Genomic DNA, 60,948 nt, shown 5'->3' with positions numbered 1-60,948 from the left:
TTTTTTTTGGAAAAAAAAGCACTGGTCCTGAGCACGCAACATGGGATGTCAAGGAAGAAATCTGGTTTCCCAGTGGAAAAAGGGGAGCCAACCGAGCTGTTTCTAGCTCTGGCTGTGCCTGAATTCTACGTAGCCAGGCAAAAAGACCAGATGAGGGGGACTCCCAAGGGCCACATAAAGATGGTCAGAGGGCCTCATTCGAAGTTCTCAGCTTTCCCACGCCTGCTTTGGGTGCTCTCCATCCTTGCAGAAGGAGGTGTTGTGGGCCAGTTCTCAGGGCCAGTCCTGCTGTTAGGCAGCAGCCTCAGGTGGCAGATGCTGAGAGATGGTGTGTGTGTGTGTGTGTGCGCGCACACACTCGCAACCTGTCCTGTACCCCCAGCCAGCCACCCATGTCCCATCACCTGCCTTGAAGTAATATTCAACTCATCCACTTCCAGAACCATTCCCAGCTCTGTCTGCTGGCAGAGAGGAGAGTGTCAGGTTCTTTGTGGCCATAGACTGGCGTTGCACATGCATGTTCCTCACCAGAGGATGACAGCGACGACATGAATGTGTGAATGAATCACGACAATGCCACCGCCTCAGACAGAGCTTCCTCGGCACCCATCATCACCTCAGACGCAAGGAGGCTGCCCCGTGGGGGCCAGTTCACACATTCGGCTGTGAGTCATCAAGCGATGAGCAATGGCGTGGGACGCGCATTGATGCGGTGGTGCAGAGCTGCCTTCAGAGGATGCTGGTCAGGAGCTGGCAAAAAGCTTTGGAGTGAGTCTGAAGATGGGACTCTTTGTGGAAGATCCTCGAGGGTTGGGGGGGAATCACACCAGTCTGGAGTGGGATGCATATTCTGCTCCCATGGGCAGAGGTCACAATTGTACTGTGTGTCTGTCCATGTCTCAGTGTCAGAGTTGCCTAGCACTAGGTGTAAGGATTGCATGTGAGAATCACAGATCTGTGTGCAAACCAGACACTTCAGAACAATGGTTATCTATCTCATCCAAATATCAGTGTCCAGAATGTTAGCTTTCAAGTTTACCCTCCAATGCCAAGTTTCTAGGCCTCATGGCAAGGAGATGAGACTGAAAAGATATTGGGCCCTGCTAAGTGAAATCCCAGAAGCTGGAGGAGGGAGGGAGGGAGAGGATTTTTGGTGGTGGGCCAAAGCTTTGGATGGCTCCGACCCCACCAGAATAAATTGTGCAAAAACCCTCAGGCTTAATGGTTCAACCCCCAAAATAACACTGCGAAAATCAGGAAAAACTATGCAAAAACCAAACGTGCTCAATGTACATCATTTATTCAGATCACAGAATTTGGGTTTCCTTGGTACAGAACTGAGCAGGAGCAGTGGGAGGGCAAAGGAAGAGGGCGGAGTCTAGACTTCCTGCAGTCCTGCTCATGGGTTTACTCATCTTTGCAGAGTCCTTTGAAAAAGGCCCCCTAAAGATTATTGAACGAGTTTAAGAAACACGTTCTGTGCAACTTGAGAGCTGTACGTCTGCACTGCACATGTTTGGCTGGTCCTTTGGCTTTGACCAATATGGCTACCTCTCTGGGATGCATTATGTGCAACATGGCCGATTCCTATCCTAAGGTGAGGCCATCCCCTCCAGTTGGCCTGGCCTGCTCTGGCATGGGGAGGCTCTGCTGGGCAACCGTGGCAAAGTCCGAGTTGCCACCTTCTGTTCTGTCAAGTGAAGAGGGCCTTCCTCTGCAGCCACTCTCTGCGGGAGACCCTCTCTCCCAATATTGGAACCCAACGGGGGCTCTCCATTCAACAAAACTGGAGGGCGTTGGATTCAGACAAGAAAGACTTCTTCACACAACACAAAAGTTAAACCATGGATTTGGCTACCACAAGATGAAGCGGTGGCCATCCACTTGGGTGGCCTTGAAAGTAGGTTGAGCAAATGAATGGAGGATAAGGCAAGTGATGGCCACCAGTCCTGATAGTTCCCCATCCTGTATATAGATCACCTCCAGGATTAGAAGCCACCAGCCTCTGTCCCTTCCGCTGGGCTTCCTGTAATGGGCATCTGGTTGGTCACTATGGGAGGACGATGTGGGACTAGATGGGGCCCCTTTGGCTTGATCCAGCTGCAGTCAGCCACTCTTCTGAAGATGGAAGGGAGAGAAGCAGACACCTTGAGGGGTTTCATGCCCCTGGCCATGTCTGGGTGCTGGGGGGATTCAGGTGAATTGGCCTAGAACAGCAGGAACGAGAGTGGGGCAGACCAAAATACAGGGCAGATGCTCATCACAAAAGGATGGGAAATCCTGGCCAATGTGTGTGTTGGATAAGGAGGGTTCTCTCAGTGGGTGCAGTTGCTTTGGCAGAGGGTGAAAGAGGATGGAATGGGAAATTATATGGAGCCCACCCAGGAATTAAATCAGAAGTATGCCCTGACAGAACAGATGAGGGAAGAGGATGTTGCTGAATCTGGGGCGCCATTCCTGGGTGGGCTCCATATAATTTCCCACTGCCTGTTCAAAATTTCTGATCGCATCAGTCATCAAGTCCGTCTTCTCATGTAGCTGTTCCAGTAGGGCATTTGTTTTACAGAGAGCTCACAACAGAGCTTCTGAAAGAGGATGGAATGGGGGCCAAGGCTGACCAGCCGTCTTGCTTTCCCCAAGGTACGTCACATTTTTCCAAGTGGGTGGGGAGACTGGGTTGGCTTAAAGCCCTTGTAAGACCGCTCCCTAGAGGGGGGAGGCCTCCCCCAGGCTCCTTCCTGGTGCCATTCAGCCATTGCACTTCCATTGTCATCTACAAGCCATGTTGTGTTCTTGCTGCACGTCTCTGCCCATGTTAGTAAGCCTGACTTGGCTGCTGTGTGAAGGGGTGGGGAAGGGTCAGGTCACCTGACCAGCCGCTGAAGCTCAGTGCACATTGGCTCTCACTTGGCAGGGATTCAGCAGGACCCTTCTTCCGGTCTTGCATGGCCCAGGATTGAGGCCGAGTTAAATAGGAACAGCCAACATTGAGTCAACAATGACAGCTGATCTAGGCTATATCTACAGAAGTCTAGTGCCCAGGTCAAGAGAAGTGATAGTACCACTTTATTCTGCCTTGATCAGGCCACACCTGGAGTGGGCACCACAATTTAAGAAGGATGTTGACAAGCTGGAAGGTGTGTAGAGCAGGGCAACCAGGGTGATTAAGGGTCTGGAAACCAAGCCTGATGAGGAACGGTTGAAGGAGCTGGGTATGTTTAGCCTGGAAAAGAGGAGAGTGAGAGGAGATAGGACAGCCATCTTCAAATATCTCAAGGGCTGTCACATGGAGGATGGAACAAGCTTGTTTTCTCCTGGTCTGGAGGGGAGGACCAGAACGGATGGAATCAAGAGACAGGAAAGGAGATTCCAACTAAACATCAGGAAGAACTTTCTGACAGAAAGAACTCCTTGATAGTGGAATGGGCTTCCTCAGGAGGTGATGGAAGCTCCTTCATTGGAGGTAAAAGCAGAGGACAGGGCAGGATGGCCTCCTGTAAGGTTTCCCCAGAGGCCACTAGCTGCTCTAAGTTAACGGAGTACAAGAGCGGAAAATACATGGAGGCTCCACCTGCCTTCTGTTCTTACTTACAACCCCTCTGGAGAGCAATCTTCTGTTCAGTTTGACACAATTCAAGAGCAGTTTGAGAACTGTTGACTTTCAGACGTCCTCATGAAATTTCATCAGCATCAGCCTGCCTGCGCATATTACATGGCTGGGGAACCGCATGGCAAAAATTCAGAGAAGTGTGAATTTGGAGGAACAGCTGTCTTTTGATTCCTCATATTGTCTAGGAAAGCCAGGCAAGTTCAACTTTAAACGGGAACTGAACAGATTTCCTCCCTCCCTATCGAAAAATGAGTGTGTCCTCTGCCTGTAGCTGGTTCCTCCCCTCCCCTTGCAATAGCTAACAACAAACTAGAATGCAATAGGGGGCTGTGGGGGGGGGGTTGGTTTGGATGACCCTTGTTGGTCCCAAGCCTACAATTCTATGATTCTGTGATTTCTTGACCAGGAGCCCAATGCTGAGGCTTTCATTTTGTCAGTGACCATTCAGGAAGGTGCTGAGATGAGCAGATGCGCAGGAACCCTGGAACATGGCTGCGATGCACAAGCTCCTTGGCTGTGCCTGCTGGATAATGAGAAGGCTGAGGAATGCTTGAGTTTTCTTTCGGCTCTAAGCAGGAGCCGCGAGACGCAGCTGGAGGCTCTGAACTGTTTTATGAACTGGCCAACCTGGAAGTGCAATGTCTGCGTTTTAAACCGATTGATAAAAAAGGGGGTTTCCCTGCCCAATGATGCAGCCGGGGTCCTGCCTATAGGTCTCTGTGGGTGTGTAGGGAGAGATTCAGAGAAGGGGGTGAGGGGAGGGAAGTGATGGGCAAAGGGGCCAAATGCTTTGCCCTCCATCATCACCAATCTCCTGGCTGTTTTCTGGCTTGTGTCGTTTGGCTGCTCCAGCAATCAAGAAGTTTCGCCCGTGTCAATCCAGATGGCTTGGCAGGATCGCGGAGAGCTTCCTGCTCTTCCCAGCAAGGCAAGTTTGTTTGTCTCTGACCGCCTCCCCCCTTGCCAAGCGTGCCCCTATGCCAACGGCTTCAGGTGGATGGCAGGGCTGTTTGGCCGGGCGGCGAGGATGTAGATGGTGCTCTCTCGTAGGAAAGTAGGCCAGTTGATGGTCCGGCTGTGAAGGAAACAGAGGGAGGGAAAAGCTTAGCAGGGTGGAGTCCCCAGCAGTGCTGGCCCAAGAGCAAGGCTTAGCTTTCCCCTGGCCTGGTACCTCTGGCTCCCAGAAGAAATTTAAAGAATATTTAGCTAAATATTGTGATACAAGATAATTAGAAAATTCTTGGAAGTAAGAAATAGGCTTAGGGGTAGAATAAGAATATGTGGCAGTAAACATTAAGGGTTAGAATATTAATAAAAGAGTGGAGGATAGTAAATGAAAGGAGTGAATATTATTAGAAATATGAATTTGGAGAACTGCTATACAGGGGTTATAGTGAAATTCAGATAGAGGGGATTTGAGGAAGTCAGCTATCAATGTAACGAGAATTAGAGATTTGAAGTAAGAATTCTGTTTTGTGTGTTTTTCTTTTTTCTTTTCTTGTTGTGTGTCTTGTAATGTTTTCTCTTTTTCTATGTGATAAATATGGAAACCAATAATTTATTTATTTTTTTAAAAAAGACAGCTCCCAGAAGCCCCAGCCAGCATGGCTATACGATGCCAGGGATGATGGGAGTTGTGGTCCAAAATACTTGCCAGGCATGGGGAAGGCTGAGCCAGCGGCTTGGCTGGCCCAGAATGAAAAGGAGCTGGGCAGGAGGCAGCCCAGCAAGCCAGCTTGCCCCCCAGGGCGGAGAGTCCAGTGCTGACCTCCTAGAGAACGCCAAAGCCACGATGGCGTGACGTAACTGGTGTGGGGCAAGGGCTCCTGCCCACTCGGCTGTGAAGCTCACTGGGTGGCCCTGGGCCAGTCACCGCCTCTCAGCCTTACCTACCTCGCAGGGTTGTGTGTGGGGATTCTGTGAGGGTGGTGGGGAGTTTCCCTTTGACAAAGTGCAGGATCATGGCAATGAAAATAATGCAGTAGAACTGGCCTCCATGGTCACTTACAGACTCATTGTTAAATCTGTGTTTATGGAAGACAAGCTTACTCGGCTATGAGTGATCGCAGAAGAAGAAGAAGAAGAAGAAGAAGAAGAAGAAGAAGAAGAAGAAGAAGAAGAAGAAGAAGAAGAGGAGGATGGGGAGACCATGTGCACCCCACTTTGAGCTCCTTGGAGGAAAAGGTGGGGCAGAAAGACAATTAAAAAAGAATAATAATGAAAGCCCCCAGCAACGTGGGGCACCTTAACCTCCCTGGGGAGGGAGATGTGTGGCCACTGGCCTCTCAGCCAGCCCTTGTCTCCCCTCCTCTTTTTCCTCTTTCCATTTCCTCCCCCCCTTGATCATCCCAGTCCCGCCTTCCCCCCTCCCTTGACTCTGGTCTCAGAAAGCAGAGAATTGCTATTAAATGACTCTTCCACTTCACCCAAATTTCCTTCAGAGGGTTCAAGGTGGCACATACGGGTCTCTGCCTTCCCATCTGACCCTCACAACAGCCCTGAGAGGTAGGCCAGGCTGAGAGGGGATGCCTGGCCCAAGTGAGCCAGCGCTATGTGGCTGAGTGGTGATTCGAACCCTGGTCTCTCCCAGGTTCTGTACTCATAAGAATCAATCATAGGATTAAGTTGGAAGGGACCCTGAGGATCATCTAGTCCAACCCCCTGCAATGTGCAGCTGTCCCATATGGGGATTGAACCCGCAATGTTGATGTCATCAGCTCCAGGCTCTAAACAACTGAGCTACTCTAACCACTAGACCACACAGCCTTATTGTACTTGACTACCTCATCCTACTCCAGGGAGGAGCGGTTCTTGAGAGTCAAGTTTGCTCGCCCACCCATCTGCCCAGGGCCTGGGGAGCAGCCAGAGATGCCCGCCTTTGCTCTTGTGCCAATCTGCTCCAGGCCTGAGTGACAGTTCGTTGGCAGGCAGGCCTGGCGAGAGAGACGCGACGGCAGAGCCAGGCAGATGGCCGGAGAAACGTGTCGTTGCAGGATGGCTCCCATCTCATTTTGGATCCCACCAAGGCCTTGGCTCACAAGCAGCCCCCCTCCCAGCTGCGCTTCTCCATCTCGCCCACCACTCCCCACCCAAACCGGGAGTCATCTCCCTCCAACTGGAAGGACGCTTAGGGTTTGCCTTGCTGCCAACGGTCTCCATGGAAACCCGGGAGCCTGAGCGCGGCTCCTAATGAGGCAGAGCGATATTGCAAGTGTTGGCACATCTCTCCAACATTTAGGAAAGTCAGGAGTGACATTACGGCGGTGGAAACTGAGGCAGGAGTTGGCGGCAGCGATGCTTCCGAATACCAGTTGCTGGAGACAACAGGAGGGGAGAGTTGTTCTTGTGCCCGGTTCCGGATTGTGGGTTTTGCACAGACATCTTGTTGGCCATTGTGAGAAGAAGAGGCTGGATTATGTGGGACAGTGGTCTGATCCTGCAGGCTCTTTTTAGGTTACTATGTGAGGAGGGATCAGGCGAAGAACCCGGGGTGCCTGCAGAGAATTGCTCAAAGGCTGGAGAACATAATCCAGGCTTCCTGAGCTCCAGAACCGGTATGTGACCCACAGACAGAGGATAAGTCCTGGGTGCCACCCCAGAGTATGGAACCAAGCCTGATGAGGAATGGCTGAAGGAGTTGGGGATGTTTAGCCTGTAGACTGAGAGGAAATATGATAGGTAAAGGGATCCCTGACTGTTAGGTCCAGTCGCAGACGACTCTGGGGTTGCGGCGCTCATCTCGCTTTATTGGCCAAGGGAGCCGGCGTACAGCTTCCGGGTCATGTGGCCAGCAGGACTAAGCCGCTTCTGGCAAACCAGAGCAGCGCACGGAAATGCCGTTTACCTTCCCGCTGGAGGAGTACCTATTTATCTACTTGCACTTGTTGGGAAGCTGTGTACGTGCAGCTACTCACACAGAGTCAATTAAGGTTTGGCCAACAGCCAGAAGGCAATCGGAAGGAGTAAGTCTGCCTGGTGATAACAGAGGCATGGAGACAGCTCCCTGACTGGTCAAGCTCTCTCAAGGGAGTGATAAATAATAACCTACTAACTGGTAGTTCAGTGGTTCAGTGTGTCAGTGAGTGTAGGAGTTGAGTCGTGTCAGAGAGAGCTAGCAAAAGATCCGTGTTCTGTTCCTGTAAATAGTCCACCGTATATAATAAACACCTAACTACAAGTTCCTGGTTCCTGCTTCGTCTATCCTGTCTGCAGCCAAGTCGCCAATTGCTTCCGTGGATTCTGCGTTTACTCTGCTAGGTCTGGCTAAGGTCCTGCAACTAGTCAGAATGTTGTGAAACACCAAATAGGTTTTACCAATAGCACTTTGACATGCTTTCGAACTGCTAGGTTGGCAGGAGCAGGGATCGAACAACGGGAGCTCACCTGTCGCAGGGATTCGAACCGCCAACCTTCTGATCGGCAAGCTCTAGGCTCTGTGGTTTAACCCACTGTGCCACCCACGTCCCAGGAGATATGATAGCCTAACTCAAATATCTGAAGGGCTATCATATGGAGAATGGAGCCAGATGGTTTTCCCTTGCTCCAGAGTGGATCACCTGAACCAGTGGATTCCAGTGACAAGAAAGGAGATTCTGACTAAACATTAGGAAGAACTTTCTTGCGGCAAGAGCCAGTTGACAGTGGAAGGGGCTCCCTTGGGAGGTGGTAGAGGCTGAAGGGCCACCTGTCAGGGATTCTTTAGCTGCAATTTCTGCATTGCAGGGGGTTGGACTAGATGGCCACTGGGGGGGGGGATCCCTTCCCACTCTACAGTTCTATAGATTTCCCAGCCAGTGAGGCACCTGCAGTGGTTTCTGAAACAGTCTAGTCTTAGCTGGACCCTGCCACGTGGTTCTTCTGACCTTGCAGACTCTGTTGGAGGCCTCTGCATGGCCACCCTTTAAGGACAGACTACCTTTCTCTTACCTTAGTTCCTCTGGCTCTGCATTCAGCAGCACCTGGTCCTGGCTTGCGTTGCTGGCTGGGCTGCTCTCTGAGATGGGGCCCACGTGGCTGATGCTGCAAGGGAGCAAAGGGAACCCCCAGGGTTACATCACCCTAATGAGCAGCCTGATGAAGGACTCTGGCCAAAGGTGCCCCAAACTCCCAACAGGTTGGAGAAAAACCAGGCAGACGCCCAGAATTCTCAGGCCAAGGGGAAGAGCTTCTGCTTAATAACAATAATAACAATAAACTTAATTTATACCCCGCCCTCCCCAGCCAGAGCCGGGCTCAGGGCGGATAACACCAGTAAAATTACAGTACAGTGGTACCTCTGGTTGCGAACGGGATCCATTCCGGAGGCCCGTTCACAACCTGAAGGGAATGCAACCCACGTCTGCGGGTCGCGATTCACCGCTTCTGCGCATGCGCAAGCTGCGAAACCCGGAAGTAACCCTTTCTAGTACTTCCAGGTCACTGCGGGACGCAACCTGAAAACGCTCAACCTGAAGCAAACGTAACATGAGGTATGACTGTAAAAACATAATAGGAAAAAAACCCCAATTTAAAATACAGGTAAAAATGCAATTTAAAATACAGCCTCATTTTAAAAGTAGCCCACAGATCAAGGCCATAAGGGGAGGGAAACATAAGGGTCAGACTGAGTCCAAACCAAAGGCCAGGCGGAACAGCTCTGTCTTGCAGGCCCTGCGGAAAGATGTCAAGTCCCGCAGGGCCCTGGTCTCTTGGGAAAGAGCGTTCCACCAACATTGGGGCCAGTACTGAAAAGGCCCTGGCCCTAGTTGAGACCAATCTAACCACCTTGCGACTTGGGGCCTCCAAAGTGTTGTCATTTGTGGACCTTAAGGTCCTCCGCGGGGCAGACCAGGAGAGGCAGTCCCGTAGGTACGAGGGTCCTAGGCCCAGTGGCAAACGGAGGAGGGTTCCCAGCCAAGCCAGGGGAGGCTGTGGCTCAGAGTGGGGGGGTGAGGACCTTTACCTGACGTTGCAAGAGGGCACCTCCTTGTGCCGCTTACGGAACCACGTGTGCTGGCTGCGCCGACTCTCTGCCTCACTGATGAGCCCGTCCCCATGCTGGTCCAGCGACAAGAAAGTGGATCGTGCCCGCTCTCTCTCCTTGCCCGTCAGCAGGCGGAGCAGGGCGTTCTGTGTGGGGGGGGGGGGAAGCAGAGGAGGAGTGTGTGATTAGAGCATCGTCTTCAAAGGGGCTTTGGCTGTGAGGGGTGTGGAAGGGGCTTTGCACTCCTGAACTGTCCACCACAGCGCTCAGGAGCGATGCAATGGCTTGCCAGGCCTTGGAGAGTGGTTGCCAGTCAGAGGGGACAGTGCTGGGCTGGAGGCACCCATGGACTGAGTGACTCAACCGAAGGCACCTTCCTAGGTTCCTCATGGGAGTCACCGTCACCCACCTGTGTCCGCGATCTCTGCAGCTGCAGGACGGACTCATGGGAGAGGAAATCCACCCATTCGACGTGGCCTTTCTTCTCTGGATCCAGCGCTGAAAACTGCAGGGCGTCCTGGTCTTCCTGCTCCTCGCTGCTGGGCTGCTGGTTCGACAGCCGCTTGTAGCCCAAGAAGACATTCAAGGTCATCACACTGTCTGTGGAGCCACCAGATGGGAAGCGTCAGTGAGCGCTCTCTCTCTCTCTGCAGTGCCTTAGCCCCTTGAGCTGTTAGCGCTGCCACACTCCCCTCATAAGAATACAAAAAGGGCCTGCAGGATCAGGCCAGGGGCCCATCTAGTCCAGCATCCTGCTCTCACGGAGCCTGTGGGAAACCAGCAAGCAGGATCCGAGGGGTTTCCAGCATCTGGGACCCAGAAGCCTTGCTTCCTCCAGCTGTGGAGGCAGAGCAGTCCTTGAATGCCCTCTACTTCTCCATGCATTTGTCAAATCCTTTTTTTAAAAGCTAGTTTGGTGGCCATCACTGTGGCAGGGAGTTCCACAGTTTAACTAGGCGCTGTGTGAAGAAGGGCTTGCTTTTCTCTGTCCTGAATTTTCCAACATTCATGTCCATGAGTTCTAGAGTTCTAGCTTGAGAGGGAGAAGAACCTTTCTCTGTCCACCCGCTCCGTGCCATGTACAATTTTTATAAACGTCTACCATGTCCATTTTCGCTTGCCTTTTCTCTAAACTAAAAAGTCCCAAATGCTGCAGCCTTTCTACAGCCCCTCAACCGTTTCTGTTGCCCTTCTCTGAACTCCAACTCTGCAATATCCTTTTTGAGATGAGGCAACCAGAACTGGACCCAGTACTCCAAATGCGGTTGCACCACAGGTTTCCATAATGGCGTTATGTTACAGCCAGTTTTCATTTCAGTTCCTTTCCTAATGATCCCTACTGTGGAATTTGCCCCTCTTTTTTGCAGTTGCTGCACCCTCTCCGTAGGAGGGCCCCCAGTTAAGGGGAGGCCTCAGCCTTGAACCCAGCGACACACCTAGTCCCACTCAAGACCCCCAGAATCATGGCCGGCCAAATACATTTTGCCGCCCGAAGCGAACTTCCCTCCTGGATGTGTCTCATTCCTACAATCAACAATCAGGTTGCACCCTTACCGAAGGGCTGGGCAGGCCATGTGTGCAGCGGCAGAGAAAGCCGACTGGGCACCTGGGGTGGGGCCAGGAGCCCACGGGGACGGGGCGAGCTGGGGCAGGACGCTCCGTGGGGCCTCCTCCCACTCAGTTGCCCTACAGCTGGGGGGGGGGAGCAGCGGGCAGACCGTTTGGGGCAGTGCGGAGCCTGCGGGCCCCCAAAGCACCGTGTCACTTCCAGGAGAGACCCATGGCTCAGGCACGCTGCAGGCCCCACGGCAAATGCTACCTGGCATTTTGTCACCCCCCCTCAGTGGTGACACCTGGGGCAGCCCCCCGTCCCCTTCCCCCGCCCCTGCATGTGTGGAGCAGCAATTTAGGAGAATGAATTAGGAGCAGGAGTGTGCAGAAAGCACAGCCGAGAGAACAGGTGTGGCGTTGTTTGGTGACTCCTCTTGGGGCAGCCAATTGCCTCTCCAGCAAGGGAAGGGAGCTAGGACCTGGATACCAACTTGCCACCCTCTCCCATTCTGCCCAACTCACTCATAGAGCCAGCCCTGCCCACAGCAGCCTCCTCTTCCGCTTGCTCCCACGGCCCACCAGGCGCCCTCACCATCGCTTTGCCTTCCTCCAGGGGGTGGTACGGAGGTCTGGAGCGGCCCCTTGCCCCCAAAGTGAAAGGCGAGACTCCCAAGGATAGGTCATGGAGAAGACAAGGCCTGGTGGTGGTGGGATCATGGCCACTGGCCCTACTCCTTGCTCTCCAGGCATTCCCCGTCCAAAGTGCAATCTGCTCTTGCGGTTTGGGTGAAGGGGGCGAGAGAGCGGCTGGCGTGGGTCCCTCGCTTCACCCCTGACCCAGGAGTCGAGTGTGGGTCCTCAGCACAGGAGGCTTACCTGGGGCAACCTTGCCTTGCTGGAAGGACTGGAAGAGACTGCTCATCTCCTCGTCAGTGAGGAGCAAATTGAGATTGTCCTGGGTGGGGGGAGGAAAAGAGGGCGAGTCAGTTGCTGGGAGGCTCCCAGGACCCAACTGGGTGGATTTGCAGATTCAGAGTCCCCTCCCCACTGCCGTCACTCCTTCAGTGTATGGTCCTCAAGGGTAGACTGCCTTCAGACATGGAGGCTTCCTTTCACCACCATGGTTATCTTTTCCCTCTCTGCGTGGGTTCAATCCTCTCTTGGAAAGGGAAGTGACTGCCCCTCAGTCTAGGGACCCCCAGTTCTTCACAAGACGTCTCCCTCCCCCTCCCACAGCATCCCAGGGCCCCCACCCACTGCTTACGCAAGAGTAGCAGCTCCAGCCGGTCTCCGAATGGGCCGCCTCAATGACCTCGCTGGTGTTGTCCTGGGGCAGGAAGCCCATCCGGCGGAGGCAGCCATCGTGGTAGACCCTCGTGCAGACACGGCAGGGCAGGAGGCTGTCCGCTGTCCACACTTCGCACACCTCGCACGTCTCATCGTTGGTCACCTGTGTGGGGAGGGGAGGGGAGGAAAGGCTGAAGCCCTGAGCAGCTGCAGGGACCACCAGGAGGAGGAGGTCGCCCTCAATATGCCCTCCTCAGTTCAGGAGAACCCATGGCATTGTCGACTTCTTCCCTACTCCTGCAGCAGCAGAAGGGGGTGGGCGTCTGCCAGGGATCCTTTAGCTGTGATTCCTGCATTGCAGGAAATTGGACTTGATGACCTTTGGGTCCAGGGCAGCTGTATATCAGCTTCATCTGGTACACAGGATGCGACCCTACCTGCCTGCGGACTGTCTTGCCAGAGTGGTGCATGCTCTAGTTATCTCTCGCTTGGACTACTGCAATGCACTCTATGTGGGGCTACCTTTGAAGGTGACTCGGAAACTACAACTAATCCAGAATGCGGCAGCTAGACTGGGGACTGGGAGCGGCCGCCAGGACCACGTAACACTGGTCCTGAGAGATCTGCATTGGCTCCCAGTACGTTTCCGAGCACAATTCAAAGTGTTGGTGCTGACCTTTAAAGCCCTAAACGACCTCGGTCCAGTATACCTGAAGGAGCGTCTCCACCCCCATCGTTCTGCCCGGACACTGAGGTCCACTTCCGGGGGTCTTCTGGCGGTTCCCTCGCTGTGAGAAGCGAGGTTACAGGGAACCAGGCAGAGGGCCTTCTCGGTGGTGGCGCCCGCCCTGTGGAACGCCCTCCCACCAGATGACAAAGAGAACAACAACTACCTGACTTTTAGAAGACATCTGAAGGCAGCCCTGTTTAGGGAAGCTTTTAATGTCTGAGGCATTACAGTATTTTAATATTGTGTTGGAAGCTGCCCAGAGTGGCTGGGGAAACCCAGCCAGATGGGCGGGGTATAAATAATAAATAATTTTTATTTTTATTGGGGGTCCCTTCCTGGGGGAGGATCTGCAGCCAAATCACAAATGACGATTGCTAGAAAGTCACAAGCAGGTGACTCTATGATGTTATATCCTCTAAACTTTTGTGGTAGAAGGGAGAACAAAAGGATCTTAATCTTCTTTCTGTCGCTGCTGCTCCTTCTTCTTCTGACCTGCAATGGGCAGGGTTCTCTGTGAGCTCTCCTCCAGAGAGAGCCCTCCATTTAGAACTGGACTATGGACATTTGTAACTTTTAAGGATTATTGCCTGCTTGATTTCCAACACTGAATATGCTGAATCCTGGCAAGACCTTTAAGTGAGTAAAGTATATACAGTGGTGCCTCTGGTTGTGAGAGGGATCTGTTCCGGAGCCCCATTCGCAACCTGAGCAGAAAGCAACCTGCATCTGTGCATGCATGGGTCGCGATTCGCCGCTTCTGCACATGTGTGTGACGTCATTTTGAGCGTCTGCGCATGCGTGAGCGGCAAAACCCAGAAGTAACCCTTTCTGGCACTTCTGGGTTGCCGCGGGACGCAACCTGAAAACGCTCAACCTGAAGCAAACGCAACATGAGGTATGACTGTGTTTTCCTGGTTTACTTAAGCAGTTTGAGAGTGATTTCTTTGTTAAGAAGGAATCAGGAGAAGATGACCCAAGTCTGCCTAAACACCCTTGGACATAAAAACTGCTCTAGAAAGTCACGCAACCGTGTCCTAAAAGCTTCTAGAGATCAGCTGCCCACAGATGGTGGCATTACTCTGCTGAAATAGGTATTTGCATTCTTACACCCGTGAGAAAAAGAGGAAGGATAATTAGTAAGTAAAATATCCTCTCCTGCTCATCTAAATCCATCCAACGCGTCCAACCCTACGATTCTATGATGTGTCATGCCCCTCTGGTTTTCTTGCCCAGGGTGCTTCTGTCTCTCCTCCCTCCCTCCCTCTTCCAGGGGTTTATCTTGTGCCCACCTGCTCCCTCTGCTCCAGGCTGATCTCAATGGGCTCGTCATCCTGCTCCCTCCGTGTGGGCCGGGCAAAGGCTGGCGGCGTGAAGAAGGTGGTGCGGTCAAACTCTTCAGGCTCCACCCCTCGCCCGTCCCGCAGCCTCTCCCAGGCCGCCCTGCGGAAGCGGATCTCCTCCTTCTGCTGGAGCCCCACCGAAGACCCTGCTTCCGACGCCTCCTCTTCTCTGAGTTCCTGCACCGTGTCCTCGATGGTGCCCCTCCGGCTGGTGCTGCTCTCCGACTTGCGTTCTCGCAGCCCGTCCTTGAAGGCCGACACGGCCAGGCTGACCTTCTGGACCTGCTCCACGGTCTGGCGCCTGGACATCAGCACCCCCATGGCTCTGAAAGAGAGGCAGCCGGGAGAAGGGGTTGGTACCAATTAGGGTTCTGTGAGAGGAGCTAGCAGGGAGAGAGCTCGCCCACCCATGTAATAAACGAAAATCTGCCCTTATTCTCTTATGGGGGACACAAGAGACCTTTCAGAGTCCTTTGCAGGTTCTCCAGCAGTCGGAGAAAATAACAGAGGCCAACCAGAGAATATTGAGAAGCAAAGCAGCTCCTAAGCCTGATCTTTATTGAAGTGTTGCTACAGGGTGCCCCCCTCACACGCAGGAGAAGGAGGAGGACCCAGAACAAAGGTGTGCCCGTCCTTATATAGACATTTTAAATTGTCCACCCTGGAGTCCAAGACCACACCCAGAAACATCATACCAACATCACAGAAAGGGCGGTCTACAACAGAAATTAGAGTGCTTTGTTTACCTCCTGTCTGGCAAGTTACGGTACCTATTAATGCTTACTTGATTGGATACTCTGGGGAGCCTGGCCAGTCTTTTATAATGAGCCAGGTCATAGACTCACCCTATTCATACACAGACATACCCTTAAGACAGGATTTGTGAAGGAAAAGACAATGGGGAGGATTTTCCATTTTCATTTGACTTTGCAGAGAAAACATTTGGTCAGTCTGGGAGCCAAAATGGTTCCAGGGCTGCTTTCCTGTGCTGCTTCAGACATGTGGTTTATATATTTATGTACATCTTTAATGAAAATGATTTACAGGTGGTACATAACACCAGTCAAGCTTGCAAAAATTTATCATTTGCCCGATAATAAATGTTGGAAATGTAATGAAATTGAAGGTACATTCTTTCACCTTTGGTGGACATGCCCAAAGATTAAGGCATTCTGGGAGATGATATATAATGAAATGAAAAAGGTATTTAAATATACCTTTATAAAGAAACCAGAGGCCTTTCTCCTGGACATGGTGGGCCAATTGGTGCCAAAGAAGGACAGAGTTTTTTTCATGTACGCCACAACAGCAGCAAGAATACTCATCGCTAAGCATTGGAAGACACAAGACCTACCTACCAGGGAAGAATGGCAGATGAAGCTGATGGATCACATGGAATTGGTGGAAATGACTGGCAGAATCCGAGACCAGGGAGAAGAGTCGGTGGAAGAAGATTGGAAAAAATTTAAAGTATATTTACAGAAATATTCTAAAATTAATGAATGTTAGAAGGATGCTGGAAAGAAGCTACATGACTTTAGTAGAAATACTATAAAGAATTAAGTATGAATAGATCGACATTGGGTAAAGGGGTAAATTTAAGGCTAAATTGTGTTAAGATAAATTATGGAACTAAATTTGAGAAAGAGGGAAAGAACTTGCTGGAATAATTAATTGAACTAGAATACAAAAAAAGGAGGTGTGAGGAAGTCGAGGAAATAAGCAAATGAAAGATAAGGATATGAAAATTCGGGGTTCTTTTTATTTTTGTTTGTTCTTTTTGGGTTTTAAAAATGTTTTTCTTTTTTCTTTTTTTCTTTTTTTGTATTATTGATGTTTTGTATTACTGTATTTATTTTTGTTTCTGAGGTTTTGTAATTGTTTATTGCTTGTATTTCTCTTTTGTTTCTCTTCCCCCCCTCTCTGTAATGTTTAAACTTTAATAAATATCTTATAATATATATATATATATATATTTATGTACATGTTTGCTTGGTACATTTATGAACATTTATTATATATATATAAGACCTTCATTTATTTATTCCACCCAGCAGGCAGGCGGGTGACTGTGGGAGAGAGGTGGGACAGCTGTAGATGCAGGCTCCTCTGGGGGGAAGAGGCGGAGCATATCACTGCCTCCATACCCCAATCCCAGAAATCCTAGAGTTGGAAGGGACTATGAGGGTCATCTAGTCCAACCCTCTGAAACGCAGAAATCTTTTGCACGGTGTGGGACTCGAACCCATGACCTTGAGATTAAGAGTCACGAATGGATTATCTCAGAAGGTGGTAGTCTCTCTTTTTTAAATGGAGGTTGGGTGGCTATCTGTCAGGGATTCTGTAGCTGTAATTTTTGCACTGAAGCGGGTTGGACTAGATGACCCCTGGGTACCTTCCAGCTCTGCCATTCTTAATATTCCAGTGGGGCCAAAGACCTGGCTGAGTGCTGTGAGAGCAGGATGCTGGACTAGGTGGGCCATTGGCCTGATCCAGAAGGCTCTTCTTACATTATCATGCTCTCTTTCAGTGGAAAACACCAGATAGCAGAATCGGGCCTTGGATGCTGGTTGCAGAGTTCCCTTTGTATCCAGCAAGCTCTCTTTTGTGATTCCTTGGGGTCCTTTCCAACCCTACAATTCTATGAGTCTATAAAGATATATCAGCAGCTGCCTTCAGTCATAGTCCAGTGCCTGCCCCCATTATCCTAACACAAGGGAGTCTTCTGGCATTTTAAAGACTTAGCGGATTTAAATCTCCTTTCCAATCGGCTGAAGGCGACTCTTATCCACAAAATCTGAGGCCGCAGTCATCTGCTCCTCTTCCAGGTGCCATAAGGCTCTTCCTTGTTATTGAAGCAACGCAGCTGATGTCTCCCTGCAAGGTCTTATCTTCCTGGCAAAGGAATTCCCTACAGCAAGGCTTGCTCTTTTGCAGCTTCACGTTCCTGTGACCTTAGAGGTCGCCCCTGACTCCAGAGGACAATGCAGACCCTGAGATATTCTCTGCTCAGCGCTGCCATCATCTCATGTCCCCTACTTCTTGAAACAAACAAACAAACAAACAAACAAACAAACACCTTAAAAATTAAACAAGGAGTTCCTTCTCCAGACAATAGCAGCATCACCCTAACCTCATTTTCTTTCTGCCAAAATCACTGTCTTTGCTTTCAAAAGAACTGAGCATTGCCGTGACTCTATTCTTTTATGAAAAATACCGAAAGGTGGGGAAAGTCTAATCTCTCACAAAACGACTGGGCAGAATTGTGGCCGAATGTCCTTCCCTGGACCTCGAATGCCACAAGGTCTAGAGACTTGGTTTTCTAAATGAAAACAATTTATAAATTAATTCAATTTATTTATTGCATTTATACCCCACTTTCCCCTCCATGGAGCTCAAGATGCCAATAATAATAATAATAATAATAATAATAATAATAATAATAATAATTTTTATTTATACCTCCCCGGCTAAAACCGGGCTCAGAGTGGCTCTCCCACTCCTCTTTCAATCCCCACAACAACCCTGTGAGGAAGGTTAGGCTAGAAGACAGTGACTTGCCTCCGAAATCACCAAGTTGAAGGAATGATTGCCGGGTGTGGAGCACACTTCCACCAGCAGACAAAGCCACAGCTGTCTGAACATCATGCCCTCTATCTAAACTTTGCTCTCTTAGTGGTTTGCTGTGCCCTGTCTGTGCCCTTTGTCTCCTTCCTCATACATCGTGCAAGGGGAAAATGATGCGGTGGAAACAGGTGCCAAAATAACTGTGTACCACCCCACAATCTCGGGATTGGAAGATGTGTAAAGGTCACAGTCCCAAACGTATCTGACTGGTTTTGCATATGGTGCTAATAAAAGGAGCCTCTACAGAGCTGGCCAGCAGCTTGTCTTGGAGGATGCTTGCCAGCGTGATTCTGCACAGCTCACCTGCATCCAACCTCCTGGCGTCCTCCGCTATTCCTACACCAAGTGAGCTTCATCGCAAGTGGGGATTCGAACCCCGATCTCCCACACCCTCGACCAGCAACCATTACACCACACTGGCTCTCTGGTTAGGATGGATCTTCCAGTTATTATGGGTCATTCAGTGGGGCGAGGGGCCCCCTTTCCCCCTCCAGATGCATGCAACAAGCCTGTCCCAGTCTCATTCCCCCCCACCACACACTTTGGGTCTTTTTACTTCTAATTTAGTCACAAACTGGACATGACATGGACTTCTGTTCTTCTCTCCCCTCCCCCATTCCAAGGGCGGGGGGGGGCATGGACAAAATAAGGACAATGATCTTTGGGATACCAGAAAATAAGTTCTGTCCTTCCGGTGACGCAGTGGCTCAGTGCATCCAGCAGTTAGCCAGAAGGTTGGTGGTTTGAGCCCAGCCAGGGATGGCTGTGGGCAGGATTCCTGCAGGCCACGGGGTGAAATAGGGGTGGCTCCCCTGCCCAGCAAGGCACTGTGATAGGAATTTGAGGTCTCAGATATATGTTCAATGTTCATAAGTGTACCAACCAAGCACGTATATAGATCAGCACAGGAAGACCAACCTGGAACCATTTTTGATTCCCAAACGTTTTCTCTGCAAGGTCAAAGGAAAATGGAAAAGCTTCACCATTGTCTTTTCCTTCACAAATCCTGTCTTAAGGGCACATTGAAGATATGAATAGGGTGTGAGCCTGTGACCTGGCCCAGGAACTAAGTATTTATCTTTACAAAAGACTGGCCAGACTCCCCAGGCAATCCAGTCTGGTAAGCAGGGTATCCAATCAACTAACCTGCCAGACAGGAGAGACAGGAGATAAACAAAGCACTCAGATTTCTGCTGTAGACCGCCCTTTCTGTGATGTAGGGATGATGTGTCTGGGGGGTGGTCTTGAGCTGCACCCCTTCTGTGATGTATGTATGATGTTTCTGGGGGTGGTCTTGGACTCCAGGGTGGGCAATTTAAAATGTCTATATAAGGACGGGCACACCTTGGTTCTGGGTTCCTCCTCCTTTCCTGCGTGTGAGGGGAGCACCCTGTTGCAACAGTTCAATAAAGATCAGGCTTACGAGCTGCTTTGCTTCTCAATATTCTCTGCTTGGCCTCTGTTCTTTTCTCCTACCAATAGGGAACCTACGTAAGGTCTCTATATGGGCTCTTGGGTACCCCATAAGGGGAAAGGGCAATTTATGTTTACAACAGCACTGAGACCTGAAAACGGTGGTCCTCATTTGCTTGATGGTTCCCTGCCCTCCTTCCCATCATTGAACTGGGATCACACACACACACACACACACACACACACAGAGAGAGAGAGAGAGAGAGAGAGAGAGAGTGCAGGAGACACTTCCAATAATGGGAATAAAATCCACATGGCTTAGGGTCCAATGCCAGGAAGCAGCTATCTTCCTGGTTAATGATCCACTATCGACCTGCCGATACGCAAATATACACCACACACCAAACAAGGATGCATTTTGTGTTTTTTGCTCTTGCTGGTGCCAGCCTTTCCCCCTCCTGGACCTTCATGCAAAGCTGCAGAACTTCCAAAGCACCCCCACCCCAATGGCAGCCTTATGGAAAGTTTCCGGGCTGAAATACTCCTCGGTTCATTTGCAATCATGCAAACAGCTTGCACAAGATGCCCCTCCCACATTTGGCATTCCCAGACCCTCCCCACCCCCTCCTTCTCTGCTAGCTGCCTTGCATTTGGGTGTTATTGATTCCGTCTCCTGTTGCCAGGGTAACCCCGGATCCCACCCCCGGGATTTGACAGGTGAACCATATGCCAGCTCTTGTCTCTGCTAAAAACTGCACCTCCTCCCCATTTATTATTATTATTATTATTGGGAGCTGATGCCTGTTATCGATCGCTGGGTGAGCAAGGCAAACTCTCTGGCCTGATTCAGCTGTGCATTTGCTGTCTGGCTTTGCCTTCCCTGTCTGGAACACAACCGACTTTCAACATGGCCAGTGCCTTGTTCCAAAATGTCATGGAAAGTGAAAATGAGGTTGTAGATTAAACTCTCTCTCTCTGTCTCTCTCACTGCAAAGCCAAGAATGGAGATCCTAATAAACTGCACAATATTGTTTAAAAATCCTTGATCCTTGAACACTATTATACTGTTGTGGGTTTTGGAAGGGGGTCAGTCTGGATGATGCCCTAGTCCCCTCCAGTTCTTGGGGTCCTGTACCCAGGGAGGGTTACAATCAAACAGAGGAAGGTGCTGAACTGCTCAGACCAATTTCTTTGTAAGGCATTGTAAGACAATGGCCTTAGCCCGCGACTTAGGCGTACTCATCACCATCACAAAAGTTCAAGCAAGAGTTACAACTAAATGGCAGTTTCCTCCAGGTGAATGGTGGGGGTGGGGCTTTCCTCCATCCCGATCTCCTAACCGCCAGGTAGGAGAACATTAGCCAGGGTGGGGTGTGGGAGCTGAGCTGGAAACAGGCTGGAAGCTGGAGACACTGAGACAGGCTTGATCTCTGCTGGAGAAGATCTGCTGCAGTACTAATGCTGTGATCCCCTCCATCTGAGGATAGCTCATCTGTTAGAGCATGAGACTTAATCTCAGGGTCATGGGTTCGAATCCCAACATGGGCAAAAAACCCCGGCATTTCATGGGGTTGGACTAGATGACCCACGTGGTCCCTTTCAACTCTTATGATTCTATTCTATTTTATGCTCAGGTGGCACTGTGGGTTAAACCACAGAGCATAGGGCTTGCCGATCAGAAGGTCGGTGGTTCAAATCCCCGCAACGGGGTGAGCTTCCATTGCTCGGTCCCAGCTCCTGCCAACCTAGCAGTTCGAAAGCACGTCAAAGTGTAAGTAGATAAATAGGTATCGCTCCGGCGGGAAGGTAAACGGCGTTTCCATGCGCTGCTCTGGTTTGCCAGAAGCGGCTTAGTCCTGCTGGCCACATGACCCGGAAGCTGTACGCCGGCTCCCTCAGCCAATAAAGCAAGATGAGCACCGCAGCCCCAGAGTCGGTCATGACTGGACCTAATGGTCAGGGGTCCCTTTACCTTTACTTAAATAAAACTATGCATCCTAAAGACACCACAGTCTCTGCTGACCTTCATTCCAAGGAAACAGAGCCCAGGTAAGTGCCTGGAACCCATGAAGATTGAGGTGGCATGCAACAAGATTATTTCAGAACTCCAAACTCCCTAAGAAAATTTCATATTTCTCATGCTAGTCCGACAATGTTATAAACAGCCACAGTCAAAGCCAGATCAATGAAGTGAGTAGGTAGACAGGCTCCCCCCACCATGGAGTTTCTTACGGAGTAAATCTTACTTACTCAGATGCCAGCCCCACTGTGTTCAGTGGGATTTACCCCATGGTAAAGGAATCGCAGCCTCCGAGGAGCAACTGTGGAGCATTCCCATCACAGGCAGGAATGCAGGTGAACCACCAGTTGGAGGGTTTGCAAAGGATACAGGTGATCCTGAAAGGGCAGGGCTGCTAGGCAAACTGAGCCGTGGATGGGACTGGGGGAATCTGGGCGGGCCCTGCCTGTGACTGGTGACTGTGCCTGCCAATCAAGTGAAGAGCTCCTCCCCTTGCTCCCAGGTTGGTTATGGAAAGAGAGGATGAAATCCACTCAAATGGAAACTGGGTAAGTGATGGCTGCCCCCCAGTTCTCTCTACTTCAATGGAGGGTGCTTTACTTAAGTGGCCCAAACAAGAACCTCTGGCACAGAAGATGGGGAAATGTCACAGCACTGGGGATTAGGAGAACAGGGAGCCAGAGGGAACATGATAGATGTTCTTGGAATTGGGCAAGGTATGGAAAAAGTGGACAGAAAAGATTTTTCCTCTCTCTCCTAACACTAGAACTGGAGAACACCCAATGAAACGGAATGTTGGGACAGATAGAAGAACATCCTGCATTAACTCAGCACATAGCTAACCTATGGAACTCCCTGCCACAGGAGGCAGGGATGCCCACCAATTGGATTTCACAGAGGAAATTTGTGGGAGTAAAGTCTATTAGTAAGGGCGGCTGTGTTCTGCTTCCGCGGTCGGTGGGAGGAAGCAATGCTTCTGAATACCAGCGGCTGGGAACCACTGGAGGAGAGAGCCCCGCTTTTGTGTTCGAATCCTGCTTGTGGGTTTGCCTTTGGGGCACCTGGAGGGTCACGGTGAGAGCAGGAGGCTGGACTAGATGAGCTACAGGCCTGATCCAGCAGCCTCTGCTTATGTTCTTAAGTGGGAACCTCCCAGAAAAGCCTTGCAGGCAAACACTTATTTATTCACTTATTGCGTAGAACTTACACACCACTTGAAAGTAAGAAAAGAAAAACCCAACTCAAAGGGGTTTACAGGAAGATAAAACAAGAAAGAAAAGAAAAAATTACAACAATACTTTAAAACATACAAAAAATATGAATAAATACAATAAGATACTGAAACAGATCAAAATTACCGCAGCTTTCTAAGAGTCTGGGTAAGGTAAAGGGTAAAGGGACCCCTGACCATTAGGTCCAGTCGTGGCCAACTCTGTGGTTGCGGCGCTCATCTCGCTTTATTGGCCGAGGGAGCAGGCGTACAGCTTCTGGGTCATGTGGCCAGCAGGACAAAGCCGCTTCTGGTGAACCAGAGCAGTGCATGGAAACGCCATTTACCTTCCTGCCGGAGTGGTACCTATTTATCTACTTGCACGTTGACGTGCTTTCGAACTGCTAGGTTGGCAGGAGCTGGGACTGAGCAATGGGAGCTCACCCCGTCGCGGGGTTTCAAACCACCGACCTTCTGATCGGCAAGTCCTAGGCTCTGTTGTTTAACCCACAGGTAGGCGTGTCTAAATAGGAAAGATTTTAGCAGGTGCCAGGAGTCCAGTGAAGGTGCCTGCCTGAAATCAAGTGGCAGGGAGTTCCAAAGTGCATGCTTACAAATGCAGAACAGGTATGATGTTATTATCACCTGTAGTAGTGCTAGGTCCTCCCATTCTCTTAAAAAACGCTGCCTCCCCTCACTCTAAACCACACCTGAGGCTTCCTTGGGTGGCTTCTGAGCCCTTCCTATATTGGGGAAATGGGTGGCTGCAGAAGATGGAATAGATGTGTGCCCGTTTTGGTGGAGGCATGGAAAGCCAGAGGTTTAGGCAGCAATAATAATAATAATAATAATAATAATAATAATAATAATAATAATAATTTTATTTATACCCTGCCCTCCCTGGCCAGAGCCGGGCTTAGGGAGGCTAACACCAGTAAAATTACAGTAAAAACATAATAGGGGAAAAAGAGGGGGGAGGAAAAGGGGGGGGGAAACCAATTTAAAATACAGGTTAAAATGCAATATAAAATGCAGCCTCATTTTAAAAGTAGCCCACAGATCAAGGCCATAAGGGGAGGGAAACATAAGGGTCAGACTGAGTCCAAACCAAAGGCCAGGCGGAACAGCTCTGTCTTGCAGGCCCTGTGGAAAGATGTCAAGTCCCACAGGGCCCTGGTCTCTTGGGACAGAGCGTTCCACCAAGTACTGAAAAGGCCCTGGCCCTAGTTGAGACCAATCTAACCACCTTGCGACCTGGGACCTCCACAGTGTTGTTATTTGTAGACCTTAAGGTCCTTCCTCTGCGGGGCAGACCAGGAGAGGGGGTCCCGTAGGTACGAGGGTCCTAGGCTGCATAGGGCTTTAAAGGTCAAAGCCATCACCTTGAACCTGACCCTGTACTCCACCGGGAGCTAATGCAGCTAGGGATGCCAGGGAGAAGAAGCCTCCCTGCCAAGGAACCCAGGGGGCTGCAGCTCAGTGGCAGAGCACCCGCTTTGCAAGCTGAAGGTTCCAGGTTCAGCCTACTAAAGATGGAATTGCGAGGGATGGACTAGATGACCCCTGGGGTCCCTTCCAACTCTACAATTCTATGATTCTGTGATTGATTGCAGGGAAAGACCCTCCTCTGCCTGAGACCCTGGGGAGCTGCTGCCAGCCAGGGTAGACAACATTGGGCTGGATGAACCAGGACTCTGAACCGGAGTAATCCAGGTCCCTTTGGGGTTGTTGCTCTGCCATCTCACAAAACCATGCGCTTCCAACCAGTTCATATAAGAACAGAAGCTTAGTTAAGTTGGGTGATGGATTCATATAGCATGCAAATCTAATTTCTCACCATTATAATCACAAGAGCATAAGGAGAGGCTGCTGCAACGGGCCAATGACTCATCCAGTCCAGTATCCTGTTCTCACAGTGGCCAAACAGATGCCTCTGGGAAATCCAGAAGCAGGATTCGAACTCAAGAACAACTCTCCCCTCCTGTGGTTTCCAGAAACTGGGATTCAGAAGCATCACTGCCTCCAGCAATAGTGTGCGTTGGAGCCGTGAGCGGACTCAAGACCCTTCCCTTTCCTCCGCACACAAAAAGTTAGCCGGGGGATTTGGGGGGAGAGTTTCTCACGCTCTGCTGGACCCCTAGGATCCCCACTCCTCTGTGGGGGGTTCTTCGGGGGTGCGCCGAGCCCTGGCGATCACCCCAAAGCTCTATTTGCCAGAACCATGTCGCCCCTTAAGCGGACGACATGAAGCTTGCCGCCATAGCCTCGGCAGAGAACCGGAAGTCATCTAATTCTCTTTTAAATCCATCCAAGATGGTGGCCCTCACTGCCTCTTGTGGGAGGGAGTTCCACAGTTTAATGACGCACTGCATGAAGAAGAACTTTCCTTGTCCTAAATCTTCCGACACTCAGCTTCATTGATCTAGGACAAGCTGTTTTTGGAGCACAATTCTCATCCTCCCTGGCCACTGGTCCTGCCAGCTAGGGATGATGGAACTGTCTCCCTCAGAAGGTGGTGGCCTCTCCTTCCTTGGAGGTTGGATGGGCCTCTGTCCTGGATGCTTTAGCTGAGATTCCTGCATTTCAGGGGGTTGGGCTAGATGACCCCAGAGTCCCTTCCAGCTCTCCATTTCTATGATTCTATAATTCACTGGATGTCCACATGCTCTGTTGTCGAGAGCGAAAAAAGCTCTTCTCTCTCCAGTCGGTGCGTAATTCTATAAACTTCTATCATATTGTCTCTTATTCAGCTATTTATTTACTAAAAGGCACTTCAGTTCAACAGCACACGGTTCTGCTGGAAGCAGGAAGAGTGCATAATCCCCATCTCCCTTCCTGAGATTCTGTGCGCTGGATAAACAGGTCCCCCGCTGGGATGGGGGGCAACCTGATCTCTCTTCCTTCCCTAATTAATGCATTTCTTGTCTCTCAGTGGAGCTCTAGCTGAGAGCTTAATCTGGGTCTCAAAAGCAGGTCTGCAGTCAGAACAAAGCGAAGACCACAATTATTAATAATGGAGCTCCAATAAGTGGAGTTTGTCATCCAGGCGCTCTCTGTGGCAGCTTCAAAGAAAAGGTTGGGGATTTTGTGACATCGCGATACAAGAGCATCATATGAGTCCTGCTGAGTGTGACGAAGGATCCCCGTAGCCTGCCAGCCGACGACGAAAAGTCCAAGAAGCTGGGGTGGGAGACGGCAACAGCAGCCCACCCTGCTGGCAGGACCCGTCAGCCAGTACTGGGAGGTACACTGCCAATGAACATGGGGTTTCCATCTAGCACCGGGTTTAGTAGCCATCGATAAACCAATCTTATTCCACAGACTGCCCACCTAAGTCATTGGTTGCCCCCACATCATGAAGAAGTGAGTTCCAGAGGTTACCTGTGCCGAGTGAGGAGGCGGTTTTCCTTTGACCCGCCCTAATCAGCTGCTGTTGTTTTTGTCCATGGAATTTTCTTGGCAGGATCCTGCTCCAGGTGGATCACGTTTGGTCAAAACTCTCCACTACGACCTGTCCATCTTGGGTGGCCCTGCATGGCGTGGCTCATAACTTCTCTGAGTTATTCAAGCCTCTTCACCACAACAAGGCAGTGATCCATGAATTAAAAGATGCCTGCTTCTTGGGAGAAAAGCAATGACAAACCTGGACAGCATTTAAAAAAGCAGAGACATCACCTTGACGACAAAGGTCCGTATAGTAAAAGCTCTGGTCTTCCCAGTAGTGATGTATGGAAGTGAGAGCTGGACCATCAAGAAGGCTGATCGCTGAAGAATGGATGCTTTTGAATTCTGGTGCTGGAGGAGACTCTTGAGAGTCCCATGGACTGCAAGAAGATCAAACTGATCCATTCTGAAGGAAATCAGCCCTGAGTGCTCACTGGAAGGACAGATCGCGAAGCTGAGGCTCCAAGACTTTGGCCACCTCATGAGAAGAGAAGAGAAGACTCCCTGGAAAAGACGCTGATGTTGGGAAAGATGGAGGGCACAAGGAGAAGGGGCGACAGAGGATGAGATGGTGGGACAGTGTTCTCGAAGCTGCCAGCATGAGGGAGGCAGTGGAAGACAGGAGTGCCTGGCGTGCTCTGGTCCATGGAGTCAGGAAGAGTCGGACATGACTAAACGACTCAACAACAACAACAATCAGCTGCTGACCCGTTTTACCTGCTGAGCCGGTGCAAAACAGGACATCTTTGTCCGCTGGGGCATCTCTGACCATGCAGGAAACAGGCAAGGCCAAAGTGGTTGCGGAATTGCTCAGCTTGGGGACATTAGGCAGACACTCAAAAGGAAAACTGGTTTTTGGAAACAAGGAAGGGAGGGCAGGTGCGTGAGGGGTCTGTAGGTGCCGCCCTGGAGCTGGGCATGTGGAGAGGAAATGCCGCAGGCAGCCTGTGGGCTAAATCAGTTTCAAGTCAGCTGTGGCCCTGTGTAAATTCATAAAGGATGGAGGCCGCCAGACACCCAGTCAGCCTGCAAGCTTGGCTGAGTCACCGATGAGATGATAATTACATCAGACACCTGTAGGGGACTGGGGGGGGCCGAGGGGAGGGGGGGCTTGTTACAAAGCAAGGAGAGAACAAAGAGAGTCCGTCACTGTTTAAAACTGGATCAGAGAGGAGGTTTTGTGCAGACGTAGACCCCCCTTATGCTGGTTTTATACACTGGAAGGACAGAGGAAGGTACAATTAGGGGAAGGGCTGAAACTCAGTGGTAGAGCACCTGCGTGGCATGCAGAATCATGGAATTGTAGAGTTGGGGGGGATTCCCAAGGGTCATCTAGTCCAACCCCCTGCAATGCAGGAATCACAGCGAATGAATCTCTGGCTGGTGATCATCAAACATCTGGATGAAGCATCCTTATGCATGGCAAGGAGAAAGCGGCTAGAGAAACCTTTTGCTCCTTCTCCTAGAACTCCTGGATTTCCAACAAAGCTGAATGTTGCAGGATCCAGACAGACTTCTTCACGCGACGCAGTTAACCTGCGAAGTTCTCTGCTGCAGGCTGCCAAGTTGGACAGCTTGAAAAGGAAAGAGAGAAATCCATGTCGAATAAGGCTACCAAGGATGTGACGAATATCTGCTCTCTCCAGTATTGGAGGCCATGTGACACTCAGTACCAGTTGCTGGGGAATTTATTTATTTTTATAGGGCTTCTTTCATAAAATTTATCCACTGCTTGACTGTGGAAAAGAAAACACACACCCTCAAAGTAGTTTACAACAAGATGAAACCAAGAAAGAATTACAACAGTACTTAAAAATGAAACACAACTTAAAATGCTGTACTAAATCAGGTGAAAATGACCCCAGTTTTCTAAGCACACGGGTGGGCTTGTCTAAACAAGAAGGTTTTCAGCAGGTGCCCAAAAGACTGCAGTGAAGGAACTTGCTTGATATCAATAGGCAGGGAGTTCCAAAGGGCAGGCGTCGCCATACTAAATGGAATGCCACTGGGAGAGTTGGTCCCCTGTCCTGCTTGCGGGATCCTCATATTGGGGATCTAGTTGGCCGCTTTGCCAAAGAGGATGCCCCCTTTGTACCGATGCGGGAATCTCTTCCGAGGTGATCACGCTTTTTGTGCAGAAGGTCATGCAAAACCTGGGGGGTGGGGAGGGAGACCTTTTAGCCCAAGAGTCATGTTCCCTGGTGGGCTGCCTTCTTGTGTTTGTGCGTCTCATGCCAGGGATGGGAAAGGCGAGAGGCGAGAGGCAGTGGAGCCACAGAAGTGGCCCTGAACATTAAACAGGAGCCTGCATCTCGGTCATACCAAAAGTCGAGATTTTTTGCCTGCTCCACCCCAATGTCACAACTTCCCCTCTCTCTGTCCAGGCAGGAAAGAGGTAGGATTAGAGGTCAAGTACACCTCCCAGCTGGGCCAAAGCGCTTGAGAAGGGCGTGCAAGAGGAGAATGCCAAGGGTCAAGCGCAGAGCCCTCCTCCCTCTGTCTTAAAAGGATCTCTGGCAGCCAGGCTGCAAGACATGCCAGTCAGAGCAGACAACACCAGCTGCCTTTGAGTGAGAAACAGACCCCTGGGGCCCATCCATCGCAGCCTTGCCTCCTCTGACAGACAGCAGCTCCTCAGTGCCCGAACCCAGAGAGGCAACCGTCTTTCATGGTAGATTGTAAGCTCTTTGCGGGCAGGGGACTTTCCTTTTAGCTGCCACTGTTTGAAGCGCCATGGGCCCATTGGTGGCTGTCTGTATACCAGTTCCACTATACTGCTATTTACCACTGTATTCTCCTACCCCTACATCCTGCCTTGCAGGGGGTTGGACTAGATGACCCCTGGGTCCCTTCCAGCTCTACAATTCTACGATTCTACTACTGCTAAAAGCAACTTCCTAGTAAAAATGAGCATGCAGCCCCCCTTCTGGGCTGGAGAGGCAGGAGGGCAGAGAGGCTTTGCTGTCTGCTGAGATGCTTTCGGTTTCGCAGGTCCTGCCAGGCCAGGCCCCTTTCCACCTTCTCCCTTGCCTAACAGTATTATGATGAACAATTGCAGCAAAAACGACCTCCATCAAATTACAGCAGTCCAAAGCCATGCTGGGAGGCTGCCAGCTGGGCTGCGCTTGGCATGTGCCTACACTCCTTAATTCATAAATCGCAGTGGCTGGCGAAAGGCGTGCCAGCCAGGGCGAGTTCCTGGGGGATGGCGTGTGGCTGTGCGGGTGTGTTGGCACACAAACAGGAGGGTGCGTGCACAGAAGCCCAAGCAGATGGAGCCCCCCCCCTTGCTCCAGCCAGCTAGTCACAGACTCCAAGGGGAAACTCAGGACTCAGGTGTGCTTTGGGCATCAAGGTCACCTGCATTTCATTTCTACCTGCAGTTGCAAAACCATTCTAGAGGCTGATGCCTGTAAGGTGAGAAACAGGGCGAGGATTTCCTCTGAGCCCAGAGACTGCACTGCGCCAGACTGGGCTGGGTGAGAGAGAGAGCTTCAAACTCTGGAAGGCCTCTGCCAAGAAGGGTTAACCCAACTCAGCTGCCTTCGTGTTGTTGTTTTTTTACCAACAACCAAAACACAAACAGTGAAACCCCCCAGGCGGCTGATACATTGGGTATACATAATCAATAACAACATATTCAAATCAACCATATGTACAATTCTATATACCTTAACACTCCTCCCTCCACAAGGTTTATTTAACTTTTAACATTTCAATTGCCCCAAATTGTTCAAACCTGCCCAAATAATTCAGTATATTCTCAAACCAACCCTCCTCCTCCTCCTCACTGACCTTAAACCCTTTCATTTTGTGTATCTTCACAGTTAGATATTCTAAAATTATAATATTTTTCAGTTTTCCCCTCCATTGGTTCACCCCTTCTCTTCTGCATTTTCCCAATTACTTGCTATAACCTGTCTGGCTGCAATTACCACCAATTTTACCCATTTACATTCCTCTTTTGTTTCTAACTCGGTGCTACTCAGGCTAATAAGAACCATTAATTTAGATATTTCCACCTTCCTACCCACAATTCCTGATATTTCTATACCAATCTGTTTCCAGAATTCATGAACTAATGGACAATCCCACCACATATGACTGTACGTTCCCATCACTCCACATTTCCTCCAGCAATTCTTGCTTCCAGATTTTGTAATATGATATAACCTTACAGGTGTGTAATACCATTTTTGTACAACTTCAACCCTTGTCCCTGGATTATCCTAGAGGTGGCAACAAAGGGTGGATGCCAAAAGATTCTTTCCCAATCTTCATCTAAAATCTGTTCCTGAATATCTAGCTTCCAATATTCTTTCAAACTTTCCTTTGGTGCCTTCGTATATTTCTGTGAAAGTCCCAGGAATGTGTGTGTGACACAACCGTCACCCTTTCCTTGGCATGGGACTCTGGAACCAGATCAACCAGAAAGGCAATTGAAGCTGAAAAGTGTCCCCGGATTCATTGAAAAGAATCTGGTAACCTTACTATATGTAGCCTATAGAATCTGTGATATATTGCTGAGGGGGGTGGGGTCAGGAAAAGAGAAGAGGAAAGCAAGTCTTCAGGCACCAGTTATGTCTATGTCTCATCCAGAAAGTATAGCTAGAGACATTATGGCAACTTTAAAAAATCCACCTGGACAGAAATTTTACCCTTGAAAATGAGGACATGCCCTGGAAAAAGAGGACACATGGCAACCGTACCATCCAACCTCTGCTTAAAAACCTCCAGTGAAGTAAATTCCACTCCTGACCTCTCTGCTGCTCCACTGCCCTCCTTGCCCATCCAAAGAACTCCTCCTCCTTCAAGCAATTCCATGCTTCTCCCCTTGCTGCCCCACATGCCTGGAACTGCCGCCCGCATGCTTCTGTGACCGGTGCCTCCCCCGTCCCTTAAATCCATTCTCAAAACTCCCCTTGGCTCACATTCTGGGTTGTATCTGGTGCTAGCGCTGCTCAAAACAGACCCACCAAAGTGAATGAGCATGACTAATGTAGGTCCATTTTCCAATGGGTCTACTCCTCAAATTATACCGGGGTGAAGATGGAGGCTGCGCAAACACCACACACCCTCCCCAAGTAATCTTGGGAGCTGTAGTTCACCCCCAACAGAGCCACAGATCCCGGAATACTTGGGGATTGTGTGTTTGTGTGTGTTGGAATGGGCTTTAGAAGTATGGTGTCTGTGCAGCCAAAGTATGTGGAACGGAAAAGAACCCAGGTTCTCTTTGCTAGTCTCTCCTCTTCCTCTGCTGCCTCACCAAGAGTTGGGTGCTGGATTGTAAGCTCCTTGGGGGCAGGGACCGGTCCTCTTGGGCTCTGTGAAGTGCCTGGCACTCTAATGGTGCTGTGTAAATAATACCCCATAATGAAGGCAGCATTTTGGGGTTGGCCATTTGGGAGCCACATTCAATTGCATCACACATTTGAATAATGTTAGGGCAAAAACCGAGAGAGATGAATGGGCTCCTCCCATGAATTGTCGACCAGGAAGCTGGAGATGAATGGACCGTTAATTTCAGAGGCAGCCGAGGGAGCTTGATTCATGGCCTGCTTTTATTCCAGAGCTTCCATTGTCTTTGCAAACTGACGTTTTGCTGCAAGAAGCCAGCTGGCACACAAAGGGACAGAGCCGTCTGCAGTTTGGCTCCTGACACATCCAAGAAACCCAGCGGCAATATCTCACCCACAACAATTCTAGGTCTGCCTTCCCAAGGGATGGAGCTGGCACCTTGCCCTTAGCCCCGTGGCAGCTTTCCGGCCACACAGGTGTACTGACGCGTGCCATACCTGTTGGATTTCTGTCCGCCGTGGAGCTGTCCAAAGCGTAGAGCTTCACTTGGCAGCCTTATTGAGAAGGAGGCGTGTTTCCTGGCACTGCTGGATGACTTGGGAATAAAGCCAATGGGGTCATCCCTGGTTCTTAGAGGTGTCTCGTCTCAGCAGGCTCCTGCCTGCCAGATGTGATCCAGGTTTCCCTCAAACCAAGGTTTGTGCAGCACTCGACAACTTGATCACTTGGTTGGAAAACTGCCTGATTAGCAGGCCAAAGGGACTGGGAGGTCAGAAGGGAGAGAGACCAATTATAGGGGGCACCGGAGCCAATGGTGGGCATAGGAACATAATTCCATAAGGCTGACCAAAGTGAGTAGAGCCGTCCTAATGAAGCTGCCAGATGGCCAGGGTATAAATAATAAATCATTTTATATTATTATTTAAGTGATATGTCTCCACTGCCATAGGTCCCTGCCCGGGATTCAGACTTCAGTAGTATTTTAACTTGTGTTGAAGGATCTCATGTATGAATGAGCCACTGGGTCACTCGGGAGTGTGTGTGACCTGTTCTGATCCCTGAATTGGAGGGGGTTGGGCTGGGTGATCACTGGGCATTGCTGTCAACTTTTTCCTTTTCTTGCGAGGAATCCTATTCGGAATAAGGGAATTTCCCTTAAAAAAAGGGAAACATTGACAGCTATGTCACTGGGGTCCCTTCCAACTCTATCGTTCCGTGATTCTATGGCCAACCCATAGAGGCAAAAAACAAAAACTCGCATCTGGATTCAGGAATGAGAGGCGGTTTAGGACATCCTCTCTGCTCCACCATCACCCAACATCTTGATTTGACTCAGGGCTTGAACCCGAGAATGTGTGAAATTTGTTTTGTTGAGGTTTGTTTAATTGCTGTTAAGGAAAATCTGGTGAATGGGCTTCCTTTATCTTGCACCTACAGGTCTTGTAATTAGGGTTTGAAGGTCACTGACCTGGCCACCAGCCAAGTAGGTCACTGTGATCTGGCCATTGGCCAAGGGCGTGGTCATTCTTGGGTCTATTAAGAGGGGCTGAACACGGCCTCTTTGCTTCACTGAGAGAAAGCTCTGCCAGATTGGTGCTGAGCTCTGTGCTGTATGTATGCTTTGAGTCGTACTTGCTTTGTATTTGTAGCCTGAAGCTTCCACTAGGGATCATGGGGAATCCTGCATATAGTGAAACTGCCTTAATGATTTGGACCTGCCAGTAAAGGACTGAACGGTCTGAGGAGTTGGAGTCTGACTGAATTTCTTCCAGCACAAAACGGCACTGCCACAAACCTACACGCTTGGGGAGCTGCACACACCATACGCCGACGAGTTTGTTATCAAGGGTTAAGCAGAAGGGGCCTCTGAGCATGAGCAGAGTCCTTTCCTCTCTCAGCTGAGAAACCACGGCATCAGAGATTAAGGTGGTGGGCCTCGCCACCTCCTGTGGGAGGGAGTTCCATAATCCAACTACGTCTTGCAGGAAGAAGAGCTTCCTTTTACCCGACCTGAATCTTCCAACCTAAAAGACTCGCAGCAGAATCTGATCACATTTCAAACCTTCCCTTGAAACTGATAGCAAGCTTCTCCTCCTGTCCTCTTTCCAATGCCCACTGGAAGATAACAAAATTGATCGCTGCAAATGTGATCGACTCAAGTGCCTCAGTCCTGTCACCTAGGAGCCATATCCTGAAATTTGGGGAGCAATAGGTGCTCTGCACATGCTCTGGTGCTGTCCCTTAAGACCACGCCCCTTCTCTATTCTTCTCTGTTTTTCTTTTACCCACCACAAGCCTCATGAGAGTCCTGATGCCTCAAACTGGCCTAGCTCTGCTAAGGTTTACCTGAGGTTTAGCTCTCCAACCAAGCCAAGAAAAAGCCCTCTGAAGCCAGCGTTCTTTAGTGCAGCAAATGTCCTGAGATGAATAAACTTTGGGATCGATGGAAAACTGTTAGCTCTTTTAAACACCTCTTTTTAAAAATAGGCAGCCCTGTCTGTTTTCTCTGGCTGGCTGCCTAGAACGGAACACAGTTTTCCAAATGGGATTTTACCTGTGCTGGAGAGAGCAAGGCAGTTACATCCTGTACCTTGGGAGCATCTATTTCTGTGGCTGCAACTTAAAACACCCTTGGCCTTTTGAGCTGCAGGATCACATTGCTGGCTCCTGTTCCGTTTGTTCTGCACCAGCCCCTTCCCACTTTCCTTGCAAGTGCTGCTGCACAGACGGCAATCTCTCACGTTATCCTTGGGCACCTGGCTCTCCTCTGTAGCACAACACACTTCACAAGTGTCTCTGGTGCACGTCACGTTCTGCTGTCTGCACAGCTGTCCTGTTGGGTGATATCATCTATTCTCACAAAGGAATCCCACACAAACTGTCTATGGATCAATATGGTGCCTTTTCATCCAACATCCTGCTTCTGTCACCACTCTTTGGTTTATTAAAATTATTATTCTTTAATAAATATATATACTGCTCGCAGGTCCCAGGGCAGTTCACAGGATAAAATACATAACGAAAACAACCCAATAACCCGCCCCAATACATTTTAAAAGGGCATAGGATGCCAATTAACCACAGGCCTGGTTTTCTCCATCTGGCTAAGCTCCTTGCATCCTCTTTACCCAAACGTGTGTGGCACCCAGTTATCTTCCCCTGACCTCCTGGTGACATTGATGCCCTCACTGGTAACCAGGACCCTGCCTTGGCTCCTCTACTGGCCCCCACTCCACCTGGCCACCAACACAGCGTTAATTCCTAGGGGGCTTTTCTTCAGGCACAAATATCTTTGGATCCCCTGTACCTATCGGATGCAGAATTATATTATTTCCATCTCCCTGAATTCTTCATTCACCAGACAATGAGAGAGATGCTTTTTGGTGAGTCTGTAGTTCAGAGAGATCACTGCAGAAGCATGTGTGTGCGTTGGGTGGTGTGGTATTCTGTGCTCCTGTTCTCAAAACAAGCAACTGCCCCTTCAGAATAGAATGATGGGGTTTCCATTGATTTTTTTGGCCGCCAACGTGAAGTATGGGAAGGAAAAGATAAATCTGAAGTGCTGCAGACTCAGGTCAGAAGGCTGCTTGGCTGGGATGCTGCCCACAGATCGGGCTCTGTGTGTTCCGGGTGTCAAGGAGCAGAGTTAAGGCACTGCACCCATTCACACAGAATTAAGGTGCTGCGCCCACTCCTACCTCCACCCCCTGAACTTCTTGTTCCCCGGCTCTGTAGCTTTTATACCCAGGATTTGTTTTCTTTTGATGTCTTTCCTGTGGACCAGACAAAATGCAATGGGTAGTGAGAGAGAGGCAGGCACCAGCTCAGGCTGAAGATTTTGCTCTGCTCGGTGTCCTCTCCTGTGTGGGCACTTGCCTTTTGGGGAAGGGCCATAGCTCAGTGGTTAGAGCACCTGCCTTGCATGCAGAAGGGCCCAGGATCAATCCCCAATAGCATCTCTAGGTATTGGGGGGGGGGGGAATACTCCTTGTCTGAAATCACGGAGAGCTGCTGTCAGTCAGTGCAGGCAAAATGAGCTAGATAGATGAATGATCTGGCATGGAAGGTTACCCACATGAGCACAACTCTGGTGCCCTCTTTTCTTTCAAACCAAGCAGCCCTATGACCTGGGAGGCTTTGAGGGAGTGGGGAGTAGTGGTTAGCGGCAGTGGAAAGTGGATTTGGGTCTTTTCTAGGTGAGGGACCATGCCTTGCAGGGAGGGCTTTGAGAAGGGCTTCATTCCTGATGGCAAAAGGCAGGCAGCCCCAGCTTCTCAACTCTGCCCATGGCCAGGAGCGCTGCAGTGCCCGCCCAACCACCAGAGCCTGCTTGTGAAACCGGCAGCCGGCCCCTCGCTCACCTTGACCAGCCGCTCTTGCGTCACAACAAGGGATCCTCCACCCCTTCGCACGACACATTGCAGGGGGCATGTTCGTGCCACTTCCCTCTCACAGCACGATGCCAGCCTCAGGCCAGAGATGCAGCCCAATGATGCAGCCCACCCAAAACTCAGCCACGTCTCTCTGCGACCCACCCAGACTGCGCTGCCCCTTCCTAGGAAGGTTCTCTGCTTCTGCAGCCTGTGTGACACCCAGCATGCAAAAGAACCCCCTTTCCAGTTACGATTTATTACTTTGGAAGTGGCAGCCGGGGGCATGATGATGGTCAAATGCAGTTGTTTTTTCTAAAAAGGTCTCAATCCAGGTCAGTCCCTGGAGCCAGGGCAGCATCCATCGCACCTCCCACCTCAGCCGAAGCATCCTTAATCCCGGGGGTCCCCTCTGGACCAAGACTCTCCTTAGATAGCCCTGCCCCCTCACCTGCCTTCCAGAGACCCCTGGAACAGCGCTTTCCCACCCTGTCTGCAGAGGGCAGGGCTCCTCAAAACGACCCTCCCCCCCTGCCCTGTTGCGATCCGCTCACCTGAGGTGGTCTGCCTCGGTTCCACACCTAACAAGCTGCCCACTCCAAGCCCATCACCGTGGTCGCCCTTGCATTGAGAGAGGCGCTGCCGCTGCACTCCTCGGAGATGCGGGCTGGGATGCCGAGGCTGGTACCCAAGAGGAGAGATGCTGCGCGCTCTCTCCAGGAGATGCAGGGCGGAGAGAGAGAGAGAGAGAGGGCAGGGCGGTACCCCGGAGGAAGAGCCCGGAGCGCTCTCCGAGGATGGGAGCAACAGCAGGAGAGGACAGCCCAGGAAAGGAGCCGCGGCGGGCAGGTTCCGAGGACGCTGGTACCCAAGGACCGCTCTCTCTCCAGGGATGCAGGAGGGATGCAGCGGCGGGCGAGCGAGAGCGATGCGCAAGGAAGGGAAGGGAGCCAGACCACCAACTCCGCCTGCTCCGGGCTCCCTGCACCAGTCAGTCCCCAGCCTGCCTCTCTCTCCTCCCCGCCTGGAAAGGAAGCTGCTTTTGCTGGGAAGCACTAATGACACCCGCCCCCCTCCCAGTCTCAACCCAGCCCCTCCCTGAGCTCCCTCATTCGCTGAGAACTGCGGATTCTGCGCCAGTTCCCTGCCCGCCGCCGGAGAGGGAAAGGCAGCTTCGGGCGGGCTCCGCTTCCCGCAGGACAAACACGCCCCCGCCCTACTCCGCCCCACCACGCCCCACGCCCCTTCCTCCTCCTCCAGCCCCAGATCTGTCTAGGCTGTTGCCCCAGTCTGGAGGGGGCTGGGGAGGGGAGGGCATGGAGCTACATCCTAACTCCCACCGGCGTGTTGACAGTCAGGCTCTGGCAGAACTGTGGCCTGGGGGGCGGGAGGGGGGCGGCAGACTGCAGCGCGCGGCGACACGTGCCAAGAGGAGCCCCCCCCCCGGAAGGCACAGCTCCATCCTCCTGACTGGACCATTTCTGCAGCCCTGGCCTTGGGAGAGGGAGGTGTCCATGCGATTTCGGAAAGGGACACTCAAAGACCATGCAAGCAGCCCCGAGGAAGTCTCTCCAGGACACTTTGCACACAGCGTTTGATTTGCAGAAGGCCATCCTTTCCCATACCCCCCCTCCCGGTGAAAAAGTTTTTTGGTTTTTTTTTTAGGGAAATGCAGTGGCAGCGATGGGGAACATCTGTGTGTGTGTGGGGGGGAGCCTCCTGATGTGGTTGGACTCCAGCTTCCACTCTCCCCCAGCAGCCTGTATGGTCAGGGGACAATGGGTGTTGTAGTTCAATAACACCTGGGGAGCCCCTGTAGATCCCCCACCCCAGGGACTGGGGCTTAACATAGTCTCAACAGCTTGCCAATTCTAGTTGTGTGTGCATTTGGTGGTGAGGGACTCACACGTTGCACATGGTCAGCTGTGTAGTATTTTAATAGCGAGCTCTGGCATCAATAAAATATTCCGCGACCAAAACCTGGCTGGGATCAAGCCCCTTCCTTCTGGCTCCCCTCTGACCTTGTTCAGGTTTCATTTTTAATAACCCAGCCTTTCTCCAAGGGTCTAATGATTCCACCTCCCCTCACAGCAGCCCTGAGAGGTAGGCTGAGGGAAGAAGGAGTGCCTGGCTCAAGGTCCCCTTGTGAGCTTCATAAATGTGCTGGGCCCGGGGGTAACCTGAGCAACGCAGTCCAGGTCCGGTCCAGAATCTGAAGGTTCTGCTAGGAGTCAGCCTGACAGGGCCAAGGCAGGACACAAGGCAGGAAACCAGGCAAGGACAGGTACAGGATCTCAGGTAGGATCTAGCATACTTCAGTGTTGCTCCTGCAACCTGGGGGGGGGGGCAGCCTTTTATCTTTGTCAGGGGCACGGCGGTCCTGATCCCCCAGCGACTCACCTCCCTGTTTCGCCCGAAGGCGAGCACTCCTCCTGCGAGTACTCAGGTGTCTTCTTCTCTCAGACCTTCGTCTCTGCAGCTCGGGAGACATCGGTGGGTGACTAGACCCAGGGGCCGCCTCAGCCTCCCCTGACCCAACCAGTAGTGGAGCAGCTGTAAGTGATGGCCCAGCTGGAGGCAACGAGGTCATCCCCGCATCTGGAGCCAGGGCAGGATCAGGCCCCCGACTCGGCCCAGCTGGTGTTTGTTGCAGGGGAACCTGTGCAGACTGGGACTCTTCAGGATCAGGCCCCAGACTTGGTTCAGCTGCCGCCTGAGGCAAAGGATCCGGTGCAGACTGAGTCCCCTCTGGTTCTGAGTCTGAGCCCAAGTCCCAGGCCATCACAATAATGGAGAGAGAACATGGACTCGGGTCCCTGCAGCCCTAGACTGACATCACCCTCCACTTCCATTCTGGGGTGTGATCCTGTCCTCTTTGAGCGCAGAATGAAAATGTTTCTGTCCCTAATTCTGGACGAGGTGCATGGCAGCTTCACTTTTGGCTAGAGGACGAGGTGGGGCTGGAGTTTGAAAGCTTAGAGGTTCCTTTAATGCCACATATATGTAGCAGAATTACAACGATCTAATGCTTTGCTGCAGCTGAGAGGAGATGTAGCAGATGTTGGAAGAATATGAGTGATCTGTAGCACGGGTAATTATAATATTAGTCACTTACAAAGAACAAAATCGATACGCAGCAGGATTTGTTCTAGAAGACAATGGTTCAACAATGGATGTGTATATAAATATTGTCATCTGTTTTGTATGCTAGAATAAGAGACCTGCTGGATTAGGCCAGTGGCCCATCTAGGCCAGGATCCTGTTCCCACAGTGGCCAACCAGGCGACCCTTTGGGAAGATTAATAGAATCATGGAGTTGGAATAGACCACAAGGGCCATCAAGTCCAACCCCCTGCCAAGCAGGAAGCCCAGAGTGTGTGAGCAGCACTCTCTCCAGCTGAAACTGCCTGTGAGTGGTATTCAGAAGCATTATGGCTTTTGGCTGCGGAGTAAGGCAGGAAGGGAAGAGCCAACATGGAAGGCCTCATGGATCAGTATCTCGGCCTTCGCCGTGTTTTGTTCCTGGGGATTTTATATCCAGTTGCCCAGGGTTTGTCATTGGCAAACACAAGTCTCATAGAACTGCAGAGTTGAAAGGGACCCCGCCCACATCCAAAGAACCACGACAGATGGACACCCAAGTTTTCAGGGTTTTTTAAACCCCCCAATGAAGGGGAGTCCACCCACTTCGAAGGGAGTCTATTTCATGATTTAGTTGCAGTCTCCTTTCTTGTAACTTGAATCCCTTGGTTTGAATTCATCCTATTCTCCAGAGCAGTTGGAAACATACTTGCTCCATCAGCCCCATGACTCTTATATCATCTATCAGCCTTCTCTTCTCAAGGCTAAACATACCCAACTGCCTCAACCATTCCTCATACGGCTTGGTTTCCAGACCCTTGGTCATCTTGGTTGCCCTCATCTGCACACCTTCCAGTCTGAAGCTCCCAGTCCCAGACTGGTTTGTGGCAGTGGAGAATGAGATGGTCCCTCTACCAAAGGCACGCATCCTGCCCACAAATGGGCAGCTGAAGACTCCAGCAAAGTATCTATGTGCAATACAGTGAAGTTTTAATAATTTCTTTCAGCCCTCTGTTCGTAACCACATGAGGCAGCTGTTTCCTCCGCTGACAGTTCTCTGGAGACCCTTATTAGCAATATCTCTCTTGCCACAGCTTTGCTTGTTTTATCCCCTCCCTCCCCAACTAAAATATCCCCTGACATCTCCTGCCTTTTTTGCCATTTAATTAAGATTATGGTGAGGGAGGCCGCCGTCCCTTCTTGATTCAGCTGGGCAACTCTCATCTGGTTTGCAGAATCTCTGCTCCAGCGTCTTGCCACTGCCCGTCATCACAGCAGACAGGCAGCTACAGATGAAGGCAAGCTGTGGGCAAAGATCAGCCTCACTGATGTAAAATCCGCCGCCCCCCTCATTCCGGCTGTGAATGAAACAGGGACTATTAATTATTTTGCTTTATCTCGCTTCCTCACCATGTTCCTGCTTGCAGTGACTCTTGCTCTCTTGCCCACGACAGGGTTCTTTGCTAGTTGGCCAAAGGGGACCTCAGAGCCAAACGCAAACCAGCGATGTGAGGAACAGCAAAACACATCGCCGGCCCATCTGGGCCGCGCCTCTTTCTCTCCAGGCTGAATGCTCAGGTGATGGGCAGGGAGCAGGTGGGGGGACGGGACAAGGTTATACTGCCCTTTTTGGAATGGGTCACAGCAGCTCAGTGGCAGGACACCTGTCTGGCATGCAGAAGGTTCCGAGACCATTGGCCAGCATCATCTCCAGGTAAGGCATGTTTAGCCTGGACAGGAGGAGGCTTAGAGGTGACTTGACCATCATCTTCAAGCACCTGAAGGGATGTCAACTAGAAGATGGAGCAAGCTTTGTTTTCTGCTGTTCCAGAAGGGAGGACCAATGGATTCAAATTACAAAAAAATAGACATTAGGAATCTTTTTTTCTGGTGGTAAGAGCAGTTCAACAGTGGAATGGACTCCCCTGGAAGGGGGCAGACTATTCTTTGCTGGAGGTTTCCAGGCAGAGGTTGGGCAGTCCTCTGTTGGGGATCCTCTAGTTGTGGTTGCAGGGGTTGAGCTAGATGACCCCTGAGTTCCCTCCTAACTCTATGATGCTATTAAAAAAACACAACCTTTTACTGGTTTCTGGTTTGTTTCTGGACCCAAGGCAGGGAGCTCGTTTTGACTTACGAAACCCTAAGGGGTCTGGGTGTGGAAGACAGGAGTGCCTGGCGTGCTCTGGCCCATGGACATGACTAAAAGACTAAACAACAGCAAAGGGGTCTGGGTGGCACCTGAAGTGCCCACGACAGAGTCATCCTCAGAGGCCCTTCTCTGTGCTCTGACTGATGAAGAGAGAGAGAGAGAAAGGCTTTTCTGTTCATCCGAACTTGCAAGGTTCATTAAGGTCCTTTTCTCTTCCTCTCACCACATCTTAGCTGGTGTCTTATTATTTCTTACTGGCATATTTGCTCTCCTGCTTTCTTTTTGTTGTTTTTTAAAAGAAGGATCCTTACCGTCTTCATTGAATCTGCTGCCAGCTGCCCTGAGGACCCTTTGCATTGAAAGCGAGGGTCAAACATTTCTTAAGAAAAACAGAGGCTGAGAGCCAATGGCAGCCTCCTGCCTTGCAAAGCGAGACCAACCTATCTTTAGGAATTGCAGAACCAGCTGGCCTTTGGCTGCGGGTGACTGGCACGCGAGAGATGCCTTGCCTGTTTGTTTACAAGAAAATGTCTGTGCCGACAGCTTGAGGGGCACAGGGGGCTCGCTGTGTTCCTTGCTGCTTTGAATTTTAATAAAATGCAGCTTGAGGGTTTGAGACAAGGTGCAGTCCCTGAACTTATTCTCAGCCCGAAGAAGGAAGCACATTTGAACGTATTCTGTGTGTGTGCATCTTTTCCGGGCCCAAGTCAAAGTGCTGGTTTTGACCTAAAAAGCCTTAAATGGCTCAGGACCGCAATACCTCAAGGACTGCCTCTTTCCATATGAACCTTCCCGGACCCTGAGATCACCTTCTGAGCCCCTCCTTTGTGTGCCTCCTCCTCGAGAGGTCCAGAAGGCTGCAACACAAGAACGGGGCCTTCTCTGCAGTGGCTCCTAATCTATGGAATGCCCTCCCCAGGGAAAATTCCTTCCAGTAGCACCTTAAAGACCAACTAAGTTAGTTCTTGGTATGAGCTTTCGTGTGCATGCACACTACTTCAGATACACTGAAACAGAAGTTGCCAGATCCTTCTATATAGTGAGAAGGTGGGGAGGGGTGTTACTCAGAAGGGTGGTGGGAATGGGAGATAGGCAGATAGCTGGGAGAGCCTGTTGACGACTCTTAACGACTGTAATAGGTCTTACAGGAAAAGGCAAGGGGTGAGGAGGTGAGAAATGGTTTAGTCATTGTAAGGTTGATTGTGGGGTGAAAATCATTAAATTTCTGGTGAAAGGTGTCCAGGGTCTGTTGACCATGTGTCCAGATGATAAAAATATCGTCAATGTATCGCAGGTACAAGAGAGGTTTGAGTGGGTAGGAGTCCAGGAAACGTTGTTCTAAATCTGCCATGAAGATGTTGGCATACTGTGGGGCCATGCGGGTGCCCATTGCTGTGCCGCTGATCTGAAGGAACAGGTCATCACCGAATTTGAAGTTGTTGTGGGTAAGGACAAATTGGCAGAGTTTGGTGGCAAGGTCCGCTGTGGTTTTATCTGAAATGGTGTTCCTTATAGATTGTTTAATGATTCCTTATAGCTTGTTTAATGATTTTCACCCCACAATCAACCTTACAATGAATCAATCTATGCAAGAAATACATTTTTTGGACACTACTATAAAAATACAGGATGGGCGCATAGACACCACCTTATACCACAAACCAACTGACCGACAAACATATCTACATGCCTCTAGCTACCATCCCAAACATACCAAACAGTCCATTGTATATAGCCAGGCACTACGTTACAGCCGCATCTGTTCCAATTCTACAGACAGAGACTCTCACCTAAGAGATCTACAGCAAACCTTCTCAGAACTAAAATACCCAGCAGATGAAGTTAGACAACAGATCAACAGAGCCAGACTGATACCCAGAGAGAACTTGCTGCAAGACAGACCCAAAAAAGAAAATAACAGAACACCTCTAGTCATCACATACAGCTCCCAAGTTAAAACAGTACAACGCATCATCAGAGATCTACAACCTCTCCTGGACAATGACAGTTCTCTTTCTCAAGCTCTGGGAGGAAGACCTTTCATTGCCTACAGACAGCCACCCAATCTTAAACAACTCCTAACCCACAATAATACTACAACCAGACTTAACACAGACACTGGCACCAGAGCCTGCAATAAACCCAGATGCCAACTTTGCTGCCACATACACCCGGACAACACCATTACTGGCCCCAACAACATCACACATACCATCTCGGGACTATTTAATTGCTCATCGTCTAACATTGTGTATGCCATCAAATGCCAACAGTGTCCTTCAGCTCTCTATATTGGACAAACAGGCCAAACCTTACGCCAAAGAATAAACGGACATAAATCTGACATCAAGAATCACAAAACAGAGAAACCAGTAGGAGAACACTTCAATCTCCCAGGACATTCTATACAAGATCTCAAAGTAGCTGTTTTACTACAAAGGAATTTCAGAAACAGACTGGAAAGAGAAGCTGCTGAATTACAACTCATTACCAAACTTAAAACCATGGAAAAACCTGGGCTTAACAAAGACATTGGATTCTTATCTCACTATACATGACTAAACCATTTCTCACCTCCTCACCCCTTGCCTTTTCCTGTAAGACCTATTACAGTCGTTAAGAGTCGTCAACAGGCTCTCCCAGCTATCTGCCTATCTCCCATTCCCACCACCCTTCTGAGTAACACCCCTCCCCACCTTCTCACTATATAGAAGGATCTGGCAACTTCTGTTTCAGTGTATCTGAAGTAGTGTGCATGCACACGAAAGCTCATACCAAGAACTAACTTAGTTGGTCTTTAAGGTGCTACTGGAAGGAATTTTTTTTATTTTGACTATGGCAGACCAACACGGCTACCTATCTACTACTCCCCAGGGAAGTTCGACTGGCGCCTTCATTAGACACCTTTAGGCGCCAGGCAAAAATGTTCCTTTTTAACCAGCCCTTTGGATGATCCTACTGACATCCAACACCCTTTTAGAATGTGGGTGTTTTTTTTTGGGGGGGGGGTTATTGAGTTACTGCTTTTGGTTTGATTTTATATGCTGTGGACTTGTGAATCGCCCCGAGACCTCCTGGTATAGGGCAGTGTATAAGTTGAATTTACAACAACATCATCAACAACAACAACAACAAGAGGATACCCCCCCCACCCTCAAAATCTTGGCTTTAACGAGGGAGGTGAGCTGCAGGGAACTGTGGCTGTCTGGTGACAGAAATGGACCTCCAGGCTCTTGCAGATTGGGCTACGCCAGTTGGTAACTTGCAAGCCAGGGTTAAGTGCATCCTTTAGCTTTCCTTTTGCAAGCCCTTCGCCGCAGGGTGATTTTTAATTTTTACTTCCCTTATTTGTATCTCTCTGTGATATTTTCCAGTGTATGGACAAGTTTCTGTTCAAGGTTGTGCCCCAGACAATCTGCTCCTTTGGGGCCTTCAAACCCTTCCTTGTTTCCTGGACACTTTCCCCCATAACTCTGCCGAACCTTTGATGTTCAAAGTCAGGTAAACAGCAGATCCTCTGGTGGCAAGGCTGGCAACGAGGGAAGCAGGGAAGCGTCTGTGCTTTGGAGGTGTTAACTGCTGCATCATGCCTGCTTAGAGAAAGGTCCCTCTCCCCTGCCTGCCATCCCTTTCTGTTTCTTTGCAAACAGCTATTCCTCCACCTGTACCAGAGGCTTTGAAGTGACTGTAGGCACAGAAGGTTTTCATAGCCCGCAGTCCTGTCTGTTAGCTGCGGCCCTCCCTCCTGCCCCTTCTCCCTGCCAGTGTGATCCTCTGAAATCTTTATCTGGCGAAAAAGCTTCCTACCAGCAGACTGTGCCTAATGAATGTAGAATTAGCTTTGCAGCTTGCTGGCTCAGCAGGGCCCAAGAATCTGCAATCAGGCCTCCCTTTTGGTCAGCCAAGAAATGGAAGCTGCAGAATGCTAAGAAGGCACCGATGGGGTGGAGAATGTTGGGGCTCTTTTGGGGGTGGGGGCTGCAGTTTGAACCACAGAATGTTCTGAATTCTTTTGCCACAAGAGACATGGATTATAATAAGCAGGGGCAAGCGTACAGGAAGCACACCTTTCTCCCCAAATGCACAAATGCATTCAGTCGCCAGACAAAATCTTCCATTGGAAATGTACAGTATGCAACCACAAGCCCTGTCTCTGCATACAAAATATATAGAAAATGGTAATAGCTGTTGCAGCCGATAGTGGCAGAGAGGCTGGAACTGGGGGTCAGGAAGCTACCGCTGGTCCATTATTGAATTGGTGGCCGTAGACAAGCCATTCTCTCAGCCTCAGTCTTTTCTTCTGCGAAATGGGGCTAACAAAATTGGCTGCTTGTATGACTTGCAACTAGATAATGAATGTGAAGACTGTGAATACCCTAAAGCATGACACAAACATTCCGTTGTTATTTAACAAAAGTGTATAGTAGGCCAACTTTGCAATAAGAAACAACGTGTGTGCCATTTTGATATTTGGTCTCTGGAAATTCAGTGGGAAGCCGGTCAACTTGACCGTTTCATAGAGAAACTGACTAATGAATTTGAGGATTCATGTACCGTAGTTTTCGCTCCATTACACACATTTTTTTCCTCCTAGAAAGTAAGGGGAAATGTCTGTTTGTGTTACGGAGTGAATGCTTCCCTCCTCCGTGGTTTCCAGCGGGAGAAGAGCCGCTGAATGGGGAGGAGAGAGGGACAGAGTGCCTGCTTCTTTAAAGGAGCAAAGCGGGAGGGGAGGGGAGCCTCTTACACGAGTGTAAGTGGCTTCTGTCTGGTAGGCTCCTTTAAAGCAAGCAGGCTCTCTGTCCCTCCAGCAAGGTTTTTCAGCTCGCTAAGGGGGGGAGGGGAGGAGGGAGAGAAGCAGAGCTTGCTCCACGCGTGCTCCTTGTCCCTTGAGTGCTTTTCCTTCCCTCCCCACTTAGAATGTGGTTACAAAGCACAGATCCACATGGATCCTCAGGATTTTTGCACTGGGTCACCCCAAATTCACCATCAGATCACATAGCATGTCCATGGCTACAGTTTGCACCAAAAAAATCACGCACCCACTGTTGCCTGGGGCCGCAGTGGTGCAAAAACATGGTTACAAACATGGATCCATTGGGCTACCCCAAACTCACCATCAGATCACATGTCTGTGGCCACAGCATGAACCACAAAAATCATACACCCACTGTTTCATGTAGAATATTGTTTTTCTTGTTTCCCTCCTCTAAAAACTACATGCGTGTTATGGTCAGGTGCATGTTATCGAGCGAAAAATATGGTACATCCCATGCATGAATCTGGAGGTGTTTCCAGGCGAGTCTGAAAGGGCGGCAGACTACACAGGCCTTTCCTTCCCTGCTAGCACCATGGACAGATCCTCCCTCAGGTTTCACTAGAAGTGGAAAAGTGGACCTCTCTATCTTACTATGTAATTTCATGTGACTCACAGACTTGACTCAGGATTTGCACTCTTACTGCAGATAGAACATTCCAGGCACACTTGGGGGGCACCCCCTTCAAAATACAAACTTAGCACCCTAGGATTTTTTTTTAATGGAGTGACTGTTACAGTCTTTTCAAAGCCTTCCACCCAAAATCACCTAGGGAGAGCAATCATACCTGCAGTGTTACAATCCCTTCCTAAAAGAAAGAGAACTCTGCATTTTTTTGGGGGGGGGCAGTAGCCGTTGACAGCTGTCTCCTCCATGAATTTGTCTAATCCTCTTTTAAAGCAGTCTAGTGTTGAAGAATTGATGCTTTTGAATTATGGTGCTGGAAGAGACTCTTGAGAGTCTCATGGACTGCAAGAAGATCACACCTATCCATTCCTAAGGAAATCAGCCCTGAGTGCTCACTGGAAGGACAGATTCTGAAGCTGAGGCTCCAAGACTTTGGCCACCTCATGAGAAGAGAAGACTCCCTGGAAAAGACCCTGATGTTGGGAAAGATGGAGGGTGCAAGGAGAAGGGGACGACAGAGGACGAGATGGTGGGACAGTGTTCTCGAAGCGGCCAGCATGAGTTTGACCAAACTGTGGGAGGCAGTGGAAGACAGGAGTGCCTGGCGTGCTCTGGTCCAGGGGGTCATGAAGAGTCGGACACGACGAAATGACTCAACAACAACAACAAGAACCAGTGTTGTATACAGTGTTAGGTTAGGAAGAAAGGGGGGAAAGAGGAGGAGAGGGGAATGGTGAGTGGGGTCAGGTCAGGTGGCAAACGATCAATTCTTCTACTGGAACTCCTATGGGACGGAGTTCCAGTTTAGCCACGCTGCCTGGTCCTTTGCTGAGCTGGGGCAGCTGTGGTGGTGGTGGTGGGGACACATGGTGGGATCTCATCCTTTTGGAGGCACCCCAAATAAGAAGACAGCTGGGTGGGTGGCTGTTGGGATAGATTTGAGTCTGGAAGAACCTGTCTTTGGGAAGAGCAATGGCCCTGGAGATACTGTGGGTCCCAGCACCATGCAGAAGAGAAGATGGTGGCAATCTTCAAATAACTGATGATGGAAGATCTTCCACATGGAAGATGGAACAAGTTTGTTTTGCTTCTCCAGACCTGAACCAATGGATTCAAACTCAAAGGAGATTCCAACTAAACATTAGCAAGAACTTTCTGATGCTAGGAGTTCTTTGGCGGTGGAGTGGACTCCCTCTGAAGGTGGTGGACTTCATGGCAGGTTTATAAGCAGAGGATGGATGGTCTTCTGTTTGGGATTCTTTTGCTCCTATTCCTACTTTTTGGGGGTGGGACTAGATGACCCTTGGGGTCCTTACCATCTCTAAGATTCTGTGATTCTCCCACCCTAAGAGCTCCAGCCTGCCAAAGCCTCTTGCTTCTTCCCGGGCACCCAGTGCCATGGAAACGCCTGCAGGCAGTGGGTGGCGAAGAAGAGAAGCATCAATTCGTGGCAAGATGGGGCTGTTTTTTTTGCAAGTGCTCCTAATGCATCAAAGCCACAAGCTTCCTGGTGTCCGGCTGCTCCAGAGCGAGCCAACTGGCTGGCGATGCAGAAACCCCTCCCTTCAATCACGCTGCGAGCACTTAGGAAGGAGGTTGGCGCCAGCTGGACAGGAGTCAGGGGAGAGCGATAAAGATGATCAAAGGACCAAGGATGGGATGGACAGGGCTGGCTAGGATATCTGGCCCAGGGACAATAAGCAGGGTGGGTGGAATGGGCCAGATAGGAAGATGGAGTCTGAATTCCTTGGTCCCCATGAGCAATCTATGCTGAGACAGACCGTTGGCTTTTCCTAGCACATTACTACCAACTCTGGCCGGCAGCTACTCTCCAGGGTCTCGGACCAAAGTATTTCCAAGGCCTGTCCCCTCTCCTATATGCTAACAGAAAATTGGTTCTCCGCTCCAAATGTGGCCCCCGATGCAGTCAAGATGGCACCAGCAAAGGAATACAACAAAAGAATAGTAAAGAGGACCCACACAAGTGATGCTGACACAAAACCCCACACATACTCTAAGGAGAAGAATTGAAGCATTGCCACCCAAGCCCACCCCACTCACCATTCCCCTCTCCTCCTCCTTCCCCCCTTTCTTCCTAACCTAACATTGTATACAATACTAATGTCTGTGGGATGTGAAACACAAGAGCAGTCAAGTACAACATTCCTAGAGTGAACATGTTTACACATGGGGAGTAATGTTTGTCCAGCCAGCAGGTAAACTTCCTGTTTCCTTCTGGGCTGGGACAGACTTCCTCTGCATGTGACAAGAGGTGGGCGTGGCCTCACCTGTGCAGGTAATGACAAAAGCACAGGGCAGGGCAGCCATCTCTTTCTTTTTGACTACATGCATCGAAGAAGCAACATCTACTTAGCCAAAGATGCTCTCTTGGCTCCAGCCCAGAGAGGACAAAGGGACTGTCTCCTGATGAGATAGTTTCCAAGTGTATGTTACTTTGCTAAGCTAAGTCTGCCTTCTGGGGGATCCTATTGTGAACAGAATGATGTGTGAGTAAACCTTTTTATACTTTTATAGAAGACTGTCTCGTGTCTTATCTTTTATGAGGGAATAAGTGGAAAATACCAGAACGGTTATTACAGAGGCTTTAGCGAGCCTGAGCAAATGCATCCGCTGTGAGTTTAAAAAGGGGAATGTTACTCTGCTAAACTGTGGAACTTGTTAACACAAGTTGGAAAGACTATAATCAGAGAATATATCCTCTCCTGCATCCCTGAACATTCCCACAATGTCTCACAACAAATGAAACTGATCTGCAAAAGACACAACTTGAAAAAATGGACAGCGCATGTATTTTTGTAAATTAAAAAATCTTTAATAAAATTATATATATTTTTAAAAAGATGGTGCTTCTTCACATAGTGTATATTTATACCCTGGGACTCCTTGCAATAGGAGACAGGGATGGCCACTAATCCAGTTGTACAACGCATCATCAGAGATCTACAACCTCTCCTGGACAATGACAGTTCTCTTTCTCAAGCTCTGGGAGGAAGGCCTTTCATTGCCTACAGACAGCCACCCAATCTTAAACAACTCCTAACCCACAATAATACTACAACCAGACTTAACACGGACACTGGCACCAGAGCCTGCAATAAACCCAGATGCCAACTTTGCTGCCACATACACCCGGACAACACCATTACTGGCCCCAACAACATCACACATACCATCTCGGGACTATTTAATTGCTCATCGTCTAACATTGTGTATGCCATCAAATGCCAACAGTGTGCTTCAGCTCTCTATATTGGACAAACAGGCTAAACCTTACGCCAAAGAATAAACGGACATAAATCTGACATCAAGAATCACAAAACAGAGAAACCAGTAGGAGAACACTTCAATCTCCCAGGACATTCTATACAAGATCTCAAAGTAGCTGTTTTACTACAAAGGAATTTCAGAAATAGACTGGAAAGAGAAGCTGCTGAATTGCAACTCATTACCAAACTTAAAACCATGGAAAGACCTGGTCTGAACAGAGACATTGGATTCTTATCTCATTATACATGACTAAGCCATTTCTCACCTTCTCACCCCTTGCCTTTTCCTGTAAGACCTATTGCAGTCGTTAAGAGTCGTCAACAGGCTCATCTCAGCTATCTGCCAATCTCCCATTCCCACCACCCTTCTGAGTAATACCCCTCCCCACCTTCTCACTATATAGAAGGGTCTGGCAACTTCTGTTTCAGTGTATCTGAAGAAGTGTGCATGCACACAAAAGCTCATACCAAGAACTAACTTAGTTGGTCTTTAAGGTGCTACTGGAAGGAATTTATTTATTTATTTATTATTATTATTATTATTATTATTATTATTATTATTATTATTATTATTACACCACATGCTTGATCGTGGGGGCAAAGCCCACAAGACAGCGGTCACCTTTGGGAAAGTCAGGCAGGGACACATATCTCTTGTTTGGCAGCCTGGTCCATGGGGGGTGTGTGTGCTTGCTCTGACGTTTCCCTTCCCTTCCTAGAAGCGTTTGCCCTGGCCCCTGCTGGAATAGGGAAAGAAATGGCAGTGGGTTCATATTACACAGAAGGGACATTTCTACACGTTGACACACCAGGAGCAATATTCCCAAACTGTAAGAGCATTTCAGGAATGAAATAGATAAGCAGAGCAAATGGGAAACAGAGAATTTCTTCTCCCTTGGGCGTTTTGTGGCTCTTTGGTGCAATATTTTCCCAGCTGAGAAATATGTGGGGAGAGCTGATTCTAGGAGAGACATTTGCCTTGGTATTATTGGGGTACCTCTGCACTGAAGACATCTTTCCTTGCCCCTGAAGAAGAAACCCACACCATGGATACCGCAAGCTGAATTATGCCAGCCATAGGTATTGTGCAAATTACACATAATCACAGGGACATTTTCTAATTTTGTATGATTTCCCCTGCTTTGTGGAATACTTTGGAGGTCTGTCTGCTGACCCCTGAAAATGCCTTTGAGTGCTAGCTTTGAGATATATATACAGTCATACCTCATGTTACGTTTGCTTCATGTTACGTTCTTTCAGGTTACGTCCTGCGGCAACCCGAACTAATTGGAAAGGGTTACTTCTGGGTTTCGCCGCTCAAGCATGCGCAGAAGCGCTAAATTGCGCTTTGCGTATGTGCACAAGCACCTGCGCTTCAGGTTGCACTCTTTTCATGTTGCGAATGGGCCTCCGGAATGGACCCTGTTCATAACCAGAGGTACCACTGTATATAGCTAGCTAGATAGCTAGATATAGATATAGATATAGATATAGATATAGATATAGATATAGATATAGATATAGATATAGATATAGATATAGATATAGATATAGATGATATAGATATAGATATAGATATAGATATAGATATAGATATAGATATAGATATAGATATAGATATAGATATAGATATAGATATAGATATAGATATAGATATAGATATAGATATAGATATAGATATATTTACCATGTATTACCCACACACTTTCAAGAATTTCCCTTCCACCATAAGGACTAGAAACGTAGCTCCCCCCCTTTAAATAGAATTGAACTTCAGGTGCTGAATTCTGTGCCCAGTCCCAGCTTTTCCTGCTCTTACAAAACACCCCCAGCCTTGGTTTGTTGCTGCTGGTGCCAGGCGTGTGTGTGTGTGTGTGTGTGTGTGTGAGAGAGAGAGAGAGAGAGAGAGAGAGACACTGTGCATTTCATCCTTTCCACACGATCCCCTCCCCGTGCCCAGGATGGAGCGGTTTATGCTCCTGCTTGTAAATGTTGCATGCGCTCTGTAACGACACCTTCCAGCTTTGCCTCCCCGGCCGGAAGGAATGGAAATGAACTCCCAGCAATGAACATCATTAATGTTCCCATCTCCACTGGAGGGTGGGAAGGTCTACGGAGATAAATGGGGTCACCCCTGTCCAGAGCACCCGAGCGTGTTAATGCAGGCCTTGGCACGGAAAGCAACCCGTGGCTGCCGGCTGGAGTGGGACGTGGCAGACGCGCGCCGGGGGTGCTTGCATGATCCCCCGGGGGCGCCGCTGAACCTTTCTTGCTCTCTCCAGGGGGCCGGAGAGGCAGCCTTCTGCCGCTGTTGTTGTTCCTAGGAATTGCATTGTATGCGCGGTCTGTTTGTCTGAGGGAGGAGGTGATAGCTGCTGATGTACAGACAATGACACTGCTGAGCCGGAGAGATCCATCGCAGAGCTTCCCTCCCGCTTAACATATTGTGGAGAGCTGTGCCTGGTGTTATGCAAAGGGAAGCGCGTGCCCTCCCTCACTCTCTAGCAAAATGTGTTATGAATATAGCTTTGAATACAGGCCAAAATCGCAGGAGCCCATGCGGTGCCCTTTAGATGTCATTGGGCTGCAGTTTCCACCCACCCCAGACAGTATGGCCCGTGCTCAGAGATGATGGGTTGCTGTTGGTTAGCAGCCTGGGGGGGGGGGTTGCCTTTGGCAGCCCCTGAGAGAACCATTTCTTTGCTACACTTCAAGTGGCTGCTGTTAATCAATATGGTCCCCACAGGCCTCGGACTTGTCTGGCTTAGGGGATGTGCCGCCTCCCCCTAATAAGCATAGGTAAAGGGACCCCGTGACCATTAGGTCCAGTCGTGACCGACTCTGGGGTTGCAGCGCTCATCTCGCTTTACTGGTACAACTTCCGGGTCATGCGGCCAGCATGACTAAGCCACTTCTGGCGAACCAGAGCAGCGCACGGAAACGCCGTTTACCTTCCCGCTGGAGCGGTACCTATTTATCTACTTGCACTTTGACGTGCTTTTGAACTGCTAGTTTGGCAGGAGCAGGGACCGAGCAACGGGAGCTCACCCCGTCGTGGGGATTCGAACTGCCGACCTTCTGATTGGCAAGCCCTAGGCTCTGTGGTTTAACCCACAGTGCCACCCATGTCCCTAATTGTAATTGTAGTGGTCCCTAATTCCTACAGACCCCCGTCATATGGCATTTGCTCCTCAACTCAGCCTGGAACAGCTCTGTGGGGTTACTGCTGCTGCTGTTTTTAGAAAGCAAGCAATTTTTTAAAAAGCACAATAGGCAAATTGTTTAGAGAGCTGATGAGCAGTTAAATATGGCATTTTAGCATCTAATTGCCTTCCAAGCTTTTATTAGTTGTACTATTGTTTCCGGGGTGCCCTCGTGACTTTTAATGCACCGTGAGCTGCCTTTATCTGTGGGCACCGTTGAGTCTTTTCCTTGCCCAACTTGGTGCCCTCTGGATGGGCACCAGGTAGGGCAAGGCTGTCCTATACCCATTTCGGAATGCCCCCTGATTCACATCAGGCAAGGGGAGAAAGCTCCACTCTGAGCTTCAGATTTTGGTGCATGCACCAGGGAATTGTGTGAGCTTGTTTCTGCAACCCTGCACTGTCTGCTCCCAGGCCTGGATGATATGCTTAGCCTGGATAAGAGGGGACTGACATGAGATATGATGGCCATCTTCAAATATCAAAAGGGCTGTCACATGGAAGATGGAGCAATCTTGTTTTCTGCTGCTCAGGAGCATTGGACTCAAACCAATGGCTTCAAGTGACAAGACAGCAGATTCTGGCTCAACATCAGGGAAAACTTTCTGACATCAAGAGCTCTCTCAGGAAGCTATGGACTCTCTTTCATTGGAGGTTTTTAAGCTGAGGTCGAATGGCCATCTGTCATGGATGCTTTAGCTGAGATTCTTGCATTGCGGGGTTGGACTAAGACAGGGGTCGGCAACCTAAGGCCCATGGGCCAAAAGCAGCCCATGGAGGTCATTTAACCAGCCCCTGAACCACCTCCGAACTGGGCTGCCTGCTTGGTGATTCCCTGTGCGCTGTGCTAAACCGGCACAGCGCGGAGCGGGGACTCACTTTTGCGGTGCCGGAAATCATGTCTGCGCAGACACAGACGCGGGGTAAACCTTGCTGACCCCTGGACTCAGCTGACCCTCAGGGTCCCTTCCAACTCTACAATTCTATGATGCTACAAAGAAGAGGCTGCTGGATCAGGCCAATGGCCCACCTAGCGCAGGATCCCGTTGTCAGATTGACTAACCAGATGTTGAGGGAAACCCACAAGTAGGACCGAGCACAAGAGCCCCGTCCTCCCCTCTTGGGGTTTCCAGCAGCTGGGGTTCAGGAGCATTGGTGTCGCTGACAGTGAAGGGCAGAGCATTGCCACTGTGACCAGTGGCCTTTGATAGCTCACTCTTCCATGAATTCATCCAATCCTTTGGGGGTTTGTCTAATCGCACAGGAGGCAGTCATGGCCACAAACCTGGACGGCTCCAAAACAGGATTCATGGGATTCATGGAGGAAAGGACTCCTGGTGTCTACTAACCACAATGGCTGCACTCTGCTTCCACAGTTGGGGTCAGCAATGCTTCTGAATCCCAGTTGTGGGAAATTCCTAGAGGGGAGAGGTCTCTCGTGCTTGAACCCTGCTTGTGGGGTTCCCACCCTGGTCAGCCACTGTGAGAAGAAGATGGTCCATTAACCTGTTCCAGCAGGGCTCTTGTTTTCTTGTTGGCTCCATCGTACTGCACTGGCTACCAATTAGTTTCCGGGCCCAGTTCAAAGTGCTGGTTTTGCCCTATAAAGCCTTAAGCAGCTCAAGATTGCGATACTTCAAGGGCCGCCTCTTTCCATATGAACCCATTCAGACCCTGAAATCTTCTGAGGCCCTTCTTCGTGTGCTTCCTCCTCGAGAAGTCCGGAGTGTGGCAACATGAGAAGAGGGCCTTCTCTGCAGTGGCTCCCCATCTGTGGAATGCTCTCCCTAGGGAAGTTCGACTGGCGCCTTCATTATACACCTTTAGGTGCCAGGCAAAAATGTTCCTTTTTAACCAGGCCTTTGGTTGACCTGAGTGACATCTTATACCCTTTTAAAATGTGACGCTTTTATTGTTCTTATTTTGATTTTATATATTGTGGTCTTTTCTGTGAACCAGTCTGAGACCTCCAAGTATAGGGCGGTACATAAATTCAATAAATAAGTAAACAAACAAACAAACAAACAAACAAATAAATCTTCCATGTGTCATCCCTTCAGATATTTGCAAGTATCTATAATATTGCCCTTTCATATTTTCCAGTCTAGTGTGTTGGTATGTATATGATTTGGGGGGGGGGGATTGTTTTTGTTTTTTCTCTTTGTTCTTTCTTTTTTTTGTTTCATTTTCTTTCTAGGTAGTCATATCTCAGGTTGAATGCGCTTTGGGTTGAGTGCATTCGAGTTGCACTCCGCGGCAACCCGGAAGTAACGGAGCGTGTTACCTCTGGGTTTTGCCGCTTGCGCAGATGCTCAAAATGACATCACGCACATAGCAGAGGCGACGAAAAGCGACGCGTGCATGCGCAGACGTGCCGGAACGGATCTCATTCGTATCCAGAGGTACCACTGTACATAAAATTTGTATATAATTTATGTATACATGTTGGAAATTATATTATAGTAAGTCCTGTAATAGAATATGACAACGTTTACCAATGTAATATAAGAATGTTAACAAATAAATAAAATGCAAATTAAAAAAGAAAAGAAAAGAAAGTATCTATAATATTGCCTGTCAGTCTTCTCCTGTGCAGCCCTGGGTCTTCTGCTCTGACGGTGACCTTGCAAGGACTGTGAGGTTCTCCTCCACCTTCCTGGTCTCTGAGCAGGAATTGCAGCCCCTTGGATAAATGCTGCAGACCAGACATGTGAACCCAACGTGATGCGTCCAATAAATCAACAGCCGTTCAACTGGCCCATCCGACTGCCAGCTCCTTGATCCATCATCCATCACCCCCCCCACCAATTAATTAGCCTTCGTCAGCCTTCGATTCTTCCCTACTCAGGGCTAATAACAATAATCCTAATGGATGCTATGAAATTTGTGCTGCCTCAAGGCAAATAAAAGCCTGGCAGCCCTGACTGTGGAGCAGAGCAAGTCAGGGCCAGCGCAGAGAGAGAAGCCATATATCCAGATGACGCTTCTGGGCGCATCTGGGCAAGGACCTGCCTGGTGAGAAGGGGGGTCCCTCTCATGACTGCAGGTGTCTGGGATGGTTCTGGGCAGAGCTTTGCCCAAGTGCCCCCTAAAGTACCCTGGAGAGCAACTGTCCTTCAGAGGCGAGCAAACACCCTAAGCACACCATAATGCCTAGAGGAAACTAGGGACTTTTCATTGTTATCAAAATTCAAAGTGTTGGTGCTGACCTTTAAAGCTCTAAACGGCCTCGGTCCTGTATACCTGAAGGAGCGTCTCCACCCCCATCGTTCTGCCCAGACACTGAGGTCCAGCTCCGAGGGCCTTCTGGTGGTCCCTCGCTGGGAGAAGCCAAGTTACAGGGAACCAGGCAGAGGGCCTTCTCGGTGGTGGCACCCGCCCTGTGTAACACCCTCCCACCAGATGTCAAAGAGAAGAACAACTACCAGACTTTTAGAAGACAGCTGAAGCCAGTCCTGTTTAGGGAAGCTTTTAATATTTAATGCTGTGTTGTTTTTAACACTTGATTGGAAGCCACCCAGAGTGGCTGGGGAAACCCAGCCAGATGGGCGGGGTATAAATAATAATAATAATAATAATAATAATAATAATAATAATAATAATAATAATAAGCTGCTTTTCCAGCATCAACTCATCCCAAGTGCTTGTTGGAGTGAGACCCCTCACAGCACCATGGAGACTTTTCACTGCTCTTATTTTTTATTTGCTACTTTAATAACGTAAGAAAGATTACCAAGAACAGTTCTACAGTTCCCCAGTTGTTTTCAACTCTCCTTTTTAAAGCAGCAGGTTGGGCAAGATATTATCTCCAACGCTGCCATACCAAAAGCTCCTGAATAAAGTTGACTTTTCAATAAATCTTCCCTCCTGCCCTCGCCCGGTATGTTGGCTGGAGTGCCAAGGCCATTTGCGTTATAGTTCCTAACCATTCTGACATATATCTCTCAGAAAGAGCAGCTGGAAAGAGGGTCTTTGTGGTCACGTCCCTCTCCAGGTAATGGAAGCAATAAAAAGAGAAAGCCGGCAGTCACGTGAGAGCCCCTAAGTCACGGGGTGTCCCTGCAAACGGGAAACTCAGCCTGTAAATAACCAACTTGGCTCCTGCTCTTCAAGGAGACAGCACAGCCAGCCAGCCCAACCCAGATGCTTTAAAATAGCCCCAGAAGTTCTTAATTGCTTTCAATATGTTTTTTACGATTCTGTTCTTTGCCCCTCTCCTAGCATCTTTAGGTTCACAACCTACATGGTTTCAAAAGAGGATTAGGCAAACTCATAGGGGAGGAGATGGCCATATTTTTTTTTAAATAACCTTTATTATACATCAATTAATATTAATTTAAGAGACGCGGGTGGTGCTGTGGGTTAAACCACAGAGCCTAAGACTTGCAGATCAGAAGGTTGGCGGTTCGAATCCCCGCGATGGGGTGAGCTCCTGTTGCTCGGTCCCAGCTCCTGCCAACCTAGCAGTTAGAAAGCACGTCAAAGTGCAAGTAGATAAATAGGTACCGCTCCGGCGGGAAGGTAAACGCCGTTTCCGTGCGCTGCTCTGGTTGGCCAGAAGCGGCTTGGTCATGCTGGCCACATGACCCGGAAGCTGTACGCCGGCTCCCTCAGCCAATTAAAGTGAGATGAGTGCCGCAACCCAAGAGTCGGTCACGACTAGACCTAATGGTCAGGGGCCCCTTTACCTTTACCTTTTTAATATTAATTTACATAAAACTTAAACAATACATACAATACAAACAATAACCATTCCACCTATTACAACATAAACACATCTTGTAGACTAACCTCTGGTTCTTCTCATTGTACTGTTTTGCATTTTATTATCCTGTACACAATTCATTTTTTTTTTAATTTTCCCATTTCTTTATATTTCAAGATTCATTCTAGATCTGCCAGGAGTTTACCATTATCACCATAGTTTTTAAGATATTCTTTAAACATTATCCACTCTTTATTAACTTTCTGTATTGGTTTTCCTCTTAATCTCCCTGTCATCCTTGCAAGTTGTAAATATTGTATCATTTTTCTTGCCAGTCAGTTTTTGTGGGATGTTATCACTTTTCCAATTCTTTGCTGTCAAAATCCTAGCTGCTGTGGTCACATGAATAGAGGTCTATGATTTTTCTTAATTTCCGTGGACATTATTCCTCATAGGAAGGCCACTGGTTATATATGGTGCCCCAAAATTCTCTTATTCTCTTACAATCCCACCACATGTGCATAAATGTACCTAACCCCAATTTTACACCTCCAACAAGCCTCTGAGCTGTTCTTTTACATTTTTGCCAATTTGGCCAGGGTTAGGTACCACCTATATATATATACCTATATGTAGGTACCACCTGTATGGAAGTCAAAGCTGGACCATAAAGAAGGCTGATCGCCGAAGAATTGATGCTTTTGAATTCTGGTGCTGGAGGAGACTCTTGAGAGTCCCATGGACTGCAAGAAGATCAGACCTACCCCTTCTGAAGGAAATCATCCCTGAGTGCTCATTGGAAGGACAGATCCTGAAGCTGAGGCTCCAATACTTTGGCCACCTCATGAGAAGAGAAGACTCCCTGGAAAAGACCCTGATGTTGGGAAAGATGGAGGGGCCAAGGAGAAGGGGACGACAGAGGACGAGATGGTGGGACAGTGTTCCTTTTTTTTAAAAAAAGATATTTATTAAAGTTTCAGCATATTACAAAAATAAGAGAAAAAAGTAAAAAAACAAAAAAACCCCGAAAATGAAAATACAAAGTAAAAACAGTTAAAAACAAACCAGTCTTTCTATATCTTATCTTTCATTTACTTGTTTCCCTGACCTCCTCACACCTCCCTTTTTTGCATTCCAATTCAATTAGTTAATTCAGCAAATCCTTTCCCTCTTTAATTTTATCTTAATCGTTTATCTTAATATATTATAACTTTAGGTTATCACCTGTTAACAATCCATTTTTACATATTCCTTTATAATATTGCTGCTAAAAACCACTTAACGTCAATCCAACATCATTCTAACATTCATTAATTTTGCAGTATTTCTGTAGATAATCTTTAAATTTCTTCCAATCTTCTTCCACCGACTCTTCTCCCTGGTCTCGGATTCTGCCAGTCATTTCCGCCAATTCCATGTAGTCCATCACCTTCATCTGCCATTCTTCCAGAGTGGGTAAATCTTGTCTCTTCCAATATTTTGCAATAAGTATCCTTGCTGCTGTTGTAGCATACATAAAAAAAGTTCTGTCCTTCTTTGACACCGATTGGCCAACTATGTCCAGGAGAAAAGCCTCTGGTTTCTTCGGGAAAGTATATTTAAATACCTTTTTCATTTCATTATAGATCATCTCCCAGAAAGCCTTAATCCTTGGGCACGTCCACCAAAGGTGAAAGAATGTACCTTCAGTTTCTTTACATTTCCAACATTTATTATCGGGCAAATGATAGATTTTTGCAAGCTTGACTGGGGTCATGTACCACCTGTATATCATTTTCATAATATTCTCTCTTAAGGCATTACATGCCGTAAACTTCATACCTGTGGTCCACAACTGTTCCCAGTCAGCCATCATTATGTTATGTCCAACATCTTGTGCCCATTTAATCATAGCAGATTTCACCGTTTCATCCTGTGTATTCCATTTCAACAGCAAGTTATACATCTTTGACAAAATCTTAGTTTTGGGTTCTAACAGTTCTGTTTCCAATTTTGATTTTTCCACCTGGAAGCCAATTTTCTTGTCCAAATTATATGCCTCCATTATCTGATAATAATGAAGCCAATCTCACACTTTATTTTTTAGTTTTTCAATGCTCTGCAATTTCAATCTGTCTCCCTCTTGTTCCAAAATCTCCCAATATTTCGGCCATTTGGCCTCCATATTGAGCTTTTTCTGAGCCTTCGCTTCCATCGGTGACAGCCACCTTGGGGTTTTATTTTCAAGTAGGTCCTTATACCTTATCCAGACATTAAACAATGCTTTCCTGGGGGAAAGCAGAGGATGAGATGGTTGGACAGTGTTCTTGAAGCTACCAGCATGAGTTTGACCAAACTGCGGGAGGCAGTGGAAGACAGGAGGGCCTGGCGTGCTCTGGTCCATGGGGTCACGAAGAGTCGGACACGACTAAACGACCAAACCACAACAACAGGTACCACCTGTATAGCATCTTCATTACATTTTCTCTGAGACTGTAACATGCAGTGAATCTAATAGGAGAGGGCTGTTGGTGACCACTAGCCGGAATGGCTCTATTCTCTGCCTCCAAATCCCAGTTGCTGCAAACCAGAGGAGGGGAGGGTGATGCTCTTGGGTTCACGCCCTGCTTTTGGTCTTCTCATCATCATCGTACCTTTATTGGCATCTCATACAAACATTCAGAATAAACAGGCTAGTGCGATCTCGTCACCACTTCAACAGTACAGTCATTTGCCAAAGGGAAGAAGAGGCGAGCAATCTATTTCATCTCTGTGGGTCTCCAGCAAGGGCAGGATCCTGTAGCGTACTTCGGCGACAAAAAAATCAAATAGAGGAACTTAGCTACTGTCTTGGTGAGCTCCTGGTCTCTCCCCTGTAATAAGAAGCGTATAACCTCCGTCTCTGGTTTCAATGTTGGAATACATAGATGGTCTAGAAATTGTTGGCGGAGATCATCATACCTTTTACATTTAAGGGCCATGTGAGCGAGAGTTTGCACCAGGTGGGCATCGCATGGGCAGATCCTATCTCCTTCTGCCATACCCGCAAACCTACTCCAAGGGAAGTGAGAGGGATTAAAATTGAACCTAGCCAGTGAAAATTTGGGCTTCTCAAAAGAGGTGTGCAGCTGGCCACTATGAGTACAGGATGCTAGACCAGATGGGACCCCTTTGGCCTGACCCAGCAGGCTCTTTTGATGTTCTTGGGAAGGGCAGCGTAGAAATCAAATCAATAACT

The 60,948-nt window shown here is 49.2% G+C and overlaps 1 protein-coding gene across 1 annotated transcript; it reads right to left on the bottom strand.

Moving 5' to 3' along the window:
* Positions 1-1,283: 1,283 nt before the first annotated feature.
* Positions 1,284-37,219, bottom strand: PHF24 (PHD finger protein 24). The gene is made up of 8 exons (XM_083466164.1): positions 36,417-37,219; positions 14,430-14,805; positions 12,388-12,573; positions 12,000-12,078; positions 9,982-10,172; positions 9,552-9,718; positions 8,537-8,629; positions 1,284-4,685 (listed from the first exon to the last, which is right to left on the bottom strand). The coding sequence occupies exons 2-8, from the start codon at positions 14,799-14,801 to the stop codon at positions 4,586-4,588; spliced, it is 1,188 nt and encodes a 395-aa protein (XP_083322290.1). The 5' UTR covers positions 14,802-14,805; positions 36,417-37,219; the 3' UTR covers positions 1,284-4,585.
* Between the last annotated feature and the right edge of the window lie 23,729 nt (positions 37,220-60,948).

This window comes from Podarcis liolepis (genome assembly GCF_965112155.1).
Source record: "Podarcis liolepis genome assembly, chromosome: 11".
Lineage (NCBI taxonomy): Eukaryota > Metazoa > Chordata > Lepidosauria > Squamata > Lacertidae > Podarcis > Podarcis liolepis.
The sequence above is the reverse complement of the archived record's forward strand: the minus strand, read 5'-3'. Positions and strand labels throughout refer to the sequence as shown.

Coding starts and splice junctions, on each gene's coding strand:
- PHF24 (XM_083466164.1), bottom strand. CDS start 14,801: ATGGGGGTGCTGATGTCCAGGCGCCAGACCGTGGAGCAGGTCCAGAAG. Junction 12,574..14,429: donor GCCTGGAGCAGAGGGAGCAG/GTGGGCACAAGA, acceptor CTCCCCACACAG/GTGACCAACGATGAGACGTG. Junction 9,719..9,981: donor TGCAGAGATCGCGGACACAG/GTGGGTGACGGT, acceptor CCCCCCACACAG/AACGCCCTGCTCCGCCTGCT.